This window comes from Chanos chanos, chromosome 8 (genome assembly GCF_902362185.1).
Source record: "Chanos chanos chromosome 8, fChaCha1.1, whole genome shotgun sequence".
Classification (NCBI taxonomy): Eukaryota; Metazoa; Chordata; class Actinopteri; order Gonorynchiformes; family Chanidae; genus Chanos; species Chanos chanos.
This window is the reverse complement of record NC_044502.1, coordinates 38,034,052-38,105,031: the sequence shown is the minus strand read 5'-3', so window position 1 is coordinate 38,105,031 and position 70,980 is coordinate 38,034,052. Positions and strand designations below refer to the sequence as shown.

At 40.9% G+C, this 70,980-nt stretch overlaps 4 protein-coding genes across 5 annotated transcripts; 3 read left to right on the top strand and 1 right to left on the bottom strand.

Moving 5' to 3' along the window:
* Positions 1-17,921: 17,921 nt before the first annotated feature.
* On the bottom strand, positions 17,922-18,883 carry LOC115819678 (type-4 ice-structuring protein LS-12-like). Its single transcript, XM_030783180.1, has 3 exons — positions 18,832-18,883; positions 18,464-18,590; positions 17,922-18,147 (listed from the first exon to the last, which is right to left on the bottom strand). Exons 1-3 carry the CDS (start codon positions 18,881-18,883, stop codon positions 17,922-17,924), a joined length of 405 nt encoding a protein of 134 aa, XP_030639040.1.
* A 2,737-nt stretch (positions 18,884-21,620) lies between these two features.
* On the top strand, positions 21,621-24,993 carry rbm8a (RNA binding motif protein 8A). The gene is made up of 6 exons (XM_030781362.1): positions 21,621-21,705; positions 22,322-22,381; positions 22,477-22,554; positions 23,612-23,748; positions 24,123-24,259; positions 24,502-24,993. The coding sequence occupies exons 1-6, from the start codon at positions 21,639-21,641 to the stop codon at positions 24,545-24,547; spliced, it is 525 nt and encodes a 174-aa protein (XP_030637222.1). The 5' UTR covers positions 21,621-21,638; the 3' UTR covers positions 24,548-24,993.
* A 699-nt stretch (positions 24,994-25,692) lies between these two features.
* Positions 25,693-46,042, top strand: otud7b (OTU deubiquitinase 7B). 2 transcript variants are annotated; one of them, XM_030782689.1, is made up of 12 exons: positions 25,693-25,823; positions 37,829-38,030; positions 38,572-38,742; positions 39,123-39,350; positions 39,843-39,944; positions 40,376-40,503; positions 41,490-41,596; positions 41,780-41,907; positions 42,274-42,423; positions 42,964-43,078; positions 43,620-43,698; positions 43,845-46,042. In XM_030782689.1, exons 2-12 carry the CDS (start codon positions 37,946-37,948, stop codon positions 45,303-45,305), a joined length of 2,754 nt encoding a protein of 917 aa, XP_030638549.1. In that variant the 5' UTR covers positions 25,693-25,823; positions 37,829-37,945; the 3' UTR covers positions 45,306-46,042. The 2 variants fall into 2 exon arrangements, with proteins under 2 accessions (XP_030638549.1, XP_030638548.1); XM_030782688.1 differs by having other exon boundaries at positions 43,620-43,704.
* Positions 46,043-51,513: 5,471 nt separating this feature from the next.
* Positions 51,514-70,079, top strand: mtmr11 (myotubularin related protein 11). The gene is made up of 17 exons (XM_030782617.1): positions 51,514-51,570; positions 57,298-57,367; positions 61,594-61,730; positions 62,048-62,117; positions 62,227-62,366; positions 62,575-62,659; positions 63,242-63,389; positions 63,650-63,737; positions 64,014-64,102; positions 64,315-64,439; positions 65,210-65,288; positions 65,643-65,713; positions 66,775-66,947; positions 67,971-68,141; positions 68,486-68,704; positions 69,059-69,364; positions 69,687-70,079. Exons 1-17 carry the CDS (start codon positions 51,514-51,516, stop codon positions 70,077-70,079), a joined length of 2,421 nt encoding a protein of 806 aa, XP_030638477.1.
* Positions 70,080-70,980: the final 901 nt, after the last annotated feature.

The following is a 70,980-nucleotide window of genomic DNA, read 5'->3' as shown; positions in this document are numbered from 1 at the left end:
TGAACATAGTGTTACCTCTCCCAACAAACATGGTTTCATTGAGCAAGATTGTTTGAAATGATCAAAAAAAAAGGAGGCCTCCAAACACAGACGGTGGACCTTCTAATAAACTCCACCAAAAAGTGGGCAATTGAGAAGCACCTACAAGCCATAAACATATTTCATTCTCTTTTTCTGGTGTACATGGGAGACATTGAGAGAGAAACTCCTGCTGTGGACCTTTTTTTCCCCTTTTTCAATCTTTCATCACATTCAGCATTCAGCTAAACAAAAGTAAGAAACCACTCACCACTTACTGTCTGATATACAGGGCTCTATACACACAAAAGGAGATTCACGGGGTGGCTTAGTGTTGCTGGCAGACTACTGTGATTGTGGAGCCCATTTCTCCCGTAGGGATAAATATTGGGCCCCACCCCCATCCCTCTAAGTCACTACACACACGAGTAAGGTCACAGCGCCCTGACCACAATTACTGGCAGGAGCTGAATTGCCTTTTTTCTTCTGTTGCAATCAGGGCATCCTGGTGATGGCTCAGGACTTCCTCTGAGCTCTCTCACTTCATCTGACCAAGCAGGACAGAAATATGGCAAGAGGGATAGAGAAAGAAATAAAGTGAGAGAGAGAGAGGGGGGGGGGGCGAGAGAGAGAGAGACAGAGACAGAGACAGAGAGAGAGAGAGAGAGAGAGACAGAGACAGAGAGAGAGAGGCAGAGGCAGAGACAGAGACAGAGAGAGAGAGAGAGAGAGAGAGAGAGAGAGAGGGAAAGAAAAATCCATCTATGGTGCTGTTTAGTCTTGTTGATTTCAAATGCTGTCTTTGGAGCCTGGATGGATCTCTCCCTCTCTATAAATGTGGAGCATGTGAAGAGGCTTTTAAGACCATTTTGTAGATTCTGTTCCTGTACATTATTGCCCCCAGTTGTTTACCTCTTTACATCTACCAGTGTATTTGCTTCTCTATCATCCATCGATTTCTTTCAGGGCAGTTCTTTCAGTTCTTTCCCTTTTTTTTTTGAAATGGTCCAAACCAGCACCATTTCATAAAAGAGACTGGATAGAGTGGAGTTGTTAAAATCTCTCTTTTTTTTCTCTCCACATATCAGCTCTGTTATTTTCAGCTAAGTATAAGATGGCACAAGTTTAAGTTATCAGTGCCTATACACTTGTTTAAATGACATCATCTCTAACTTGAAGATATAGTAATTTATCAACTGGTATTCATCATTACAGCTGAGTTTAGGAGACCTCAAAAGGTTCCAGAAGACAGAGATTAAAACATGTTCTTATTGACAATATTATTAGTACTATTATCTTCAGTATTTCACTGGTATTTCTCAGTATATTAAACAAGCTATCAATATGGTTGTCCAGCAACCCCATACTTAATACCCTATATTTAATGGCTACAAGCCATTTTTAACACACACACAGACAGACATACACACACACACACACACACACGCACACACACACACACAATTGCTTCTCTACGTTCACCAATTCTCCTCTCCCTATCTGTTAAACATAGGAAGTCTCCAATAATGAAGGGTTGCGGGTTGCACAGGATATGCTGAGTAAGACAGCCAAGCCAACAAGCCAATCAGAGTGGTGAATAATTTGATTATAGCCAAGTACATGGAACATTTATCACTCCTACACAAAATCATCTTCCATGGCTGTTAATGCTACTCAGTGAATGTTCCACATTCAGAAAAAGCGGAAATATATATTAAAAAAAAAGACCTTTTACAGTATGACAGTCTTGCCATATTTCTTTGGGTTGTAAAATTGTCCGGAAGAGCAATCTGAAAATCGTCCACTCTGCATTTTCAAAAAAATATGTTGTTATTCAGGTCCAGAACTCTTAAATGAGCATGATTTATGATGTAGAAGATGGATAATCGCCTCCCTATTGTAACATACCCTCCCTCCTTCCTCTGTGTGCAAGACTTTATTGAATATTCATAATCATATTATCCTAGCCTTAAAATGAGTTTTGTTATAATAGCAACACTTTATGCTGTTCCTTGGCTTCAACATCACCATTCGGACCAGTTACCTTTCTTCATGAGACCACACTTGCAAATCATTTGCTAGTTAGAGCTCCAAATAGTAAAAAAGACAAATCAAAAGAAATCTATTTGTATGACATTTTGTTTATCTTCTTTTATCATTGTGAAATAATGACCGTATTGAAATGTTTTAATGATTTGAAACTATGACGCTCTCCAGTCATTTTTACCCTTGGAAGATTGAATGCTTATGTAGCAGAGATTTCAAGTTTCATTGGGAAATTACAGTAATGTACTTTCATAATTTCATGTCACTGTAAAAAATGATGTATTGGCAACAATTTACAAGCAGCAATTTTAGTAGATGTAATGCCTTGATTATTGAGCACACAGATTTGATTAAATCCCGTGACTAAATCAATAATTCAGGAAAATTAGGTAAATGTCTTCAAATGTAGTTTCATTTTATTGATTAATATTAAGTTGTTAAAAAAATAAAACCAATTAAAGTCAAGAACAGCCAAGAAACTTTAGGTATTGATTAGATTAAGACCCAAAAGCATTTTACAGGTGTTTGTATTTGGTTTTGCTGTTTCTGAAGCAATATAAGAGGTCATATTCCTCCAGGGTAAACCTGCAGTATAATACCACACTCAAGGCTCACTGGAAGAGAACCATCAAGTTTTAGGGCTCAAATCCGCAGTCCTCCATCTTCTAGGCCAGTTTCTTTATTATCACAGCTCTACACAGCATTTTCATTTGGTGCAAAATGGCACGAGTGATGAATGTAAATAAACCGATCACCAGAGCAAGAGGCACCTCAACACTGTGTGGTGGTCACGGCTGCGTGGTAAGAGAACCAACCCAGTAAGTGGACGCTTGTGGATTAGGATCCCAATCTCGGTGACTCTCTGCCAGTATGGCCTTAAGCAAGGCACTTAACCTAAAGGGTGCGATAGGGACATGTGACCACTTACGTAACGAATCGTGAGAATAATAGCATCACAGTAGCAGCAAAATATTTTAGATGCTTTTTTGTTTTTCAGTCAACACAGCTTGTGGACTATCAATGATTGTCTTTATTTGATCTGTTTCTCACTCTACTTTTTTTTTTTTATCATTAACATGAAATCGTTTTGTCAGTGTTTTTGAACTCACTATATTATAGCAAGTGCAAGAACTTAATTAAGTTAGAATACTCAGTTAATCAAAGCCACTCTCATACCTTCTCAAAGGTATTATTTTATTTTTTTTGTTTGTTTGTTTGTTTGTTTGTTTTTTTGTATTAAGTGTTCAACGTAGAATTAACATACTATTTTGTTTAAAAGTTTGGAGGTGTATTTTGAATTGTGTACACTACCAGCCTGAGCTTAAACTATGTTTAATTTATTCCTTGTTCTCAGTCTGATAAAAGGTTGGGGGAATGTGATGATGTAAGGATAGACTGGCCGGAGAGGCCACGTCTGTAAGACATTAAGACAATACTCAATACACGTCAAATTAATGTCCTGCCGGAGAATGCTAAAAGGCCTGAGTGAAACTGAGTAAAAGTGCTTTTGGAACAGGTACAAGGAAAGGCTTTTACACCAGTTGTGGTTAATGCATTGTACTGCACTTCAACCCAAGTTGTGAAGCTGTCCACTACCTGCTCAGAATTTGCATAGTTTCTATTTCAGTGGCCCTTACTAAGTGTCTTAATTCTGTGTAGGTAATGTATAATATAAGAAAACCTTCTTGAGCTTTGCTGGCTTTTCAAATTTTTTTTTTTTTCACATGAGCTCAATATCAATATGTTATTACAGATTGCTTTGCATTTATTATTATTATTATTATTATTATTATTATTATTATTATTATTATTATTTAATGAACATATTTGCTAACATTCTTGGCCTTAGTGTGGTTACGTTCAAATATTGAAAAACTGGAGTAGAAACTAAAGAACTGAAGTATTGTGGAGTAAAATGCGGTGGGGACTCAGCTGTGTTGATGGTATTTGTGTGCAATGTTGTATTTAAGGATAAAACCACAACAAAGACTTGATCAACCAGGATATCCGTTACGTGGTAGGGCAGAGCCCTTCTTAGGCCAATAGAGCACGTATAACAGGGATGTAGGGTGTAACCATGTCAGATATACTAGCCCCTGTATGGGTTTTTTTTCCCCCTTTCAGCCTTATTTTCCATTTGATTCTCCTCTGTACCATGAAAAAAAAAAGCCCATCAACACCCAAATAATAATATTCAGAGCAGCTCTCAGGCTGTGTTAGTGAAACTCACTGGGGTAAACCAGGGATCAATATCCTCGTGCTGCCCTGGCTTTGGGTAATGTAACTAAATCCTGGCCCTCTTATTGGGAGCCTTCTTTCTCTTGGCTGGGGACACAAGAAGCTCGTCTTCATGCAGATGAGCCGAAACCTGAGGAGCTAGTGAGAAGAGCAGTTAGCCCAAGACTAATGAACACCCAGCTCTCTCTCCCTCTCTCTCTCTCTTTCTCTATCCCTCTCTCGCTTTCCCGCTTTCTCTCTCTCTCACTCTGTGTCTCTCCTGCTCTTATTTCTTCACCCTCCCGTTAATTAAAATACAGACGTATAAAATACCATGTAAAATGGAATAGTGAATTGTCATACGCGTTTAACAAATCTACTGATAATATATGAATAATGAAATTTGTATGCAGATGATAACAGATACTGTATCATGTGAGCAGCAGTTACCTCGTGCTTATTAGCTATTTAAGCAACCCCTCTCCTCCCCTTGTCTTCATCTGTTCTCCTCCAGCTCACGCTCCTTCTGTACAATATCTGCATGTGTGTGGGTGAGGGGTATGTATGGTTCTGAATCAAATCCAGCTCTGCTCAAGTCAACCGTATCTGGACTTCAAATGAGGGCTATCACTAAGAACAAACCATACACACTTATCCACACAACCACTGCATCATGTAGCCAGGAGTTCAAAAAAAGGTAATGTCTTTGAAGGAAATTCACTTTGTTCTTTTTTGTGTGTGTGTGTGAGATGTTGCTTTACTGTTCCACTCAAACTATGGGTCTGGGCTCTATATTGAAAATTGCCATCCTTTCTTGACAATGATTTCCACGGCATCGATTCATCATTAAACTTCTTGGGCTGTACGGCTCTGGATCTATTTAGTCAATGGATTGTACCATTATGAAATAATATTATTGACCAAGATTTAAAAATAATATTTAATTGTTATGGATGGAGAATTTCTGAGAAGTCCTTGGCCCAACAGAATGCAATAATTATAGAGCCTCATGGATTTGAACTCTCACCTAAGAGGGCCAGGGTCAATTGCCACTCAGTGACAAAAATGAAATGTTCTCTGTCTGTGATCCTTGAAGAAACTGCCAATAACAGAGCATCTTTTCATCTATTCCTTTTCTATTTACCCCTTAGCTATGATTTTAGTTTCCCTCCAGCCAGAATTTTCAAAAGATTATTTATTTATCTATTTATCTATCTATCTATTTATTTATTTATTTATTTATTTTGCTTCTTTGTTTATGTGCAATCTCTATCACATAATGAAAAATCCAGATCTGTTTTTCTTATTAAGCGTTTTTAAGTTTGAACATTTTTCCATGATTGCTAGACTCTCAGAAACTGCCTATGATTTGCTGTTTAACTATAACATTTGCCATTGTGTCTGAGACCTGGCAAACATGGCAAAACCTATAGGGCTGTGAAAATATTTTAATGTCCTGTCCCATCCTTTATTTACAACAAAAATGAGCATATTTTAACTAGGGCATTGTCATTAACTAATGGCATTTCTAATGAGTTTATATATATAACAATCCATACCCACTCTTGCCCATAATTGATTATATTCATGAATGAAAATTTATGCATGGCATTGATTTAATCTAAAATTCGGGTTGACAACTGAATGTATAGCCTTGATCAAGAAATATTAGTTGTATGTTACTTTTAAAAATGGTTTTAAAAAAAAATCCCCCCACCTTTTACCAGTTATCCACCATGTGGTTAAAAGATTTTCCAGAACATTTTGACAAAATATGCCAAAATTACATAAGTGATAACAATTTCTTCCAGTTGCCTGAATTTTAGTTCTTTTGTGATATGCCTTAAGTATGGAAGGACGGGGCAAAAACTTATGCATGTCAGTTGCAATGCTAACATTTTCTAAAGCTTGTAGTGATGTATATGTGTTAACCTTTTCACAGTCACATCATCTATCTTTCCTGTGAACAGATGTTCTTGTATCTCAGCGGTAAATTTCATAACTAAAAGCATTTTTCAAATGTTACATTGTGTTTGTATGTCAAGGAATCCAAATGATAGCTTTTACAACAATGTCACCTTTCTCATTTTTAAATGCCACTATGCCTCACATTGGCTGAGAGTTGGGCATAAGCCATGCCACTGTATTGTGGGGTTACTGTAAAACCGAGTTACGATTGACCTGCACGTAACAAAAATGATAAATGCTTTTTTACCGACTTTCTATTGACAGAATGAGAAATATCAAAATAAAAGCGGAAACATGAGTAGCCAGGAACCTGTTTGAAACTAAAGCCATGGATGTAGGCCCGTGGTTAATGTTGCCAGGAGCATTGATATCTCCCATGTCACCGTTCACGTGTGTCAGAAATACATTTGTTCAATTCATATCCATAACTATCAATATACGATAATCCATATGCATGTATTTACCAAGAGACAGGGTTAACATAACCATGATTTTACTTGTGTTTGGCATCACATATTTTAATTAATAATGAATATATTATATGTCGTGTAAAATTCAGCAACTTGCCTTGCAGTTTGATAGATGAGAATGTTGTGAAGAAAGCTCCTGTGTTGATCTGTGATAACATTCACATATGAGACTTTTCTGCTATGCTTAAAAAACAATGTTGGATCTGCTGCTATATGAAAAGTTCCGAATGTTATCAGTTAGAATAGTAGGTAAGTTTGTCCTATATGTAACACTGTAATATGTTGAAAGAATTTAATTTGTATCAATTTTCAAATTATTTCTTGTAAATATAACCTATATATATAATATATATATACACATATACATGTACATACACACACATACAAACACACACACACACACACACACACACACATTTTAAATTTTTTATTTTTTTTAAATATATTTGTGTGTCTGTGTGTCTTTGTGTTGGCTGTCATTATTAATACAATAACACAATTATTCTTTAGTAATTAAGCAAAAACCAAAGGGTTGCCCTACTTTCTCTTTCATGTTTGTGTCTACTCCACAGAGAGCTCTTTAGAGAGGAACTCAAGTACTCTGAGTAGGGGTTTGAGTGTTATTGGGACAAAAAGGTTCATCCAGGCCAGATGTTACGTGTGGGATCTGGCTGTCAGATGGCTCATCACAGGGATGTGAGGAGTTGAGCAGACAGTGTCACTAGCACGTGCCCAGTTCCTCTCAAAGTACACACACTTCCCACAGGGAATAGAGCACAGATGGAGGCATGCCACACTACACTTGTTCTCCCCTAAAAGCCCAGCCCATGTTTATTTGTCTAAAGGCTTTCATTAGCAGCCCTGCCCTCTGAGTATGGGGCATCACAGAGGCATCACTCCCACATTCCCAATTCTTTTCGACGCATATACCATAAAGGCTATCAAATGATATGATTAAAAGCCACTTTAAAATAAATCAACAAAACATTTCAATATTCAAAGAATACCCTGAAAAAAGAATGAAACTTTTCAACATCAGCAATATGTAGACAAATTGATCAGGGGAAAACGATAGATGTAATCTGAGTTAGAGCTTAGTCACAGTTACGAACAGAGGAGCCGGCTCCGTATAAAATGAAAACCCTCACGGAGTTCTACACATCCAGAACAGCTCCCTGCAATATTTCCATTTCCTACTCCGAGGGAGGGGGTCCTCTGTGGGGGCTATAAAGCTGCCACTTAGCTGGGATGGATGAGCCGGGTCCATCTGCAGAAGAGGGATGAGGAGCAGAAACGTGGAGTTAATTACAACTCACTGATGTTTTTCTTCTCGGTGCCGCTGGTCACTCAAACGTCGGATAGCGACGTGGTTAAAGTAAACCTGGCAGCGGCACAGCGAGTGACAAGATTACAGAAGTCTCAGGGGGAGAGCCATAAACTATTGTGCCAACTTGTGTTGTTCATCAGATGTGCGCATATATTTGTACGAATAGTCAATACTGAGTAAGATGGTGAATGAAAACAATAAAGATTTATGGATGTGATCAACTTCCACACAATTAAATTTGTACTAATGAAAACTCTCTATACTTGAATTATGTGTGTACAAAATCAGGATTGTTACTGAGCATTCCAAAATGCATGTAATAAAATATTCTTTTTCTTTTTTTTTAATCAATCAAATGGATCAGGCTAATTTTGGTTTTCATTTAAATACTAATTGTTCTGACTGTACTGATTAATCTTTTATCTTGCTTTATCATGCCTATGAATTACGTTATTTTACCCCTTTTTTTTTTTTTTACAGTACATGTCTGAGTGTTCCTGTGTTTTTTGTTGTGGTTGCTCCCAGTTGTTGACCTCTTAAATGATCTGTCCAAACAGCACAGCGACCCGCCCGACTTGCTCGGCATGGCTGGGTCAGAACCTGCCAGAGCAAACAGCGACAGATCAATACAGGCTGAGCTAAACATTGATCATGTCCAGAGATAGTATCATCGCTCAAATGCAGTTCCAACATGTTTGTGTGGTGGCTACATGAGACCAGACGAGATTTTAGATGATAACGATTGGAGTATTGCCTCCCTTCTAGGTCACTATCAATACCCCCCCCCCCACTCTCTACCCCTCTCTCTCTCTCTCTCTCTCTCTCTCTCTCTCTCGGTTCATATCTTATTCACAAGCATATAAATGTCTGAAATCTAAAAAAGAGTGAGGAAAAATGGATGAGAGAGAAGGAGGGAGGTAGGGAGGATGGAGGGGAAGAAAGGCTAAGGGAGAGAGGGGTAAGGGGAGCAAGGGAGGGAGAAAGAGAGAGAGAGTGTGAGAGGGAGAGAGAGAGAGAGAGAGTGTGTATGAGAGAGGGAGGGAGAAAGAGAGAGAGAGTGTGAGAGAGGGGGAGAGAGAGAGAGAGAGAGAGAGAGAGAGAGAGAGAGAGATGATTTGTGGGCCTCTCTCGTGTGCTAGCATTACAAGAATGGCCCTCCTGGGCAGCATGAAAGGCCTCTTGATTGTTAGGAGTGGTAATGTGATATTGGAGCTCCTTGGCCCGATAGATTTATTTACATTTCAGCGCCCAGCCTGAGTCGTCTAGAAAGAAATAAAAAAATAAAGAGAAGGCATCAATATTTGTAGATATGATCATGCTTTGTTACCCACCCCTCTCTCTCTCTTTTGTTCGCATGACTGACTGCTCCAAATGACTCATGTCTAATTTCTCATAGTTTACGTGTTGACACTAACTGCGTTCAAACTGACACACAACTCTCGGAGCTCCCTCACTTTTCTGTCAGGCTAGTGGCGTACAAACATTATGATTTAATACCGCTTGATGAAATATGCACTGTTAGGTCATACAGGTGATACACTTTATGAAATCAAATATGTGATGACAAAGCAACTGCAGTAGTCGCAGTAGCAGTAGTTATAGTGCTGGTAGTAGTAGGATGGAGCAAAATGTACCTTTACGTGAGTCATGAAAGGGGTTTTGAAATTAAATTTAGCAGTATAAATCCTGCGCAGTTTTCATATACTGACCTCACGTGAAGACGTATCCATCTACTACCACTATTACTACAACAACAACAACTACTACTACTTCTACTACTATTTCTACTACTACTACTACTACTACTACTACCAATGCGTTCCAGTGGATTGTTCAATATATGTACAGTCAATACAGTTGTTGCTTTCACAGTTTAAGGAAAATGAATTAACTAAAATCGGTAATCTGATCAGTAGTGGAAATTCTGCTGTTGTTCCTCTATTAGAGCCAGCCTGTTAGGATGAGGCTCTTCCACTCTTCCAGCACATTGACCATCTGCAATCCTCCAGCATACGAATGCAACTACTGTGTCTCAGCACAATGTGTTTGGAGACAAAAAGCAACAAGGTGAAGCGATTAAGGCAGACAAGCATCAGGCCTAAGTGGAAGAGAGAGAACAAGAGTAGCATACTAGTCCTCATTCAGGAGAGTGGACCTATTTGGCCTGATCACCATTAAATATGAATTAAAAACCACACAGGCCTCTTTGCCTCTGAAATGTCATTACACATCTTTATGGCAAGCGATTGTTGAATAAGCAGTTTGCAGGACTCCCCAGGGTTGGAGCCGGGAGAGGTTTTTTGAGGGGGGGGTGGGAGTCGGGGAGTGGGTGGGAGGGGTGCCATGGGACAGCTGCTGTACTGCTAGCAGGCAGGAAAATAAGCAGGGATATTAGATGGTGAAATGGAATTTACATTAAGAGCCCTAACTGAGTGGAACACTCCAAGCCCTGGCCTTCTGCATAAGGAGGTTGTGGGTGATGAGGGCGGAGGGGGGGAGGGGGAAGGGAGGGGCTATGCTTATTTGGAGTGTTTTTGCAGTGCTATCTCTCCTACTGTCTGTAAAGGGAAAAAAAATAGATTGAAATGAATTCACTGGAAAACCACGTTAAGGATGAGACCACTTATAGTAAAGACAATTTTAGTAACGTGTCCTATGAATGTCTTCTCTAGAGCTGAAGCTGAGCATATTTGCAGTGTTTCATGTGTTATGCGTGATGCTGACGATACGCACCAAACCTATAACAAAATCCACAAGAAGTGAAGAATGAACAAATTTCCAAATCTCAGATTAAAATTCATGAAATTTAGAGGAAAAGAGAAGAGTTACTTAGAGTGAATGGCATATCCTGAAAGACTGTTTGCATGTGTACATCCTAACTGGAAGATAACATAAAACTTGGAAATGCTGTGTATAGGAGTCTTTACACAGAAACTAACGTGATGATGATATTGTTGCAGTATGTTGAAAGTGACAATAGCGATTGGTGTTCACTATATCTATAATTTATATACCATTAATATGATATATTACAAAGGTAGTCTGAGAGGGTTTATCGTGGTTTACTGGGTTTACCGTCATGCATAGACATTTTCATGGCTAACTGCACTAAGGTCATGTCTGAGGATAAATTCTCTGCCTCAGTTCATATACATGCAACAGTATTTGCTGGCACTACATTAAGCAAAGCTCCCGTATACTAAAAAAAAATCCCCCAAAATATCATTTTGACATTGTTTTCATCTATTTGTTTAAGTAGACTGTGTGTTTCTATGTGCTCAGATACACCTAAATGAGGTTTGGTCCTGTTTTTAGTTGTACACAACCTCATTATGTGTGAGCAATGTCTAGTTTTTTTATTGTAAAAAGGAGAAAGAGACAGAAATGAAAAACCAAAACCCTAAAAATACTTCCAATTAATGTCCTTTTTATCTTGAAAATATTGTTTCCCACTGAGTGAACCCTTCGGTCTCTCAATGACTTGCAAAGTGCACCTGCCTCCTCTAGCAGCACAAAAGAACAATCTTGTATAGCCGGGCTCTCCTGTTCAGCCTGCTGGCTCTCCACTGTTTTCAAGTCTGTTCTCTAATTCACCTCCACTTTGTAGCTGAACCCATCACTCATATGCATAAAGGACCTACAATGCCACTCAGACCTACCATACACTTGTATTAGGGGCAATTTAGTGTAATTTACATTTTGCTGCTGGTCCCATTGTCAAGACCTGTCTAAAACTCAACGGGGCATGCATCAAACTTGTGCTATGCTTCTTTCTTTTTTTAACCATCGTTAATGGGCTGACCTCCACTTAATAAATGATTGGCCTTATAATTGCTAAATGCTTGCCTGAGCAAATTAGATTTCCTCATTACAAAGTTAACTTTGGTAATGGAAATGATTTAAAAACTCTTAGAGACCCTTTTCATTATCTCTATAGAAAATTCAAATTCTTGCAGATTAAATCACATGTAGTTGCGTAAAGATGATATAAAATAGTTTATTGTTCGCTGTGATATAAGAGTTCTAATGTTTGCTCTGTGGTCTATACCATAGATTAATAAATGTATTGTAGCTAATAATTAGTACAGTTACAGTAAACAAATACTGTGACAAAAACATTTTCACTCACATAGATAGATTAAGACTGCAAGACCCACGTCTTAAACCAAGTTTTAATTCAGTCCTGTCTCCACTGCCTCTATTATATTCATTAGACCATAGCCTTGAATTTGAGTGCTTTTATAGAAGACCTCAGATTACATTTCCTCCATTATTTGAAATCTTCCTAGTAACCATGTTCAGATTTAGGTTGATCAGTTGAGAAAAATATCGGACTTAGGCTCTCTTTTTTGTACATCTAGTTTATTTTCCTTGGTACTGCTCCTTTTAGCCCACTTAAGGGCCTTTAGTTTCTAAGGAGGCCATTGTATTTTCATCCATTGCCTAGCAACTATCACCAAGGCCAGCACTCCATTGTTGCTGAGGTAAAACACCTGCATTGCGGCCCACTGTCTTTAACTGCATCTACTATGTTTCTGAGTATACCAATACATTTATAAAATAGTACCTACATGAATAGTGGTATATTACAACTGCTATGATTCGTGAGTTTAAAATATTTGGGGAGGGGGGGTGTGATCATCTCTCTCTCTGGTGGCACATATGCATGACACATGTATCTTGAATTTTGTGCTCAAAAGATATGACTGCATGTGTGTATGAGGGTGTACTGTAAGTGTGTGTTTGTATGTGTGTGTGTGTGTGTTTGGGGGGGGGGGGGTGGAAAGAGAGCAAGAGGGAAGGAGTGAGAGAGAGTGATCATAAAGTAAGAGAGAGAGCCACACAAAATCTCAAAATAGAGGGCGGGACTTTTATACTGAAAAGATTTCCAACTACATTACAGTGACGTCATTTTTACACAATATCCTTGAATAGCACCTGTGTGTATGGGGGTTGTCTGTCTGTCAGCTTTGAGTTAAAAAAAAAAATAATAAAATAACTCATGCCTACAAAACATATCCATCAGTGTCCAACACTGACCACTGAGACAGAGATGTCCTCCTGCCATAAGGGCCACATGTAACCTGTAGCATTCTCACAAAAGAATTCATGTTGTAGATTTCCTTTGGAACCACAGAGCTATATCGTACTATGTCATATTCGAACCATTCCCTGCCAATCTGTCTACACCTCTTCTAAAGCATCTTGGGGGTTTGCTTCAGTGCCTCATTCTTCTTACCCTTCTTTTTTCACTCTCAAGTGCTATTGAGACTCCAATTATCACCAAGAGCTTTTTTTTTTGTTGTTTTGTCAAAAACAAACCCTTTCTCGCTTGCAGGCTGATTCTTCTGGGCGACCCGCACATCATGGTGAGTACCCTGTTTTTGTCCTAATGAGCTCAGTATGGTGCTCCCAAATGTGAGTATGTAGGCAAGCGACAAAAGTATCACTCCATTTCAAAAACCAGTGAGGCAGCACTGCATTTGTAACCGCAATGTGATTAGAGCACCTGCCATATATTTTTTTTTTCTCCTTTTGTTTGTTTGTTTAAATATAATAGTAAAAAAAATGACGGCGTGCTCACCTTTAAGCGTATCTTGGTTTGGCTGATTTTGCCGTTAAGTATTTAGCGTTTGTTATTGTCTAAGGATAGGTATGGAAATGTAACAATGCAGCACATATACCCCCCCACCATCATATTCTAAGACACATTCTAAGAGACAGTATGCTCACTATAGCCCCTCAGAAAAAGTGAAGATGGATTTCAGAAAGAAAATTATATACATATTTACATACCCCTTAAGAACTACAGTTACATCCATTCTATTTAAATCTGACTTACCTGTTGTAAGCATTGCCATTCCAATGATGAGAAGGCGATGATGCGTAAATGTCTTGTTTTGGTACATATAGTACTACATATGTGTTCTGTTTATGTCAGTTTATTGTTTAGCTTGTGGGGTTTTGGGATATATTACTTCACACAGTAAATACTTATTTATGCTGTGAGATGAGCACTGATTTTTGTTATTAAGCATTCTTTTTGAAATTATGTGGCAAGCTATATCACAGTCTATACATCTTATTGCTAGCATTTGTTTGCTCCTGTAGCCTCTAAAAATGAATTTTGCTTGCGGGCACGTGACAATTTCAAATGACAATTTCAAAATCACGGGATATTTTTATGCTTTTTATGAATGCCTTTACCGAAAATGTGAAATCGACGTTTCATACTTTCGAGACAAACCATTCATGATGTCAAATGGCACATGTCAGTTAAAAAAAAAAAATATATATAAAATGCACAATCCTGTGTACCGCATTACTGTGCCCAGTGCAGCTGTCAATACAGACCTGTTGTGAGGTATTGCAGTGTGAATAATATTGGTGTATTTCAGTTGTTTAACTTCATAAGGAAAATGTGTTTAAACCTAATTTATGCATCAAGGGGACAATAATCTGTCGCTAAATCACGAACGTATGTACTTGTTAACAATATAGTAGGACTGCCATGTTCACATTCAGAACTGTGCCTTTAACTGTATTCACTGTTAATATGTGAGGTGGCATATACCACACTTAACATAATTCCAACACAAATGCCTCGCACATTCCTATATTCCTTATCCCTAAAACCAAGACATGTACAAATCAAAAGTGCCTTTTTCAGGCACTTACATTGTTTTTCTAACCTCTTGAAACAAGGGGAAGGTCAGAGAGGACAGGCAGTGCTTCTTTCAAGCCTGCGCAACCTTCAAATGTAAGGTCAGAGTGTATTTGTGATATGACAAGATAAGGTCCATTTGATGGAGGTGCTGAAGTTCAGTGACAGTCTCTTTGAATCAGACAGAACATTGCAAATATTAGAATCCAGCAGGACACTGAGCACTGGCTGTAGCCTGGCAACAACGTCCCAAGGCTAAGCCACAGAGAAATAGTGGAGGAAATTCGACAAAAATATAAAACCTCACAAAAGACATATGTGATTCCCTTTTCATTATGTTTTTCTTTAAGTTGTTTAACTGGATTATATTAATTCCAGAAATGTACTTTACTCAGTAATTATGCAAAATGATATCATTAATGCTGGCATAGTATATCAATTTTCAGTTAATTTAGACTAAAGATTAAGTACTGATATTAATTGTTGCTGAAACACCAGTTTCATTCATTTATTTATTATTTTCTGTGGTTATTTTATTTTCTCACGCTGTGACAGTCCACTCTTTGAAAAGAGTGGGCACACCAAGGTTCACAGAAGATACAAATCCTTTAGTTGTACTGGCAGTCCACAGCAGTGTGGAAGACTAGTGATTTTGTTGTTCTTTCAACCAATGCGGACAACAAGTCATAGTCTACCTCACAGCTCTGAGACACACGTCTACTTACACGTTACTAATTCGTCAAAGAATATTATCAGGATACCGGCACTGCCCTCTGTTGGTTAAATAAATAACCACTACTCAGCGCCTGTCAGTAAGCTCCTGAGTCTTCAATGCGTCTTTTCTATGCAATGTCGGGACAACTAAGTTCTTCAGAACTTTTAAGTGGAAATTTATGACTAAGCTCGACTGTTGATTTATGCAGGCAGTCTGACATTCCCTTCACTATAAACGCATGATTACAGTGCTCAAATCTTAAAAACCATGTATAATCACCACACCAGTCTGTCGCGGAAATGTTGGTTTTATATTCTATGTTGACTGGATAGGCCTGTTTGTGTTTACCTCCCCCATCTCCCGTGAACTGAACGTCAAGAATGCTAGAAATGGCAACTGCTAATTTATGAGAATTGAGATAACAAAATGAAGTTCTAACATATTTTATTACATAAGATTCGTCTTCATATTAGAATGAGGTCGGAAGCGAGCCCACAGTCGGCAAGGAACATTCTACATAGTTTAAAAACAGTACAACAACAGTTTGTCGAGTTTATCTATAGGCCTATAAGTAATTTAAAAACTTCATATTAGAAATATGAAACTGGTATGCTCAGGACAAGCCGCCCAGTACAGCCAATTGATTTTAGATCTCTGTGGAGGTCAGGTAGGTGCACTTCACAAAAAAATGAATATTTATCGAAATTAAACCAAGGCAATTTTGTTTAAACCTAAAGGTTGTTGTGTACATATGGGCTTCCTCTCATCAAAACTGTGCTACACGACTGTCACAGAGTAGTTTCTTGTTCTTAAGGAAATTTCATCACTCCACTACAGCTAACGTTAGGGTTATATTCGAAGAACGTGAGAAAAGTTGAAATTAGGAAATGACATTTTTAATCAATGCAAGAGATACCGGGAGTTTCTACTATAGTTAGTTTACACGCCCATTTCATTTATTCGTGGCTAGATATCTCAATTCTATGTAAGTTCACTACCGAAATTCGGACTACAAATTCACTTTTTAGATCGTCCATTGCAGAGCGACTGAACAAATCTATGAAATGAAACAACAATGTTGGGTCTTCGTGAAGAAGTCCGAATAGGAAATATTTATTTAAAACAACTCGAACTATCTGAGGGTAGTTTAAAAAACACACACACAATTTGCTTTTCTTTAAACCTCTTATTTTGCGTTTATAGATTATGATGTAACATTCCATGCCCATCATGTGAATTTCGTTTAGCTTTTACTGTCACAGAGCCAAACTATAGCCAGCCAGTTGCTTGTCGTTTAAGCATTCATTGACACACTTTATTCCACTGCTGAATTCTCATTATCTACAATGATTAAATCACAACATGAAAATGAGGTCAGGTCTTCATGAGTGTTGGAGGGCAATACTCACTTTCCTTCCTCGCCGTTGGATAAGGGGACAAAGTATATCTTCTATAGTTTTCTCTTTTTCTTTCTCTCTTTGTAGTGTAGATTTGCGCACCTGTAATTAAAATGTCGTGCGGTTTTAGTGTTGACAGGTAGACTTAATTCGATTTCATTTTTGTTTATTGCTTTACTTTAACTGGAACCTTCTGTTCATAACTGTGTCACATACCAGTGATAAGCATTTCATATGCCTTGTAAAATTTAATGTATCGCCCTATGCATTATTTTTTCCGGGGGATAGAGGTCCCACATCAGCGAGATATTACTGTAGGCTATTGCTATGTTGAATCAGGTTTAAAGAAAAAAAAGCCTGTAGTTATATGTTTAACTTGTTCTCTGTCCCTTCAGTTTGGCTGAGGTTTTTTTCTCCGGGGCCACTCCAAGTCCACCGCGGTGCAGCATTGCTCTGCGTGACTGCCAGCGTTGTGGTCGAATACGACGCTGGAAATTATGGCGACACCCCTGTGGCCATCATTTCTGCCGTGACTGCATGGACAAAATCGTAGATTACAGCTATCGTGACACCGAAGGATTGTGTTCTAATGCATGCCCAATGTGTCAGTCTGAAATTCTGAGCATGTAAAGCATACGGCCTATTCACAATTTTGTTGTATTCTTCTGGATTATTGTCCCTTTTCCCTCAATAAAGTTTTGCTTTGGAGTCATTCCTGCTTTTTGCTGTGAGTATTAAACCTATGCAAATATGATCTATCCGAGGGGTACGGCTACAGCTGATCTTCAAAATGTTGGAAAAGACTTTTTCCAGTCAATTTCATTCAAACCATGTGAGAACACATATACTTTTTTCCACTATCACATACTGCCATAGCACAATGGTATTTTTTAGGTAAACTACTGCCCAAAAACTATATCTCTATAATGGATGAGAGTATTATAAACTACGACAGACATTATTGTCTATGATGTCCATAGCCGGTTTAATCTAAAGTACTAAAGAGTTTGACAAGCACCACACAAAGCACTTTTATCCCTTTTATTAGTTCAAACAAACATTTGAACAGATGGATTCACAGGGAAGTCGACTTTGTTCTTTACTGGGAAGGAGCAGGCAGGATAGCCTTGGTCTGGTCCACCACAAATTTTAGGACATCCTCGACCTGACTCTGGACCAGGCTGGCGTAGGGAGCGAGCTGGGCCTGGACGGAGTCAGCAATGGGTTTGATCTGCTCCTCAAGGTTTCCAGAGAGTGGTTTCAGCTGCTCCTGGAGCTTTTCAACCATTGGCTGCAGCTTAGCTTTGCTCTCCTCAAAGTAAGCCCTGTAGGAGAAATAAGCAAAATTTAACGTGTCTTCCCAAAAATCCACAAACGGATGCTAAATTAAATTTATGATTAAAATGAAAGATCTGACCAGCATAGAGTTAACGTAAAATTCTCATTACAAGGCTTTTCTACGTGATCTCAAGTAAAGTGGAAAAAAATGGACGTTTAAAGGACATTTAAAAGTATGTAAACATATATATTGGATAGTTAAACCTGAATCCACATAACACAACATTTATTTTCTTGCTCAACTACAATGAGCAGCAAGGTTCACTAAAATGTCTTCATATTGAGTATTGTTCACAAGCTTACTTGGCCTTGTTAGCCAGCTCAGGGGCATCTGCACTCTTCAGAGTCTCAAGCAGACCCTCAAAGTATTGGGTGATCTTCTCAAGTTCTGCGGGAGCCTCACGCTTCACCACAGACATGGACTCAGTGCCTTAAAAAGAGGACAATTTACTAACCCTCCATGCTTTTCCATGATAACAGAGTCATCAGTTGTCATTATTAATAAATGTCACGTAGTTCAAACAAATGCATGCTATTAAATGTGAAGGATAGTCTTTTTTTTTTTTTTTTTGGTGTAATAATGTGAAAATATTCACTCTGGATCACAATACACAGAGCTCTCACAGCAGCACAGAGAGGCTTAAATTTCATTTTAAAAGATTATTTCTTACCATGAGCAATAGCCAGGACAACAACAAGGGCTGCAATCAGAGAGAACTTCATGGTGGCTAGTTGAGAACCAGATGCCTATTGGTGAAGAAGGCAAATATTTCAAAGCGCGGTTTATGGTACACTAATGTACCTGTGAAACACAATAAATATATATATTTTCGACAGAAACATTGTTTTTCCATGCTGTTATTTTTCCAGAGATTCCTGGAAAGTCTAAGCTATGTCACTATTGTAAAGACATTTCTGAATGCTTTTTGGCGAAAATCGTCTCCTCTCAACACATTCCAGAACAATAACTTGAGAAAGGGAGACAGCTTACCTTCACTCCTGATGTTCTTGGACCGAATGGTACCTTACCCAAGCTGCTGCTGGCTTTTATAGTCCTCAAAACAAATGAGGAATCCAGCAGGTCAAAGGGTGATCAGGAGATAGTTGATGTAATCACTGCAATGTACAAATGATGAGTTGGCGAACCTTGAGGCCTCATCTGCTATTTCAGTATTCAACTCAAAGTTCATATGTGTATCTGTGTAAGATGATAAGTTGATTAATGTAAATCAGCCTGTAGACATTCTCTTTAGGAAAGAACATTGCAATTTTAGAGAAAACACATGGTCTGCAGCAGCTGAGAAACTGAAAAAAAAAACAACCCACACTTAGCAACCACTTAAGTGTGTGTGAGCCTCTCTGAATAAAGCATTAAGTTCCAACAGCAAAATATTGCTTAAAACAAATGTGTTCAACATGCATTTAAAAGTGGTAAAAAAAATGCTGTAACAAACAGCTCTATACACCGTCTAGGGAGTTCTGGTTCTCGTTTAGATATTTTATTTGCTTTATGTTGTATTTCCATTTACAAATGTTTCAAAACATGATGAAATCCAGTAGAATTCTTTTGACAATTTTACACAGGCTAAAAACCTTTTTTTTTTTTCAAGGAAGTACATCTGTTATTACTCTGCAAAGTCTGCATCAGAAAAAGCAAAAATCCTTTTGTTTATAACATATGGGGAAAATCACTTTGTTAAAGCAGAAGCAGAGCACTGCAGTGCGAGTCATTGTTTCATTACAGATAAACTTATCATTTTATGGGACCTTGGAAGACAGAGTCACCATTATGCATTGTTTCACCTGAACTATATAATTTAATGCACTTTCTTTTTAATTTATTCATTTTTTTCATGAACACAGATTTTATTTTCAGAGATATAGTAAATATTCTCAACATACAGCATGACATAAGTCACCAGGTAGCGCATTCTTCTCCCTACATATGATAAACAAATTCCTGTCCCATCTTTTAGACACTGACTGACCATTTTTCTCTTCTGTGTGATTTCATGATATGTTTTATTATTATAGCAATTAATGCTAATTTACTCTTCATTCATCTAATGTCTATATCAAAAGCCATATGACAGTGCTGAAGCATTTACAATGCTTTGTATGCTAGTTTAAGATTCATTCGGTCAAAGTTTGTCCAACAACACTGAGTCCACATCACACCATTTCACAGCACTGACAACACATTAGAACTGGTTTATCTAAAGATTTATTGAGTATTTTGCCTGCTCTGATTGTATTCTACTGGAATCTAACAAAGTGGCAACACAACAAAAATTTATAGTCTGCCACAAATGAATGGTCAAATAAAGAGAGAATTGTAAATAATTCACCAAAGTGAATCTGTTAGATGTACCACACTTTGTTTTCAGTTTTTCTGTTGTATGCCCTGGTTTTGATCTATTTGCATCAGTTAAAACAGCTAAAATGTAACTAAACCACCATCGTTAGAACCTTACAGTGAGCATTTGTCTGTATGCATACAACAAATTTGGAAGAGCCTTTGGTGGTCTTAGTATATATACTGTTATTTAGTCCTGCAAGTTGACCCAGTTTAGTTGGATGTCACCATGAGGAATCTTAAAAAGAGAGAGAGGGAGAGAGAGAGAGACAGACAGACAGACAGACAGACAGACAGACAGAGAGAACAACCAACATTTTCTTTCCTTTTCTGTTGAGAAGAAATATGGCAGACATATGGAAAATATAGAAAATGGTGTATTAATGTGAGGCATAATATCAGCATTATCTGGGCTCATAGCTGCTATGGTGATAAAATGGGACAAATAAAAAGAATGGGCCTTGGACAATATAATGTAAAATATGTTAAATATCATACAAAAATTAGTGCATCTGATAGTTTAAAGGTCTGTATCATGGCAAAGAATTTAGCATTGTTGCAGCAGGACAGAGGAGGAAAAAAACCAATCATGTCTTAGTTATCAGGGTTGCTGATAAGCATGAGCCAACGTATATGATATCAGGCAGCAGTTGAAGGGCTGAAGTTCTATAGGCTGAGATCAGGTCATTATAGGTGGGTGACAAGTCCATCGAGGGCAGGAGAATTCTGAGATAGGCCGAGCAGGCCAGAGTCCTTATGCTGAGTTCACATCTTTGCAGATGTTGTATATAGTATATGTACAAAATACATGTCTGAAATGGGGAAACTTCTCTGAAAATAATGCGCCATTGTCGTGGTCATACACTGTCCTCAAGAAGTAGCTAAAGAACTGCAGAATCAAAAAGAAAATTTGAGACAAGCTTAGTTTTTTATTAAATTGTTCTCAATAGGTTGTCATGTAAAGATGAGGCTAAAACCGTTCTTTTGTCAATGTGGTTTCAGGTAACCGTCAATCCTGTAGATGGCAGCATTATGTTTAGAGATGTTAAGTCATCCTTTAAAACAAGAAAAGTACGCAAGCGCGCGCACACGTTCTTTCCTCTAACACAGATCACAGACATCATGGCGGACGTATTAGATCTTCATGAAGCTGGAGGCGAAGACTTTCCTATGGACGAGGATGGTGATGGTAGGGTTTCAGTAATTTCATATGTGTTATATTAAAAACGGGGAGTGCTGTGTATGGCTGTGAAATAACTTTGCTGCAGCAAAATGGGCGCCCAGGAATTCACCAAATTGGCCGCTAACCTAACGTGGCTAGCTAACTGGTTAGCTGAGCTAACAGCCGTTCCCGCGGAACACAAGCTGGAGTACTTTGTAGCGCTCTATTATCAGAAATGTTGACATTGGCTATTTGTACGGTTCGCCGATCGCAGAACACGAAGAGCGTTGTGATGGCTAACATGTGAACATTGGTCTTGACTCACAATTGAAATAAGCCGTCTTGCCAGACCTCAGTGGGACACGGGAATAGGAGGAAAGGGAAAGAAAGCTAGCTATCTAGGTAGCTACTGCTGAAAATCTTTGGATATTGTGCGGCCTAGCTAAGCTAAGAAGCTAACAATGTACCGTTGAACTTGCTTGCTATCGGTAGCACAGAATGTGTTTTGGCTCACATTCCCCTGTGCTTAGGGAATTTAAGCGTTTCGTCATCTACGACTGTAAGAAGATTTACGAACCGACTCATTCTTCTTTTTAGAAACTTGATATTAATTATGTCGTCTATCCCTCAATCGTCATTTCAGAGAGCATCCACAAGCTGAAAGAAAAAGCAAAGAAGAGAAAGGGTCGCGGTTTTGGTTCTGGTAAGTCACGTGTGAATAACTCCCCCTAAAAACATGCATTACATTCCACATAACTATCCGATTCTGATGCTTGTTTTTTCATTGTTCTGTTCTAGAGGAAGGTGCGAGGTCCAGAGTGAGAGAGGACTATGACACAGTCGAGCAGGACGGAGATGAGCCTGGCCCACAGAGATGTAAGTTGAGCTTTGCTAATGTGTTATCAGCAGAAAACACTAAACTACTTTTTTTTTTTTTCATAATTCAAATTATGTTTGAATTGATACATTGACTTTCACTGTACTATGAGCATCCCTCCTGATTTCCGTCAACCGATCCTTGCAGTCACATACATATTTGATTTTAATCACTTAATAAGGGAAGATGATTGTATTTTGGTAATTGGGAAAATTAAAGAGAGAGAGAGAGAGAGAGAAAAATTAATTATGAAAGCATCCCTATTCTTTTGTTTTTATTCTGATAACAGTTTTGTATTGGCAGCTCTTATGGCTCTTTTAACCATCTGTGTGAACATGGTACATATCAGTAGGCCACTGTGTGATGTGGAGTTCAGGCAGCTGTGCTGAAAGCTATGCTTATTCTTTTTTGTTGCAGTTACACTGGTATGCTGATATCAGCGACTCTCTTGTTAGAGCTTTATAAACGTTAGCAATATCTGTAGTGTAATTGTTTATGCTTTCACTATGGTAGAATGAGTTGAGTTTGTGGTAATTTGCAGTTGTGTAAAAGCAGTTTGTGTATGAATAGCATCTTTTTTATGGATGTATAACTCATTATGTAGTCACATGTAACATGTGCCAAATTGAAGTTTCACAAATTTTTGTTATTTCCAATGTGTCCAGTCTCCAGTGCAGGGTGGTGGGCTTGTTTACTCAAACGTTTGCTTAGATTTTTTATGTGCATGTGCTCAAATGTGAAATGTTTATTAAGGTAACAAACAGATGAAAATGTTCTATTGCCCTTCTAGAGTGTGTGTGAGTGGGGGGTGTAGCATACTCACTTGTTGTTGGTATGAAAATAAGTAAGCATTGTTTTGACTTTTGAAGCTGACTGAGCTCTTGTTGAACATGTAGAGCTGTTCCGAATCTGATCATCCAAGTGACATTCTGTGGACATGAAAATGTAAAAATTGTGTTAAAGGAATATTGTTTGCATTATTACATCTGTCATGTTAGTTAAAAAGCAGTATAGATTTAACAAATACCCTCTGTTCATTTGATCATGTCTCATCAGCTGTTGAAGGATGGATTCTGTTTGTTACTGGAGTCCATGAGGAGGCCACTGAAGAAGACATCCATGACAAATTTGCAGAGTACGGAGAAATCAAGAATTTACATTTAAACTTGGACAGAAGAACAGGCTACCTGAAGGTGGGGCTATACACCATGCAAAAAATGCCATATGAAATATTCGTTACAACTAGAGTTTAATTTGCTATTTGGACAAATGTCTTCTCATGGTTACATCCACAAGATGGTAGTATTGTACCAAGAAATATTTTTCACCAAATTATTTTGAGTACTCTATTTTTTTCCCAATATCAGTGAATAATCAGCCTCCCTCCTAGAGAACCACTGTACGGGCTTCTTGTCCAAGCTTGATGCTTAGACATGCCCAATTCAATCAAACATGGTTTCCAGTCAGCTTTTGCGTTACAGTGAGATTTCCCGGGTTGGGGCTTCTAATTTTGATTGAAAGGAGGATGAATGAATACCAATGAGTACTACTACTATGTTTCTTACAGGGATATGCACTGGTGGAATACGAGACATATAAGGAAGCACAGGCTGCCATGGAAGGGCTGAATGGCCAAGACTTAATGGGTCAACCAATCAGTGTAGACTGGGGCTTTGTGAGGGGACCACCCAAAAGCAAAAGGAGGTCAGTATACTCACACTGTTTCATGCTAGAAATAGTGAGAATTTGATTTTGCTTTTGTTGTATGGCGTTTAACCTCGGAGGCCTTGAATTGTTAATGACTTGAAGGTTGAAGAGGCAGTAGTTTGGTTCCCATGCGTCTGTTGTGTCTCAAGAAACTGAATTGCATTTTTCTTACATGACTTAACTGTAACTGACTAGAAAAGTGTTAAATTACAGAGGTCTAACTTTCAATCTCTGTGCAGGGGTGGACGAAGACGCAGTCGGAGTCCTGATAGAAGGCGGCGCTGATCTAATTATATGTCTGCCACATCTTCTGTCAACTATGTGAATCAGTCATGAGTGCAAAAACCGGTGTTAACTGCATTATAGGCCTCTAAATCTCTGTACAGAGTAATTTTACTGCTCTTTCCCTGGTGCATTCTGTGTTCCTCCTATCTCTTTCTCTGGATTTTCTCTGTTGGATTGTTGGGTTAGCCTGGCTTTCGCCTTGAAGTAATGTTTTTCTTTTTTGTAATGGAGAATAGCAGGACCTGCTATAGAATTGAAAAGCTAGAGACCCTATCTGAACTGTATTTTGGTTCCTTGTTTTACAGATTTTGTACAATATTCATATTTTGAACATTCATGCAGGTGCCCTTGACGTTACTATAGCCGAAATTTAAACCTACAAGCTCAGTCATTTGTTTTTGATGGTGGTGATTTGTACCTTTCCAATAAATGGTTTGAATCAAGAATTTTCTGCTTATAGAATTTTATTTAAAAATTTCCCATTGTATCAATCGCAATTCATAAACTGGATGCCTTACTGATTTAAACTCTTGCATAGCAGAAATCGCTCTAAGGAATTTCATGATATGGGCATCTTCTTATTTACACTAATGGTGTTACATGAGTTTCTTTATTTTAATCAGAGAATATGGAAATCAGGTACAGGTAATGTATAATTAAAGTAGTTTTCTTGTGATGTCATACAGTTAGATACAGTAGGGTTGAGCACAGCTACTAGGAGGTGCAATGCTCACGCCTTTAGGTGCTGATGACATTTTTCCAAAATCTTTGTGAATTACGTCATGGTCAAGCTAGCTGTCTGTATAATGTCATTCGTTGCGCTGTCACTCACGAAAAAAGATCTTCATCTATAGGCTCCTTCAGTAGATGCCCACCCTGGCCCGCTGCTCCGTGGCCAGTAACCGTTCCGAATCTTGTCTCCTGTCTTCCTTTCTCATTTGTTGTTATACCGAAATAGTAGAACGTTGCCGGGACAATTGGTTTTCGTTCAAGTCAATCAATTTTTTTCTTTTCCATCATTGGCTGATGACACAGCGAAACCCTTATAGGTGGGCGGACTTTAAAGCTGCTCGGTTGACATTGTTGTTGTTGGAGTAAGAATGTACTTTGTCGTCAGCTCTGTTTGAGGTTTGCCACTGAGAGAAAGTCTTCAGTTTCTAAGGAAATAAATAATCAGTGATTTTTTTTAATTCGTTGGTTTCCACGGAGCATTTTCTGAGAGGGAAATTCATAATGGAACGATGAAAGAATGCGCTCAAGGTAAAGCAGACAACGGGTATGTATCAAGCTAGGTTGCTAGCAAACCAATAAGCACGGACAGAGATATTAGCGTTTTATAATGGCTAGGGATGGCGTGCTAGCTAGCTATAGTTTTGAAAGTGTTTTAATGCTTTTCAGGTTGACAGTTGTCCGACCACATTACCATTAGTTTATTCTCCTGCAAACGTTAATATATCCACTCGGTTACTAACTAATTCCCCAAACCGAGTTTTCGTTTACTAAATGGCAGCTTTACCCTAACAATTAGCTCGCTAGCTTGTTAGCAGGCTAACTGTTGAAACTAATAGGCTTGTTCGCTAATCAATTTTCAGTTGCAGGGTATATCCTTAGAATCAGTTCTGACACATTATCAAGTTTGCCGTCTCGCTAAAACACAGAAACATAAAAATATGCCCAGCTGAGAAGGTTTAACAAGTAAGCAAAGTAAGCAAATTTTACGCATTAGCGTTAGCGACAAGGGGGAGGGAGATGTATTTGCGGGGCAAGTTTTAATATTTGTATGAGTTAGCTTTGAGATCAATATTTTTCGAAGTACCAGACTAAATGTCAAACGTCGTCAGATTGCTCTGCTAAATTACCCAGACAGTTGTTGATTATGCATAGCAGGTATGCCATGTAACTGGTTATAGCTTATTTCACATCGCTTTGGTGTTACTGCAAGGTAATGCTATTTTAGACAATGTGAACTGCAACACAGCTCATCCCTTCTTCCATACTGCTTCAGATTCGTTAGCAGCGCGTATATCATCAGTTTTTACGGATGTTATTTTCTGTTTTCTGTCGTATTGGGCTTGAATTGCCAGATTTATATCTACATTGTTCACCTCGGCTCATTAGAGTTTGACGCAAACATGAAACATTACAATGCAGGTCAGCGATGTCGTAGCCCAAAGAGCACAGCACTGGGTGATAGCTTTCAAGCGAGTTATTCTTCTGACTTAACTCAATTTTAACATTTAATGACCTAAATTGTGGCAGTGGGAAATGAGTTTTTCCAACGTATGAGTATAACTGTTAGGTGATAATTTATTCTCTTTTTGATACAATTTTGTTTGAATAACAAAACAGTTTGTTGCATCTTCCCTGGACCGTGAGACATGACAAAAGTGAAATGGACCAAAGTATGAACTCACTCTAAGTCAGTGCATAGATAACACCCAGTATCACATTGTGCCTACAGTAAAAGTGTAGAATTACACTAGGGTTTGAATTATTCAGTTCTTTATTTACCAGCTCTTTTGTCAACTTGTTGTCCAGTGTAGGCTGGCCTGGCTTACACATGAAACTAGGACAGACAAACAAGGTCTTCAGTTTTTTTTTTGGGGGGGGGTGAGGCTTGTTTTTTGTTTGCTGAAAAGGCCACATCATTAAAACTAAGAAGGCTGTTGTAGTGACTGCTTTATTAGCGTGAACAAAACTCTTTCTTTTCCGATTCTTGTTCAAAATTCTCATCTGTCAGATGAGCATTATCATCCACAGATTCGGGTTTATAAAAAACTTCTGTTTTTTTGGTGTCAGTGGCAAGTGAGACAGAACGTAATAAGGAGGAACAGGGGTATTTAGTGACTTTCCACCCAGCTGTGTGGCCTTTGATTGTATGTGGTGTACACCAGGCTCAAAATCAACTTGATGACCCCTGTTATGCATTGTACTTGTAAGTGTACATTTTGACTTTTTTTTTTTTTTTTTTTAAGGTGGGTGTTTTTTTTTATTTTTTGTTTTATTTTTACTTTGATTGTTTTTGAAAATGTTGCTTTGGATGTGTGAAGATTCGACTGTTTTTCAGCACAAATAGGCAGTGCATAAAATGGCATTAAGCTTTTGTTTCAGTTTAAGAACTCCTGGGTGTGTGTGTAAGCAAATTTGTACCATCAAGTTCAGTTATGTAAGTCTGTAGTTCTTTAAGGAATGCGACCATGCATGCAGCACGTTTGACACCTGAGGCAGTTGTACTTGGAGGATAAGCTGTGTTCTGTGGTGCTGGCTAGGTGTCGTCGCACACTCGATAGGCCGATTCATCACTGGATCACAACAACAACAAAAAAAAAAAAACACTTTGAGGAGAAGTGTTAGCTTTTTTTCGGCTTAGCTTGAAAATGCTCGGCAATGTCTTGGGTGTGGTACTTTTGACTAAGAGTGGAAACAATATGAAGAGGTTGAACAGTCAAGATGTCTTGGCTGAAAATGTATTTGATGTTTCATGCAAGTGTAATACTTAAATAGTGTTACGAGGGTGGAGAAGTACCACTTCTATATCCAGCGTATTTTGGAATTTCCCAGAATGCTCATTTCTGATATCTAGATGCTTCAAAAGTGAATGACTCATCACAAGGTCATCAACTCTGAGGATGACAGTTCTAGACTATTCTCTACAAGAAGCAGAGAGCGCTCTTAAAGCAGGACTATAATAGGCAGCAGCACATGACTACACGGCGCGACTACATTGTAAGGTAAAATCTAACTCAACTAAAACCTTAACTCAACTCTCCAGTCATAGTTTTTTGGTCTGTAACAGTTTCTAACGCTTTCTTGAATGGCTCAGAAACATTTGATATTGTAATGGCTTCCGCTTTACCTTGACCTTAAAATGTGTCTTAGACATGTATCTCTTCGTAAATGGTTGTGTCTTTGTTTGCCTGTGTTGTTTACCTCATGGCTGATTAATCAGAAGAAGCTGAGAAGTGCATGTGTCTGTACAGCTGAGTAGAGATGAAAATTTAAAACGGTTTCCCCTCCTCAGCGGGTGCTCTGAACAGCTGGTGGGTAAGGTGGAGTTAGAGAACGGGCGGGGTAGACAACCCATATCACTTACAGTGCTAGGCCGATTTGGAGCCGAGATGTTCCCATAGGAATCATCTGCAGCAGCAAACAGAACATTAATAAATAAACAGATGAGATTTCCAGGTTAGTGGGACGAATTGTCGACATGTTTCTGCCTTTTGCAAGAGGTTTTTTGAGCTTGCTTTTGAATATCTAAAAAAACGTTAGACACAGTGATAAAACTTTTTTTTTTTTAAACAGAAATGGGATTATTTCCTAAGCAATATTATCAGAGAGAACCGTTGTCGTGAAAGCTTTTTTTTATGGTTGTTTTATCTAGGTTATGCTCTCCTCAATGGCACCTTCTAAAAATAACTCTTTTGAGGGCAGGCTACATATCTATGGACCATATAGGCTAGCCAACAGTTTCCAGCGATATTGTGTAATGCCACTGATGACTAAAACCATGTCTAGTTGCATGTGTGACCATTTTGTTACGAGAGGAAAAGAATGAAGAATGAGCATTGCCATAATTTCTGTGGAGGGTTGATCAATGGAAAGCTTGTCTCAGAGCATCTGTGCGACCCAGACAGCGAGTAATAAAACGCTGTTTACCTCCACCATTCCCAGTGCCTCTGGACGATGGCCAGCCATGTGATGGCATGGCAGCCAATGCCCATGGCTTTTTTTTTGTTTCACAGCAGAGAGTCCCAGGCCCCGTCAGTCACAGTCGCTCTTCTCTCTGCCTTGCCCTGTCTGAGACACAGTGTATTATGAGTCAGTTGTTGATGTCCAAAGTCATATTTCATTCACCAAATACTCCTGAAATACTGACTAATGGAATGTCACGCTTGCATAATCCTCAGCGTATATAAAATGCAGTCAGCCTTAACGATTGTGGCATAAAGTTGACATCTTTGTGGCATCTTAAATAGCTGGAGAAAAATGACTTTGGGGGTGGTGGGGGGGGGGGCCCACACAGCCATATTGTTGCAGTTGAAGTCATGAAGGCTAGGGCAGCTGCTGGGCGCGGTGCCTGCTGTGAGAGGAGAGCGTGCAGATCACATGGCCTATCTCCTATCCCCTCAGTACCGGTCTACATCCAGGCCAACAGTAATCCAATCCCCAGGAGCTGAAGAAGAGCCTCTCGCCCAGGATGACATCACAGAGATTGACGTAAAGCCGCCTGTTGTGCTATCTGCCAGGCAAGCAGCACGTGGGAATTCACGCCCCTTAGCCTTTGGCTAATGCTCGTTTAGCTGCTGGTGCTTCCAGAGCGTCGCTGCATGTGACTGCAAGCCCCCCCCCCCCCGCCTCCACCCCCAGTAACACATCTTAACCTCAGTCTTTCTGCAGGAGTAATGTTTCATTTTTAGAATGACCATCTACAGTGATGAGAACTGCTTCTGCGAACTAGTGTACTTGAAAGGTTGAGCCCGTAATTCCTGTACTGTCAAGAGCGACTTAAAACCGTGACACTCCATTCAGTGGCATTATGCGTGCGGGCGTGCTATTGCATCCTGCTCTTCTATGGCTTTGTCATTACCTCATCAATTGTGCTAGGTTTGTTTAGCTTTTGCAAAAACAACTCTCATGAAATGTCAAATCTGCCTTAAAGCAACATTCCTGAATTAATAGAGACTTGTTTATGTCTCTCTTCCTTCTTCAATGAGGGTTATGTAATAAGCACTGAGCTCACAGAAGTCACTGTTATCTACATTCTAAGACTCAAATTCGTTTTTATCAGTCTGTAGGCTAATGACATCACTTAAGCATGCCTGCTCAATGTCCCGCTGCACGCTGACCGGCTGAAGTTTCCTGCCGTGATAGGCTGAGGACAAGGTGGTCAGATGCTGTGGTACTTGTTCCTTTCAGGCCGGTGCCTTCCCCCCGTCTTTGTGTTACAAGGTTGGGCTATTGTGCTCTCATGACCTTATCCTCCTAAAGTGTGATATTTTCAATTTGTTTTTTATTTATTTCAAGTAATTCACACAGGAATTAGATCTTAATCACAGGTTGAAAGGTGGTACTGTCGGTGAGGGGGGGTGGGGGGGGGGTGCAGTCAAAATTCTACTGGGCTTTGGTTGGCAGTTGTCCCTTAACGCTAAACTATGGCAGAGTGTTTGCTGAAGCCAACAAAAACAGAGCCGTCGCTATCTCTGTGTTGCAGCAGTGCGGCGATCTCTGCAGCAGCAGAGCGGCGTGTAGCCTCAGCCGTACGTGTAGAACTGCCGTATGATACAAATCAGAACCGCGAGCCGGCCTGCAATTCACCGACCGGTTCGAAAACAGGAATATAAAGGTAAAAAAGTGCGGTATGGTCTAAAATTAGCAAGGAACATTACTCTTTTCTTATGTTTGAGTGGATTTTTATTACCTGCGATTCTTTCGCAAAAAAAGCACCATAGCATATTAATGTCAAACTTTAATTTTAGGGATGTTGTTGTTGTTCCCATTTTCAAGGGAACATGCAAGGCACGTCAATGATTTTGTAAATATTTTTGGACAGCAGAAATGAACATATACACACACTCCTCTGGCGCATGTTTGATTGTTGATAGCGTCAGATGTGAGCGGTGCCAGAAAAAACTCACTGTTTGCACTCAGTGACCTTTCTCTTCACAGGGCACAGTCACAGCCCATGTTTTGTCACATTCAAAATACAATGCGTTACTCACTGTGAGCTGGTCTATTCCGTGTAATCATTGAAGGTGTTCTTTTATTTATTTACCCCCCCCCACCCCCACTCTGTCAGATGTTTTGCTTTTGACCCAGGTATGCAGTGCAGTCAAAAGGTCAGTTCATTTTTTGGCCTCAGCAAAGCACAGCACTCAGCACTCACTCAATTACAATGATAAAGTCATCATACATTCCCGATGAGGGGGGGGGGGGGGGGGGGGGGTTGTTACTTGATGAAATAAAAGGGTCAGCATCAGTATCACCTCTTAAACATTTTCATCGTAAGGCATCTGAAAACCTATGTACATGTACAACTGGAACTGTACAGGTGTGTCTTGCCAAGTAGATTTAAGTTGTCTTTCACTCGGTTGTCACGTAGCGTAATGACACAGTGCGGGGACTGAGGTGGCGAGTTGGAGTGGTGTTTGCTCTGGGCTAGGCTCTGTGGAAGTTTATAGTCATATAAGTATAAAGCATTGTAGTGTTTCTCATCTGTTCTTTCCCCTTCAACAGATGTTTCAATTTTCCCACTTTGCGTTCTGTGTGGTTATTTTTGGAACTCAGTAACACAGCTATTTTTAGTCTTTGAAAGCACTTCTTTTTTTCTAAACTTGCTGCATTTCAGATAAGGACTAGGACCAGACTAGAGAGTGCCTCTGGTGTTCCATTACGTAGCATTCCTGCGCGTTACTGTTTAAGAGCGTTTTTCGTCACTCTCTGCTGACCATTTAGAGTTTAAAAATCAAACGCTCGTCTCTAAAACAAGGAACAGCGCAGTACCCAATATGAACGGCGTTAAGGGTGAATACTGTGACCAGTGATCGGCTCCTTGCACATATACTTAAAGAAAAACCGTCTTCTCTTTCGTTTTGTTTTGGGTCGCTGTTTAATTCCACGCTGGTCTGTCTCATTGTAATGCTGCGCTACTTTAATCCTTGCGTTTTTACGTGACGAATATTTCATTCCAAAGTAAAGTGCAATGTGCATTCTGTAGAGAGAGAAGTAGGACACACGAAGTTGCCAGATCTTTGTCTCCTCCTCCACTGATATCTCTGAACTAACCGAAGTGCCGCATCACGGGCCCTCCATGGGGAGCAGCGTTTCAGACGTTGATAGATTTAGTGCTTAGGATGCTCCAGATGCTAGGGAAAGGAGGAAGGCAGGAGTTTTGTGGAATGACTTGACAGTTTGCTAGAGTAGGCCAAGCCCTCAGCGGGGAGGAATGCCACGGGGGGGGGAGGGGTGGGGGTAGGCTTGCCATGGTCTGGACGTGACTCTCTGAACTGGACTCTGTCACCAACAGATCAGCCATCGCCGTCAACTCCCCGAAGTCCCGTCTCAGGGCGGGCAGCCCCTCCCTTCCTGTGCTTCAAAAGGGGCTCGATCAGAGCGCTGATCCGCATTCTTTTGTCATCGTTCTGCGTCCGTCTGTCCCGCACGACCCATAATTTTTTGTGTAATACGTAGGGGATAAATATAAGATGTATAGGCCACAGTTGGCTCTGCTGCGTAGAACAAGTTATTCTCAGTCGTCAGCTCAACCATGTAGAATGACTTAGTCTCTGTTAGCCATAGACAGCCGCCGCTTCTAATCTATATTCTCACACTCGAGCAACAGCATCTGAGCGTCTAACTGCCAAGAGGGGCCTGAGGTAGACTAAGTGTAGGTCGCAGAAATTCCAAACTGGGTAAATTGCATTGAATGGCTTTTTTTTTGTTTTTGTCGGGTTTCTCATGTTTTATGTTAGCGATCTTGGTGTCTGTGATTGGCGCCACGACGGGTGAAGTTCGTTGTGTTTTACAGAATGTTCCATCTAGTTATTATGACAAACATACAGACCTCAGGTCAGAGAGCATGCTGATTTACTTGGAGCCCGGCTTCTTAAAAGCTTAATGTTAGTAAACACACGGGCAGTTGTAGATGAGGATTTTGGACTGCTTGGAGATGAGAGGCAGTAGACAGTTTATTTAATCAGAGTTTAAACACATTAGGTATTATCAGGTAATGTGTACAAGAACCATGAAAATAAAGCGTTGGGCTTGTGAACGAGATGGTGCCACCAATGTTTTGGTGTGTGTGTGTTTTTTTTTTTGGCACAACCCTAGTTGGAGCACTTATCAGAGACATTAGTATCCCCCTGGACTGGTTTAACACATTTCTTTAGCTGTTAATGGACAAATCAGCGATTGTTTTCAGCCCAACAGAGTGCTTTGTTTGCAGAGCTGCGGTAATGACTTTTCAGAAATCTACGCGGGGACGTAAAAGTACAGGCCCTTGTTTTCGGCTTTGCTTGCTTAAGGTGGCACGGCCCGATTTCACGGTTAAAATACCCCGCCGCTGATGTGATGCCATGTCGTACCGGCCCGACTTGCACATTACGCAACTTTCGCCCCCCCCCCCCCCCCCCGACGCATAAATGACTTTCTTACTAGCCCGGTGACGCAGTGCCTGCCTATGTAGAGGCAAAAAGCCCAGACACATGCCTCTGAAAAGTCGACAGCGTGTCTCTCCGCAGCGCGGGGAGCTGTAGCGCTGCCCGTCGCGGTGGGAAGCCGCTGAAACTGGGTTAGGGCTGAAAGACGCTTCCCTCCTCCGGCATGCTCAGCCAAGTCTCCCACATGCAGCAGCAATGAGGTTATGTAATAATCCTATGGCTCTGATGAGTAAACTGATTACGGTTGCACCCAGTGCTTAAGACGGCTGTAAAGCTCCTCTCTTGCCAAGCGGTTGTTTGTCTTGCTTCGTAACATTTTTTTTCCCCATTATACGAGTTAAAATTGTACCGAAACGATTCACAGCGCCGCTTCACCAATAAAAGCAATGTACTCGTTCTTTCTCGGCAGGTTTTTTTGGTGGATGTTTGTTCTTCCTGTGGGAAAGAAGGTCGGATAAGTAAGAGGAAAAGACGCAGAAGTGGATGAGAGCTGGGTGTGTTAGACAGCTGCTCTGATAATTGTGTGTGGCGACACTCTTGTCTCCAGGGCTGAGACTGCTCTGTGTGCTATAGTCTGTGTCCTTGCGGATAGGTTTTCATAAAGCAGAATCCAGCTTTAGAACGTGGCCCAGTTTAGAGGTCAGTGTGTACACCTCTAGTCCTCTTATCTCCGTGCACACATCTGGGTGCACAGAACTGAGTCTGAGCTACACGCCCTCTAATCCTGATTGGCCGGCGAAGGCAGTGCTTATTGACATTTTTCAACACATACTGAAGCTCTTTAATTGGTCTGTTGTTCTCTTACCCGAAGCGTCATGTCTTCAACGGCAGAAATAGATTGAAGCTCATCCCTTATGTCAGATATTTTTATTACTTTGAGACAGAGACTCATCGTGCAGTAATGTGACTATATTCAGTCATTGCTCTGGTTCCTCCTTGTCTGAAGGAGTTAATTACAAGACTAATCGTAAATGATGTAAGGGGAAGAACAAACTGACAAGTTAGTGTGTGAGTGTGTGAGTGTGTGAGTGTGTGAGTGTGTGTGTGTGTGTGTGTGACAGCCAAACCCTCTACCTGCTGTGTAGTGTTTTGAACTACACATCAATTTTCAGATAATCACTCCCAGTTCACTCCTGAAAAGGTCTTAGGAAAACAGCAATTAATTGTTTTATTTTGGGGAGGAGTGACCCTCTAAGTCAGTTTTAGACTTACTGTAAGCCTTTGTATTCAGAGTGGAAAATTAGCAGAAACTCCTCAGCAAATCACGTTCAACCAAAAAAAAAAAAAAATGCTTGTTATGCTTGTTTTTTTATATCGCAGGAATGTCCTTTGGTATTATTTTCATTAAATCCCTTATTTTTAGGCCAGGGCTTTTTTTTTCTACTTTCTTTAAGGGTTCAGTCCACAGAGAATTCATGTTTTCAGTGAATTCCCCGTCTTCACTCAGTTCCCTTCTCACGTTTACCCATAGCGCTCGACACCGTTCATAGTGGGACACCTTTGTCTTGGTGACCACAGTAATGACACATGTAGGATAGTGGGATGGTGGCCCAACGCGACGCGCACACACCGGTCACCACCGCATTGACCTCGAGCGTCTGCATCCGTGATCCCTGCAGCTCAGAGCGAACCACGTGTTGGCAACACAGCACATTATGTAAGCAGACAAAAGCATGGCTGGCCAGTGCAGAAAGCTCTGCTCCGTTTGTTGTTGGCCTGCCGTCTATTGTTCTCAGCGGCCTGTCAACAAGGGCCAGGTATCTCTGGTAAAACCCACGCCAACCATCCCATGTCCCCTTATGCTGCGTCAAAACAAGTGTAATAGAAGGGTATTCCGAGAGACACAAAGCTTTGGGGTTTTTTTTTTTTTGTTTTTTTAAATGTGTTTACTCAACCCCCGCTCCAACACGGCAGCTTTAAAGAGCCCTCTGTTGTCCTTTTGTTTCCCCGGTTACATTATCTGTCATTTAGTGTGATCTCTTGTCTTAACAATGTTGACCGTACCTATTGAGTCATTAAGTTATTTTTCTGATGAGGCGTTGTAAGTGTCACAGTCCAACTTTGCATATTGGGCCAGGACCTTGCACTTAGTCTCCCATCTCTCTCCCAAGCAGAGATCTGAACTGTGGATAAAGCTATTGACCATTCAGCTCGTGGCATATGTGTCTGATTTGAATGCTGGAGGCCCTGTCAGTCCCTAGCCAGTAGATAGAACTGATTTGGCTTGTCTGAAGGGTAAGAGGATGACTTGGTGTCTGTAGACAGAAGCTGGTACTTTTTGGTGTGTTAGTATGTCAGGGGATCAGAGATGACTGAGTCATTTACTGATAACAAGTGCTGGGATGTGAAAAAGCGAAGTGTTTATTTATTCGAGGATGAAAAAAAACAAAACAAACAAGCAGCGGTGAATATAAATTGACACAGTAGACGGTTTTCGTGGAAAATTTTGATTTGAATTTTTTGCCTCGTCCCCTGCGTCGTCGCGCATCTGATTCAGAGCTGATTCAAATTCCGTTTTATGGGTCGGTGGTTAACACAGCAGGAAGCGGCAGAGCAAGTGCATTTACACCATATGCCATCGTCCACGCCGCGTTACCGTCCCTGCCACAGGGTTCTGTACTTTTACTCTGGAACAGGCGTGGCTCTGCTCTCTGACTCGGTCTGACTCTCATGGTAACCCTGTTAAGTCAGCTGCGCTAGTGTTGCCAGACACACACTTAGAGCAGGACAGAAAATGTTCTTTCACTGAAAAGGCCTTTTATAGAATGACTCTCCCCTCTCTGCTCCTTTCTGCTGTACGGCCAACATGCCTTTGTGTGAGATTACCAGAGGGAGAGAAGGAGCAAGAAAAAAAGGAGCGCGAGAGGGAGAAAACTCATGACTCATGAGACCTGGTGTGGAAAAAGTCAATTGAGTCAGAGCTGTAGGAGGAGCAGAGGATGTTGGGAAAGGCAGTGGGAACCGCGTGACAGGGACAGGTAGCTATAGGATGGAGTCGGTCTCAACCGGCCGGGGCCTCAAATACCACAACACGCTATTGCGCCCTTTCCGCATTCGTTCTGCTATCAGCGGTTATTTTTAAACATCTCACAGTCATTACATCATTCTAGTTCATTTAACTGACGTGCAGTTTCCTTTGGCCTTGTTTTTAAAGGTGTCTCTTTGTGCCGTTGGCCTTAATTGGTAGCAATGCCTCTTTTTTTTTTTTTTTTACGACGGTAAGTCATGCTTATTGCATCATGTGTCAATACTGATAAGGTTCATCAGCAAAAGCCTATCTTCGTTACCATGGCTACTCTCGGTTGCAGTTAGGGTGTTCTCGTCCTTCCTCTTGGCTCTGCGCGTGTAAACCCGTTAACATTACTCAGCTTTACCAGGGTGTTCCTCTGCTGACTCCAGAGCTCTGTGTGTGCTGGGCTGACTGGTAGAGGAGCACTGACTGACCCTCAGTTCTGGAAGGAGTGTCATTATTTTCCTGCCTCGTCACACTAATTAGAGTAATTTCTATGATTTCACATTTTGTCTTTTCGGATGACTTTAACCTGTTTATTATTATTTCTGCCTTTTTGATTAATTTTTTTTTTTTTTTATTAAATCATTATTTGTTTGAGTTTTTTTGCTTATGAATAATAGTTGTAGTGGTAGTAGTAGTACTATGAAAAGCACCAGACAAAACCTTGTCGCTGTTCATTTAGGAGTGAAAAGGATAATGACTTGCTGAAATAATCTTTATTGTTGTCTTTTGTTAAAATTGTTGTTAACTTGAAGTTGTTTGCAATCATGCTGACTGTTCTGTAAACTCGTTTAGTTCCGTGCAAGTTCTTCACAAACATTATTGTTCAGCTGAACTCCACTGCTAGCAGCACAACAGTAGTCATGGGAAAGACATGTGACTAGCCAGTAGTCAATGGATCTCCAGTGATGTGGACAGCTATCATGTTCTGTGCCAAACCCAAAGAATGGACTCAATGAGGAATCTCTCTTTTTGTTTTGTTTTTAGTGTTTGGCAAAGGAATGTGTTTTTAACTTTCTCTTTTACTCTCCTCTCCCCTCCCTTTCTCCTTCCCATTTTCTTTCTCTCTCTCTCTCTCTCTCTCTCTCTGTCTTTCTGTCTTTCTCTCTGTAGGTGTGGCTGAAAGTGATTGGTGAGGTGCAGATTCACTGTTAGTTTTGTTAGGGAGAGCTGATCTCCTTTGTTTTCTCTGCCCTGATGCCTCCTGCTGCACTGTAAATTCATGATCACATGACCTTGGATATGGACGCAGTCCTGTCCGACTTTGTCCGTTCTACTGGAGCTGAACCAGGACTGGCCAGAGACCTACTGGAGGGTAAGCTAAAAGCCTCTGACCTTAGCTCACAAACAGAACAAAAAACTTTTCGGTTGTAACATTTTTTTCTTTCTTCCTGTTTTTAAAATGGAAAACAGGAATCTGTCTAACTGTCTGGTGCCTTAGGATGATACAATCTTAAATCTGTGTTTGTCATCACCAAACGCTCTGATGAAATTCCTGACCCATTCTTAAAGACCACTTAGCAAAGTATTTCATTAAATGTACAATATGCGCAGTGAGGTAAAGCCAGGACATATTCAACCTCGGTTGCCTAGCAACCCTCCTTGCAGATAAGACCATGGGTTAAAAATGTATTTTTGTGCAGTGTGCCAACCTCAGTCATCCTGGAAGTTGCTTGTTCGACAGGCTACTTTTCTTTCTTTCTTTTTTTTTTCTTTTCTTTTTTTTTTTTTGAAATGAGGCAATGAAATGAGTCAGTGTCCTTTGTGAAGAGTTATCTCTGCAGTTGTATTGACATTTGGTTAATAGTTAAGCTCTTTATTCCTCTCTTTTTAAACATGGTATGCTTTGTCTTTAGGTAAGAACTGGGACCTGACAGCTGCCCTGAGTGACTTTGAACAGCTGAGACAAGTGCATGCAGGTAACCTGTCCTACTCTTTCACGGAGGAGAGAGATTACCCTCCCGCTGAAAAGGAGATGGCCAGGGTGGGCCGGCCCCTTCTGCATCGTCAAGATGAAGTGGTGCAAGGTAATTGAACTTCCTGAACTTAGCGGTGACACTTACGCAACAGTCAACCCCATAACGGCTATTGGCTTTCGTTTGCACTATGCCTGTCTTGGAATTCTCTTTGGTTGAAAGCGTCTGCAAAATGAATACATGTAAATGTCATTCTACTGCAGGATCTGTCCTGAGAACTTGTGTTGACTTATTGTTATCACTAATGTTAGCACTTCTTTAGTTTTCTGATAGTCATGTGCTCCACAAGAGGCCAAACCATTGCATATTTGGATTCATTTTTAGATTCCCAGTTTCGTTTCTAATCTTGTACAGCGAGCTCTTCCACTCATTTTAGCTCACCTGATAAACTCACCTTACATCATGCTTAAACACTGCGTCTCTGTCATCAGCCACCGAAAAACGTCTGTCGAGGGGAATCTCTCACGCAAGCTCCACCATAGTGTCTCTCGCTCGCTCCCACGTGTCCAACACAGGGGGTAGTAGCAATGAACCCCTCCTGGACACCCCGCTTTGCACTTTCCAGCTGCCCGACCTTACCGTCTACCGAGACGACTTCCGCAACTTCATCGAGAGAGATCTCATTGAGCAGTCCATGATGGTGGCTTTGGAGCATGCTGGTGAGTGATCTCCGCAGGAAGCATTATTTTAATGAGTGGCATTTATGCAACACTTCTCTGTCAGACTTCTTTTACGCCGTACGCCAGAGTTCCACATTACCAGACCGCTGAGCTCCTGCAGCTCTCGCCATCATTTCTTAATTAGAAGCTGATTTGAACCTGAGAAACAGCTGTGACACCAATCAGAGACCACGGTGGTTGGTTGATATAAAAACCAACAGAACTTTGGCCTCCCGGGACTGTATATGGGGGAACCATGCCCTTTGCAGTTCCTCTTATCTAATTTGATCTGAGATGTGTCAAATTAGTACTTTTTCTTTAGTTACCAACCTTGGAGGAGGTTCCTGGGGGGGATAACGGAAGTATGAATACGTTTCATGGAGATGACAGAGATTATATTTGTAGTTATAGCTTAAAAAGTTATATTTGAAGAGCACATTATGAGAACATATTAGAATACTCTTGAAAAAATGTTGCTGCCTTTGCACGCAGGGCGACTGAACTGGTGGACGCGAGTGGCACCTGGCTGTCAGACTTTGCTGCCTCTGGCAACCAGTGGAGACGGTAACTGTCTGTTACACGCCGCTTCTCTGGGTGAGCATTTTCAGCTCAAGCACTTCTACGTAACTCAACCCATGATCACTGTTTGCATGAATAGGGGAGGTTTGTTCTTGGTCACTTCCTTGTGGCTTTCTGAACACTGTTTACACACCGGAGCAGACGACAGACTCTTAGCATATAATCCCAGAAGTCAGAAGCAGCTTATCTCGTTAGGGCTCATCTCAGCTTCACGTGCTGTTTACAGGTTGACAGTTCCTTTCCTGGGAAATTTTTGATTGTCAGTCGAACGTAGACGTTAACAAAAAAAAAAAAAAAAAAAAAACACATCCCAGACTGCCAAATAAAATCCACCCTTTAAATTCTTCTCCATTAATATCGTTTTTATTAACATATCAGCATATTGTTTATTGTCACATATTTTGTACGCTTCTTTATATCCTTCCCCCCGTGTCGCCCTCCTGTAGGGATGTGGGGTTTTCACGACAGGGACCTGATGCTGCGGAAAGCCCTGTATGCTCTGATGGATCATGGACAGGAGAGAGAGGCCTTGAAACGCAGGTGGCGATGGCAGCAAACCATGCAGAACAAAGAGGTGAGCACAGTTCATTAGCCCTGTCACATTACCTGTTGTGTGTTATGCTTGCGTCCAGCTTTCATAAGCTAATAGAAATCCCTCACGCTGGCGTGAAGTGTTGGTTAGTTTCCAAAGAGACTGGTTGACGCACAGACGGACCGGAGTTTGTGAAATTCCAGCTGTGCGGTGCTTCAGTGTTGAATCTAATTCAGATCTTGGCAGAATTCTGTCTGACAGCATGCATCAGATGACTGCACTCACAAATTACATACAGTGCAGGTGGTGACTGTTTTCTGTGGATCATTTCAAAATAGAGGAAAATTTTACAATGTTTGTTTATTTTATTTTCTGACCTGCGTGGAATTGCTTCCTGCGACTTTTTTGAAATCCTTTTTTTTCAAAATCATGCCAACTGTTGAATGTTTTACACCTGAAATATACTAGCAAAAGACGATAACCGACCAGTCACTTTTCATTTTAGAATGTGATCAGATTGTGTCAGGGTTAAGGCATCCTTACTACATGTAATGATCATGTTCTCTATGGGTAACTGGGGGGTGATCAGGGATGATAAAACTGTATAGCAGATTATGTAAATTCCCTGCTGGCATTCTAAATGGATAAATTCGGATTATTTCACATGTGCAGATATCCAAAATGTATTATTACAATTGACCACTTCTTCTTTTCGTCTGGAAAAGCTTAAGTAAAGCTCCAGATGTTTATATTTATATTATATACGAAACTTGCACTCACTCTTATTTGAAGAAAACAGTGCAACAGGTCAGATAGTCCTTGCCTGGCAACTTCATCCTTTCCCCTGCATGGTTGTGTTTTTTCACATAGGCTGCTGAGACCAAAGACTTTTCATCAGGGAGTTTGGAACTAACTGTAATGTAGAGAGAACATGTAAACAGGGCACACGGTGCTGTATTAATTGTATTAATTAATTTTTTTTTCATTATTAACGCAGAATTTGTCTTTGTGTGTTTGTATGCATTCAGTCAGGGTTGGTGTACACTGAGGAGGAGTGGCAGAAAGAGTGGAATGAACTGCTGAAGCTGGCCTCAAGTGAACCCAGAATACACTACAGCACCAACGGCAGCAACGGGTAAGGCTTATTCACCAGCCTTACACCAACTGCGCCACAGAAAATGATCTAATACAAGTGATATATATGAAAGAGGAAACTGTGCTAAATAAATAAATTCAACAGTCTCGAAGCGGTCCCCTTGCTCTGTCATCCTGATTGTGTGTGTGTGTGTGTGTGTGTGTGGATGGCTTTGTGCCGCAGGGCGGAGTCGTCAGAAGAGCCGGTTTATGAGAGTCTGGAAGAGTTCCATGTGTTTGTGCTGGCTCATGTGCTGCGAAGGCCCATAGTGGTGGTGGCTGACACAATGCTTAGGGACTCTGGCGGAGAGGGTAAGACTGACTGTCTCTCTAACACACTCACACACACACACACACACACACACACAGATACACAAAGCAACAGCAGCTGCTCGCACCCTTATTTGAAATGTCTTTATGAGGAATTCATCCATAGGCAGAAACTGTTGTAAACTGAAAAAGACATTGACAAGACATTGCATCCGATGACTGTGTAATGTAGAATTAGTCAGTTAACAGCACACAACTTCAGCTTCTTTTAATCTTTTTAAACAGATACAGTAATTAGTTTACTTACACAAAAGATCACAAGTCCATGTGTTCTTATCTCTGGTAGACTGGTATATTTAATATTATGATCATACTCTTTTTTTTTTTATTCTTTTGTTCCTCAACCAGCATTTGCTCCAATACCATTTGGTGGAATTTATCTGCCCCTGGAGGTACCAGCCACCAAATGTCACCGCTCTCCACTAGTGCTTGCTTATGACCAAGCACATTTCTCTGCCCTGGTCTCAATGGAGCAAAAGGAGGGATCCAAAGAGCAAGGTGTGGATGGTTTGCGTTTCAAGTCAAAAAAAAAAAAAAAAAAGACACAAAGATTAGAAAGAGCTGATAACCAAATGACCCAGTGTAAGCCAAGCATGTGTGTTTTAAACAATTGCCATCTAAGAGCTTCGTCATGGATTCTTGCCTTTCAGTAAACACTCCCGTATGATAAATTATGCAACAGAAACCTGTTCACAATGTAATAACAGACATATTTGCGGAAAGGTGCACAAATTCTGTGGATGGGGGTTGATACACTCCATTGGTTTTGTTGGCTGAGTTTCTTTGTACTAATGTTTGCGGTTTCATCTGGAAACAATGTTACTACACGTTGGCTGTATTTAAAATAGAAGTGATAAAAACGAAAAATTGGCAAACCTTTCCTTTAAAACCAAGAATAATAACTTTGTGTAATAATACCTTGTATGTACCTGTATTTATAAGTATAGCTGTGGCATTCTCAAAAGTCTAGAGTTGTTTTGAAAAGATTTTTGGATGGCGTGACTCTTAAACAAACCTGTGTTTACCTTCTGCCCACAGCGGTGATCCCACTCACTGACTCGGATCATAAAATGTTACCTGTTCACTTTGCTGTGGACCCTGGAAAAGACTGGGAGTGGGGCAAAGATGACACAGATAATGTCATGCTTGCAAGGTGGGGTTCTCAATTTAGTCACCAATAATTTTGTTTTCTGTTTCTCCTTTTTTTTTTTTTTTGGTTAGTCGTTTATTACCCATCATTTTACCTTTTAAGTGCAGAGACAGACATTTACTGTAGTTAAAAGTTCACAGTGCAAAACACAAGCAGGCGTCGGGAAACTTGAGAGGTTATGTTGCTGTATCAGCTGGTACTGCTGTGTCCACTAATATCACTTCAGTGCTGTATACTCTCCTCTCCCTTTCAGGGTCTAGTGTCACTGACTGGGATTGGTTTGCTCTGTAGATTAGCAACACTTGTCAATTAGTGGAGATTATCACTAAATACCTATTAATGGAGCAGAGGGGAACCCACAATTAGCTCAGAGCAGGATATTTTTTCTCTGGCTTAGTGTGCGCAGCAGGCGTTTTCCCAGAAAACAACAAATAAACGTACAATAGTAAAGAAGTTATGTAATACCAGATAAACGTGTGCTATAACTCTTCTTGTGGTGAGATGCCGTCATGCGTTAATCTGAATGTTTTTCTCTTTCTCGTAGCGTAACGCTATCTTTAGAGGCCAAGCTTCATCTCTTACACAGCTATATGACGGTCACCCGGCTTCCTCTGCCTTGTGAGGTACAGGTGAGCTTCTTGTTTCTTCTGACTTAGCCCCCTCATACGACGTGAAGGCGAAATGATACAATATTCCAGTTCACACTATGTTGTTCTGTGGTGTGTCATTCTGTTCTGTCTTGTGATTTTTTTTTTTTTTTTTCCATTAGCAAGCCCCACTGGCCCAGCCCGAGTCCCCCACTGCCTCAGCAGGCGAAGATGCTCGCACTCCCCCTGACTCAGGAGAATCCGACAAGGAGTCAGTCAGCAGCAGTTCCAACGGCAACGGCGACGGGAGTGCGGCAGGGACTGCCGGGGCAACAGGCAAAACCAGCGGTGGTTCCTCCAGCTCCTGTAGCTCCTCCAGTAACAGTTCTGGAGGCACGGGAACGCTAGGAAAAGAGAAAGGCAAGAGAGACAAGGAGAAAGACAAAGACAAGGACAAAGACAAGAAACGAGCTGATTCAGTGGCTAACAAGCTTGGCAGCTTTGGTAAGAGCCTCGGCAGCAAGCTGAAGAAGAACGTGGGTGGACTCATGACTGGTAAAACTGCAGGAGGTAGCGGCGGGAAGCAGGGGGAGGGTCAGGAGAAGAAGAAAGGCTCACTGAGAGGTCGGAAGGGAAGCAAGGACAGCTCGCCGTCAATACAGACGGGCTCTGAGGACTCTGGGAAGGGTTCACCTTCCTCTAGCAGTGAGCGTCAGAATGGCAGCAGCTCCTCAGAGGGCGACCCCTATAAGTACAGCTCAGACGTGAAGGTGAGTCTGAGCATCCTGCGAGCTGCCATGCAGGGGGAGAGAAAATACATCTTCGCCGGGCTGCTCACCACCAGTAACCGTCAGCCTTTCCAGGAGGAAATGATCCAGCGCTACCTGGCTGACGCCGAGGAACGTTTCCGGGCAGAGCAGGAGCAACGTAGGGAAGCCGAGCGGAAAGGAGGAGGGGTTCTGACCATGACCAACGGAACGCAACAGAAAAAAGATGTGGTGGAACTAGGTTACCGTACTTACGAGCCCAAGGAGGACACAGTAGATGGCTCCCCCTCCACATTCAGTACCCTGAAGTCCTCTAGCTACAGCCCCTCCATGTACTCTGGTGTAGTGCCCATCCCTAGGCCCACCTTTATTGATCAGTCCCCTGCCCCACTCACCCAGCATCTACATATGCATGGATATATGGAGACTCGAAGACAGCTGGCAGGTGGCTCGCCCTCCTCCTACCCCGGTCTGCCATCCTATGCCACTCTGCCCCGCCACTGTCCGGTGGCACAAGGTCCTCCTCAAACCCAGTATCAACCCCCACCCTCTATAGCAAGCCCCTCGCGAGTCACTCCCTGCTTTCCTTACGTCCAAGAGCAAGACCCTGCTGAGTTTCAAGCAGAGCCAACAGGAGGTGGCTACAGCAACGGCTACCGGGACTTCCGCTCAACATTGGACAGTCGTAGTGCACCTCCTCCCGTGAGACATTACTCTCTGGGCAGCGCCGGCGGTTTGGCCAGCCTGCAGTCCAGCCGGTGCCGAACGCCCAGCTGCAATTACTACGGACACCCGGAAACGAGCAACTTCTGCTCATACTGCTATCGCGAGGAACTCAAGAGAAGGGAAACGGAGCCGGCCATCCACAGATCCTGAGCGGACTCCCTGTCTGTTGTCCTCCCTCCTGGAGGACTCTGCGGAGCCCTCTTTCGTGCATGAGCCTCACAATGCTTCAAACGTTTGTTAAGCCTTTGGAACCAGAATGGAGGGACTCCCCTCTGAGTCAGAGGGGTTTGTGATGGTGGACGACAATAGATTCGAGGATTCTTTCACATTTGTCGTAGCTCTTTAGACTGGCGCTTGGTGGGAGACTCATCCTTGCTCTTATCTGTCACTCTTGTTATAATCGCCTTCAGATCTGTCTCCTCCTTGTGGTGAGAATGTAAAGCACAGGCGATATTTTCATAGCACAATGTGCTGTCTAGCATCACATGAACACGCACATATGCCATGATGTACTCTAAGCACAACCAGATAATGCGTATTTATATCAGCTGAGTTTGTAGGAATACAGTCAGTGCTGCTTTAGATCAGACTTGTAATAACAGGCTAATGATGGTACTTTGGATGTTCCATGTACCACACCTAAAGTTTTAGTGTGAGAAGACTTAACGAGGGATTGCTCCTAATGCTCCTTGCATTAAGAGAATCCAAATTGTCAAAGACATTTGATGGGTTACACTGAGTTAGTCTTTTTGCCATATATTGTCTGTTCAGGCTACGGCTTGTAGCATTCCTTTAACCAGCAGTGGTGAGCTTAGCTGCCCGTTAACGGGTTGTTCAGATGTCATTGCCTAAACTGAAAGAGAGCTTTAGCCCTGAGGAGTTCACCAGCCATGCTTTGTCTTGCTACAAATTAGCAAGTTTTAACATGGTGCTCTTTAGCCTACTCATCTCAAATTATTAGAGACTCTCCTTAAATAGTTCTTAAAATATATTTTGAGGAAAACCTTGACAGCCAAAGGTTTCTAGTACAATTACTACTCGCACTACATCAAAAATCAGTAAGGTGTTACATCGGTGACGAAGAGCACAGACGGTGGTAGGCCACTTAATACTTCTGGGGCTCCATTGATTGCAGATCTCCTGAAGTGTATTATGAAGGAAGCAAAAGTATGTGATAAGAAGGAGTTTTCCTTTTATTTAGTATATTAAAGAAACACAGTATTTCAACGATTTGGTACCTAACACTAAAGTCAGTAGTGATATTTCCCAAGCAGATTGCTAACTGATTAACCTGAGAAATTTGTTACACTTGCAGTTAGCATTTCAGGAAGATATTCCGTTAGAGATGCATTTATTGTATCTTTCCTTATATTTTGATGCTTAAACAGCATAACATTCACATGTAATAATGTTATTGTAGGTAAACTCTAAGAGGGCTATTTAAATTAAGTTACAGTAAAGTAACCAAATCAGTGATGCACAGTGTCTTGCAAAACAACAATTCATATGGCCTGATAATATGCTAATAGCTTTTTAATGAGGATCAAAGCTCCTGCTTGAGGCATGACACTAAACCCACTCGCACAACAAATTTACCAGTGTTAAAATAACACAGAGACCATATTGAGTGTATATTTGTTTGCAGCATATAAACACACACACACACACACACACACACATATACGTATGCAAATACACATGCATGTGTGTGTATGGTTGCATATAATAAACCATAATAGACATGTAACATACACTCATTGTTGCTTTACCACTGGTGAATTTTGCTGTGCTCACAAATGACAGATCAGTCAGTGGACCCCTTTCTGCACAAAGTCAAGCACTTTTTTCCCCAGAAATTTGCATGTGTGTGTGTGTGCGTGCGCGTGTGTGTTTTCTTTGGTGTGACAATGATAGACTGTTATGTTCTTTGCATTACTGTATTTCTCGGCGTCAGACGGTGGCTTGCTCAGTGTCTGGTGTACAGCCTAAAACTCCATTGAAGAGTTTAGCTCCTGCGTAATGGGCATGGCTTTTGATGCCATGGTTTCGCTTTCGACTTGATGTTTCCTAGTTGCCTTTTCAGTCCTGTTCCAGTCTGCACGGATATGGTCTAGTTGCAGGGTTCTTTTTTTTTTTTTTTGGTCTTTCCAGAATTTTCATCGAGATGCATACTATTGATGCCATAATAAAAGTTTTGCTCACACCGTTGTGATTTTACCTGTGTGATGCTACGCATACTGGTAAAGCATTGATCACCTTTAAAAATCTTATGCCAATCTGAACAACCTGGTAACTTAAGACATTACAACCTCTAATATTTATTGCATTCAGAGATAAGTGACTTATCTACAGGAACGTGAAAGTTTTTATGTTTTGAGTCAGGAGGCCATTGAGTTTTAATTAGTTTATTTGTAACAAGGATTTAACATTTGTATCAGTTTGATTTTAATGACACAAATCAACAGTTGTTGCACAGTTTGGCATATCTGTGTCATATTTTGAACCTTTGAACGATTCTTTGCTTCAGGTTTGTGAAAGAAACATGACAACCCCCCCGCTTTAATTTTTCCTTTTTTTTTTTTTTTTTTATCGATTTTCCAGCTGAACGTACTTGTGCACATTCTCGCTTTTTGAGCTTATAAAATGATTCATTTCAATCCTATGTCTGAACATACATTTTGTTGCTTCTGAAATTGTTTCTGTTCTGTGTTCAACATTATAGTATATAGCTGTCATGGTATATGCCATGACCCCATTAAACAGAGCAATTACAGTTACTTGAGGAGGAGGAGGAAGGCCCAAAGTCCTTTTTCCCTGTTTAATAGCAAGAAATGCCACTTTTTATATGTAAAAACCCCACCGTGACCACTAGATGGCAGCCTTATGTAGATTTTGAGCTTGCAATGTGACGCTGGTCATGAAACACTGACAGTTGTTCATTCTCATAACATGGTGGGTGTGGGCACAGTAGGGTACCTTCTCTCTCTGTAATGTAAATATGACAATAAGCACGCTGCTTGTATCGAAATTGGTTAGGCGTGGTTTTTTTTGTTTGTTTGTTTTATTTCGCCCCCCCCCCCCTTCAACCAGGTCAGACACATTTAGGTACCCAAAGCAAGCAAATAAGTTTATTGGTGAAGCTTTATGGTGTTGGGTATTTGTGTGGTGTACACAATCCAAACATCTCATTTCTGCCCTGCTAACAAGACCCAAACCAAGATATGTGTGTGTGTGTTTGTGTGTGTGTTTGTTCGTTTAAGGTGTGTTGTTCTCTTGCAAAGGTATTGCAGCTTAATGGCACAAGCAAGAGAAGCTCTTTGCAGACAAGATAGCTAATGTGTGTGTGTTTTCCCTCCTTTCAATGTAACTGTATCTTACATTAACAAATCCATTTATTCAATAAATGGACTGCTTGATAAGCCACCTTGAGCATTGGACTTAAGCAAGACTGCGAAAACAGGTTTTCTATTAAAACTGACAATGAAAAGGGTTGTATAAATATGTTCTACTTATTTTTGTAAACCAAAACAGTTTTACAGTGTTTTTAAAAGAAAAGAATGTATATTGTATGAGAGGAAACTGAAGTGAGGCAGTGCTGTAGAAGCCCAGAATTGTGGGGAATCAGTATTCATTGAAACGAACATTTGGCTGTCAAGGCTGACCACAAAAAGCCTATTCAAGTTGATGGTTTATTGTGAACAAACTAATTTCCTCATTAATAACCTGACAAAATGGTATGATTTGAATATATATATATATATATATATTTATAGCAAGATTTTTTTTTTCAGATGTTTCCTTTTGAAATACTTAGTTTTGAAACTTGGATGTTCTTTCTTAATGTGGCTAGTTGTCCAGCAGACAGGCCTCCTTGAGTTTCTTTCAATGCATTATGTTTTTAACTAGAAGATGCTTCGTTTTAAACATTTGAAAATGACATATTTTTGCAGAAAGAAAACAACAACAAAAAAAGATTGTTAGTAGTGTTCATCAACACCTGTCTCACTCTGCAGTGTCTTATTTCATACAAGGGGTTTCATTTTGTTTTTGAGACGTACCTGAATGATTTTTATATTGTACTTTTTCATGAGTGTGACAGAACCAAGGCGATCAACATACTCTAATTTGCATGGGACTGAACTGTTGCATGTAAATGGTAGATGCAATCCATCTAATCAATTTTGTGCATTACTTTAGCTATTTGGGCAGTCCTTGTTTGTTTGAAATCCTTCTGGTCCTCTCACTTTTTGAGAGCCGAACCCTGGCTGTGTGACAGTGCAATCTAGTTGGAAAGAACATCTGATTTTTATGTTAGTGTTTTTGTTTTGTTTTGTTTTGTTTTTTGTTTTTTTTTTCCTTTTTTTTTTTGAATAAAATTCTCATTGTATTTAAAAACTGTTGTTGTGATGTTTATCCATTCTAAAGCACAAAACACTGCTGCAGTTTTTTTTTGTACTTAAAGCTTAAAACTTACAGTTTGAAACAAAGTTTAAAACTTAGTTTCTCTAGAGGATTACGTTATTTTCTTTTTTAAATCCAGAAAATGGTACATTTCCACCCTCTATGAACCTCCTCAGTTCAATACTGTGAATACTAGGAAATCTGGATAATCAGATGCTCTCCAAAGGGTCTTTACAAAGAGGGGCAGTTATGACTTCTTTCACAGAAAAAAAAACAGAATTGGTGGGCAAATGCCCCCCCCCCCCCCAAAACAAAACAAAACAAAAAGAGAATCATAGTTCAAAATCGTTGTCGCGACGTTCAATGACCCTCTTAGCACTAATAAATTCCACAAAGTGAGACTGATAAATTAATAATATGAGCACTGATATCTTGCGGATCGCTTTTCATTTCTTTTGGCACAACGGGTATCCATTTCCAGCTCAGACCTTTTAGGCGCTGGGTGCACAACATATTACCTGCAGACTCCTATGAGTGTGGACCCATCGGTTTGTGTTTATCTGGATGTGTGGAACATGATCACAGGAGAGACAGGCTTATCATTCTATCCATGCTGCCCATCTGTGAAATGTTTGTTTGATACAGCAGAAACCAGGTAATTGGTGGCTGCTTTCTCTAGCTAAGTGGGTTGCTATCTGCCTGAGGTGCATGAAGAGGGGGTGCATGCCTGCTTAGTTCTTTCGAGACTGAAAATAATGGAAACAGTTTGGAGCACAGGCAGGTAGGTATTCTCAGGTTTACTGGGGATCTATAAACTGAAGTTGTATAACATTTTTCATTTGATGCTAGACATTGACAAATTCTGTCAAATATTCATACAGCTCTTTGATATAAGACGCTTGAATATAAATTGCATGATAAATTCTTGTCCCAATTTTCCAATTTTCATCAGTGTCATCCAATTCCAATTTTCATCCGTGTCAATTTAGATTTAGTGATCAATTCAAGACGACTTATTGATGATTTAATAGTGTAAGTATACCATTTTACTGTATAAGACAGCAGGCTTTCCCCTTCTTGGTGCATGGTTTGCTAATTTGGGAGTAACTTTTAAGTATTTTTGTATCTCCTGTAAACTGGTGTGCAGTCAAAGACCTTCTGCTGAAGCAATGAAAATGAGAGCCACCACTATCGGCCTCATCACCCAGCTTATCAGCTGAGGTAATAGTGCTGTGGAAATGTGGTTTTAACGATGTGCCACTTGTAAAACCGTGGGATCTTACACTTTTATCAACAGGAGTCTTATTATATGAAGTAACTTAAGGGATCCAATTTAAAGGATACGTCGCATTTATATGAAATATCGCGCCTAACTGTTACTCGTCAACATAATATTAATTATAATTGCCACCTGACAATGTTGTATGTATATATATTGAAATATATATTTAAATTCAAGAAACAGAGAACAGTGATGTTCACTTCTAAAAAGTATCCTGGCCCTTTAAGGGGCACAACCGCGCTAGGTTTTTTTTTCTTTTTTTGTTACTGTGTAACGCTTCAGTGTCATTTTCACTATGGCGAAGGGGTAAACAAATGAACTCGCAAAACCTTATAGTTTATCGTTTTCACACGCCTTTTTGTGTCGCTACTCTGCGTTACACTTCCTGTTTATAAACTGAAGGTTTGAGACAGATATTGGCAACGGTAAAGTTATTCCTCGCTTTTAACAGTGAAAGCGTAGATGCGTTCCGTTACGTGAGTGAAATCCGTGAAGTCTGTCTGAACGCTTTATCTTCCTCGGTGATGTAGGTTTATGCAGTTAATTAGTACGAAGGAACTGTAAGATGGAGCGGATAAAACCCTCTTCACGTGTGATCTCTTCTTCTTTACAAAGACTGCTTGTCGCTACATAATTTCAATTTTTTGTGATCCCTCGAAATTAATGTTAGTCAACATGTTGACGGGATCAAAGACTACATTCAAAGTAAGGCAAATGGTCCCAGACATAAAGGTAAGTAAGAACATAAAGGTTTATTTTTTCAGTCAGTGGGCTCCATTAGGCTGCCTAAGTTTTTTTCCCTTTATTTTCAAGCAGCCTGACCAGCTGTGAACTCAGAGAGCTTCGAAAAATTGAGATGAAGGAGCTTAGGCTATTCAAATCGTTATAATCGATGTTTTTATGTGAAGAAGGCTGCAACGTACCATTGTCAACAGCGTTAGTATTTAATTGTATTTCTTACAATATTTTAAATTAATAAAATCGTTTAACTAACAAAACCTGGGTACTTAGTAGCTAGCCTATGTGGTCTGAGTTCTGAAGCAGGCTACAAATATAGTATATGTCAATTGCTCCGCAAAGACATGCCAAAAGTCATTCACGTTTAATAGCTGTCGTGTGTCAAACTCATTCACATAGAGACATTTGTAAATTATGAAACCCGAGAAGTAAGAGCTGATTAAACCATTAAGATGGTATGACAGAAGATTTCCGTAGAACGCTGAAGAAACTCTTGAAACCCTTTAAATACCGAAATACTTCCAAATGCGCGACCATTTAACCCATGAAATGAACAACTAGAGCCACTGCAAAAGACAATATAGTCCTGTTTAACCCTCAGTTTATACCCCTTTATCAATGTTTATATTCTAAAAGTTTATGTCATCAGTTACAAATTATTCAATCAGTTCATATTCTCGGATTGTCCCAAGACAACCACTGCCGTCTGACTAGTAAAAAAAGAATGCAAATTCTTTTATCGTCTGGAACTTACCGATATGTTTAGTGCTGAAATACTTGACTTTTTATTGAAAAAGTAATAGAAAGATTTTCACATCCATGTGGTTTGTCCTCTCTATTGTTTGACAGTGATCAGTTAAGAGAACTCTTAAATTGCAAAATATATCGGTAGACCAAACGTTGATCACAACATTCATGTGACAGATCAACACCTTTCTTACGAATATTTTTTGATGCATATTATAAAATTGGTAACTCGATGCGATCTCTTACGGACCTCTGTCCCTAGAGAGAGCACTTTTTATGTTTACACAGGGGAAAATAAGTCATTTCAATTAACTTGTACTGGGCACATAACTACACTGAGGGCCTAATGTCAGCATGGTCTACAAAGATAGAAATACTGAGTGGAGCGGAGTTAGGTGCTGTGGCGTGTTGGGTGTTTCTCATGAGCTGTTGTTGCTCTCTTTTACTCTGAGGCTTCTCTTCCATGGTTATTTTGAGCAGCCGCAGGGGAAAAATGGAAGCAGATGCCTCTTTACTACACCCCCAGGCACCGCTCGCATGCCAAGCTGCTGTGATGTGCACAACATCTGGCTGTTGCCATGGAAACTACAGACATGGGGAAAGACTATACGTTGGTTGTACTAGGTCTATGAATATGTAATGCTGAAAAGGCAGTTCTAGGCTTAGAAGAAACAAAGAAGGAATTCACTGAAACAACATTAAAGCATGTGTTCAGTGTTAAGTGGATTTAATGAGTGTGGGCTACACAAACATAGTGTTAGAACCGGTGGTTTTAGCTAACCCATTTAAATTTGGTGAATCGTCTGAAAATGGTTTCCTTTTGTGTTTTCACTGTCGGAGATTCACTTCCCTTTATGAAGTGAATATTGTATTTCAAGTGGAATGTCTTCCTGTCGGTACCACAGCGACACGTGTGCTTTTTAGATGAGATTTTCGGGCGAGGTAGTTTCTTCTGGCGGGCCAACCTCGGAGCGTTTTGTAATATTCGTCTGTCTTAGTTTTCATTCTTGATGTCTTCGTTTTTCTTTTTTTTTTTTTTTTCCTGAAAGCTATCTATAGTTGTTTAAAATTTGGACTCTGAACCTCAGTGCACAAAGGGCCTCAGAGAGAGAGAGAGAGAGAGAGAGAGAGAAATTTCAGACTAAAGCTCAGCTTGTTTCCGTGTGGCAGTAGATCAGGGGTGATAAAAAGGACTTGAGTGGTATAAATATTCCAGACACACACCCGCTCCCTCTGGGCCCAGACCTCAAGACTATAGCCTCAGACTCCAAGCTGAGAGGAGATTTCCTATGCCATTGAGACAGAAATATCAACTCATTCATAGATAGACACTCCTATGACTGCGATGGTTGGCTTAACCGTTTGCATGTTTTCAGAAATCATCGGGTGTTTGTTTACAGTAACTTTTAATTTTTTTTCCCCCCGCTATTCCTTTTAGATGAATTTGGTTTTTTTAAAAAATATATTGATTACACCGTGATCGATGTAGTCATACATGTGAAGGGAAATGACATTGTCATTCTGTAGGTTCATGCAAACACCAAATTCAAACAAGAAGCCAGAAATAACCAAGAGTCAACCTGTGACACTCCCTTGTAGTGACCTTTGAGATTTCCGTCACTATTTACATTGCACCAGGGTCTGGATTCTCCTCTGATGTCTCAATGGCCGTGATCAACCAAAGAAAATGAAAAGCGTGACTGACACACAAACAGTCCTAAGACTGTTAGAGAAAGGAAATGTAATTACAATTTTACATTAAAAAAAAAGGGGAAAAGAGACAGTTTCAAAGGCAGCTAGTATCCTTTGATTTGATGAATAAAGGCATACAGAGGACTCCACGGGGAAAATTATGGAACTGCACAGACAAAGCTCTGTACAAAGCATCTAAAGCCACATTCTTGGAGTCCTGGGGCCCACAGTATGACTTTCACACTAATTAGAATTAGAATTAGAAACAGAATTAAACATTGATGAGATATGAATTTATCTACCATCAAATATGCATTGCCTTTGTTGCATTTTGTTTAAATGTCTCCACTTCCTCGTTTCCTGTTGCCGTTGCAGACAGTTAGCCTTTCTTTAATTACATATGAATTTACACAAAACAGTTCAGTTTTGGTTTTTATTTTTTTCTCTAAGTGTCCCAGGACTGTTTGTTTGTGTGAGTGTGTGTGTGCGTGTGTGTGCCCGTGTGTTTTTACACTGTGTTGGTGGGTAATTAAAATGAGTGACATTTCTGTTCCATTATTCTGATGTTGAATTTGAAAACCAAATCGCTGAGGGAAAGAATCAGGTAATAACTGGGTAGGAGTGGCGGTTGATTTCTGGCATACCATTGTCTGCAGAAACATGAGAATTTTTATAGGAGACTTCAAATGGCTCAGTTCTTCAAAGTGAGTCCATATTTAGACACTGGACCTCAAGATCCCCATTGTTCTCATTTTTTGTGTGTGTGTGGGGGGGGGGGGGCATAGAAATTTCCACAGGGAGAAACAAGCTGTAATAAGTAAATACATAATGTGCCACAGAGCAGTGGACTCTAAAAACAAGAGACCTGTGGGGACTCTATTTAACCCACTTAAGAGAAGATTAATGCCAAATACAGAGACGTATTGTGCCTCCTGGCGAAAAGCCATAAACTTAACGGCGTGAGGTTTATGTGATGTGTTCCTGCTGCTCACTTTCCTGCCGTGTGCCTGGATTGTTTTGAGGCGGTAAGCATGCTTTTTTTTTTTTAGATGGACTAGCTGCATACTCTGGCCACAGAAGTCAGGGAAGCCTTGAGCAATGGAAATTTCAATACATCTCTGTGGTTTTCCCCCAGGAAGCTGAGAAGAAACATTGAGAAGGCGGGGGGGGGGGGGGGGGGGGGGGGGTGGGGGGGGGGACTACCCTTGCCTCCTCCCTTACTCTGAGGGATCAAGAGGGAACGTGCTTTTAGCCTGTTACATTTACCGAGCTTGAATGCATCAAAGCTTAAATCCTTCTTGTACTGGAAGAGAATTCCTTTGGGAATGGTGCAGATTGAACGTTTTCCTGACAAAGTTGGGAAATGCAACAATTCCAGTTATCCTTTGATGTGCAAAGATGAGGGATTGTTTAACCGTATATGTTTGTTTATATTGAGATATTTCAGTACAATGTCAAAGTCAGAAAAGGGTGAGAAACACCACAGAAACAAATCTGATTAATAAAAGCCGTAAAAGCCGTGAAAGGGTAAAAGTGAAAATTTGATTCCTTTGTTAATTCTGTGCCTTTTTGCTAAGACTTGAAGGCAGAGTGGGTCAAAAATGTATTAAACAATGATAGAGTAAATTGGTCTTCTCCTGAATTATACTGTTTGGTCTTGGAATAGAAGTCCTCTTAGTATCCAGGGTAATCCTACGCATGGTAAAATGTTGAGGTTGATTTAGTTACAGCAAAATACCACACATGAGTTCTACACATTAAATATATTAACATACCCTCCCTTTAGGTTAGTAGACTCTAGCACAGATAACTTGCATAACAAAAGAATATTGCATAATAAAACAGTAATTACAACAATAAAGTAGGCACTATGTAACTTTATTTCTGACTAAATGAGGCTATGAGAGGACAGTGTCCCTCAGGGTATTTCAGTGACATCATCAGTCAGTTGAGTTACTCTATGATAGCACAGCTGGAATTCACATCAGGTTTATGAGGTCTCTCTTGCAGGAATGATCACATTTTTATGCCTATTTAATATTTATAGCATTACAGAAAACGACTTTGACACTAAAAAAGGGGGAAGAAAAACTGCCTAAAATGTTCCTTATCTAAATATGTGTGTCAAAGTGCCATATGTGATATATTTGGTGAGGCACAGGTTTTAAGTCTTAGGCTCTAAATTTCCTCCTCTGCCTCTGTTGAAAAGTAAAGAGTATCAGTTGCACTGACAGAGCGGTTTTGTGTGAATCGGTCCAGTTCAGCATCCCGTCATGTGAAAAGGTCTGCTTTGTTCTTGCAGGCACGGGGGATAAGGTCCACCAGGGCTGCTTTACTGGTGCAGGAAATCAGCTGAAGCCTTTTCCTATCACAAGGTGTTGGAAGAGTGCCGTTTTAGAGCGTTCAATCCATGGTGCTTTTATTCGTGGTTTTTTAATTTTGTCTGGCCATAAAATCCACCCACAAAATGACGACTTCTTTTTCCCCCCTAATGAGAAATGCATGGGTTTTTTTTTTTTCTCAGTGTTATAACGTTTTAGAGTTTTAAGGACTGTAGTTAATATTTATGAACAGTTTGTTTTTGTTTTTTTTTTAGAAAAAGTAGCACTTTTTTTGCTGAAGAATCAGTGCTTTTCACAGATGTTTTCGTGTCATCTCATTGCGTAAAAGGCGACGCGTGTCAGGAATAGCTATTTGGATTAGTTTTTAGTTTTTCAGGGTTTTTTGTTCTTGACTGTCACTTTAAAAAAAAAAAAAGAAGGAAGAACCTCAGTAAATCCAGTTTGTGTACAAGCTTTGTTTTGTGTATTTTTAAAGAAAAAGCGGTTTGAGGAGGAGAAGGAGGAGCATGTCGCTAAGTGGACCCACATGTAACTGTAGCCAGCCTGGTAACAACCATGTCTGTGGCTCTAGTGCACTGAATTTTCCTGCCAGAAAAGAGTCTGGCTTTTGCTCACACAGCATCACAGCAGACAGAAAAAGAAATAAAAGGAGAGATGGAAACTCAGTGTAATGGAGTATTTATTATACGGCCCTGTCACTAAGCATGATTTGATGGCCACCAAAACTGCTCACGATGTTGTGACAAAATAAACACTTTTTAAGTGTCTAAAACAAACTCCTTTTTCCCTTTTTACGTTTTTTTTTTTTTTAACTAAAGTTTTAAAGGACTTTTTTTTTTTCATTTAGAGCAAACAGCAGCAGTAACCCATTGAAAAAGTTGTCTAATACATTCTGCACCCCTGTTTCATTCATCCTCATTCTTTTTCTCTCACTAAACAGGAAAGGATGCTAAGCCACAGTGGTGTCCATGCCCGAGGGAGAGAGATGTTTGGACTCTGCTGCTTACCAGGTGTGTCGTCAAAACCCAGGCCTGCTGAAGGCAGCACTACACACAACAAACTCACCATTATGCCATTAGCCTCTGTGTAGCTGCATAGACGCTCCGTGAAATGACCTTCGCCTCTGTGGCGTTACCTTTTGTAGCATTCAGCAGCACTGCAATTTCACTTGATTTTAATCTAACGACCATTTTTTTTAATTGGCTATTGATTTGATTTTGATTTGCTTATTTGACTTTGTGTCACATTTTTAGTATTACTAATCTTTCAGGATAACAAATGAAATGTGCTCCTCTGGAGATGTGACATCAGGTTCAACTAACATAGTGTTATGTGAAACAGTATCTCAGCGTGATCAATATATGTATGATAAAGGATTTTTTTGGTCATTAATTGAGGTAAATATCACCACATACACATGACAGGTATCATTATTACACTGACAAGTTTGGTTTTTTTTTAGAGAAATAGTGCAAAGTGTGCAGTGGAATGAACGGGCCACTGTCAGGATAACATCAAAGCTCAGCCCGTATTAGGTAGCCAGGCCTGGGAGCAGTGCACAGTGCTGAATAGCCTGAGAACAATTGCCCAGTGTGGTGTGGTGTGTGTGTGTGTGTGTGTACGTGTGTGTGTGTGTGTGTGTGGGGGGGGGGGGGGGGGGGCCCTAGCAGTTCTCTGTCATAAAGTGAGTGTCAGCAGCGTGCCAGCACAGGAGCTTTCGCTGAGGAATGTTGGCAGACCAGAGGCCCTAGCTGAGCCAAGCTAATCTTTAACATTTCATATCAGCACTTCTGCTCAGCACCTCCATGGGAGTGAGCTATATTTCCCACTCCTTTTTACTTTCAACTAAGCTCCCACCTCCTCCTTCAAACACACACACACACACGCGCGCGCGCGCACACACACACACGCAACTAGGCTGTACACACAAGTAGACAATTTTATCTGTCAGTCTTATTTCATTATATTACTCTTAAGAGCTATATTAGCCCTGGTGTTCTGAGTACTATTCTAAGCTTCATATAAGTCAGAAACTTGTCCTCAGGATAAGCTTTTCTCTGACAGAAATAACACATTACCTATTTAATGCATTACTGTTTTGTCATGACATTTTGTAAATCTTTCCATAACAGCAGTTAGCATGCCTATGGTATTTGAATGTTACAAGAGATACAACACAAACTCAACACACAATGCAACAACACAAGCGCTTGCCATCTGAAGAATCTGAAGGCTTGACAAGATATCTGAGCTGTAGCAGCCTATCTGATGGGTCAGCTTTGCTTTAAGCATTTTGGACCCTGGATATAAGGTACACCGATATCATGTGCCATACCTCAGTTCCTTTCAGAATAGCTTCTCATGTACCTAAATACACACACACACACATACTCCAGCACATCTATACACACACACACACACACACACACACACACACAGAGACATGCAGTGGAATATGCTGTAGGTGAATAGGGCTCACATTGCCTTGTCTTGTGGACACACAGACAGTCACATAGTCATAGACACAGCATGTAAGGCTGTACCAGTGCTCAGCACTTTCTCAGATAACCTTCGGACGCAGGATGAGCTGAAACAGAATCGGCCCCTGGGGGCCAATGGGTCAAAGAAGCTCAAACGATGCGATGGCTGGGGAGATTGTGGTGCCTGTTGAATCCTTATGATCAGAGACAAAGCGAGAGCAGAGAACTGTTGCTTTGTACCCTGCCCTCTACTTCATTACCAAGCTTTTTTTTTATCATACATATGTATATATCACTTTGAATTGGTCAGTGGTTAGCAGAAGAAAGATCAATTGGACAAAAGTTTCAACAAGAGTTCAACATTCTGATATCAGTTGTTATTATTCCAGTATTATTTTTTTAATAGAATTTGTCTGTTTGTTGTTGGTTTGCTTTGTGGTTTTGTCAGCTGACTGTCAGAAGTGCCTCGTTCTGATAAATACGTAAAATGTGCTTGGTCATCAAAGGCACTTTGACTTCTTGCTGACTGCTTCATCTGTGGTGTGTTTGACTTGCCTCACTGTGTGAATGTCGGTTCCTCAAGGTTAAGTTTCACTGGCGAGGTCCTCGTGCTGATAACATATAAACCCGTGGTGTAATTATGTGTGCAGGCCTCATATTTACTAGCTCTAAAAAGGCAGTGCTCAATGTTAGCGTAGCTATAGAATTTTCTCTTTTTGACTGGTATTTCACCAGATGTGAAAAGCAGCTATAAAACAGGAAAACCCGGCTTACATAGCCCAGAAAAATTTTATCCATCTCTCTGTATAAACAGCTCCAAGTGAGAACTGATATTCCTAACATAGCTGAATACAGACCTAAATGGAGAACAAATGTGGTTAGGTGAAAATAAAAATGACGATGCAGCATGCGGTTCAGATTGGCCTATCGCGTATTCCTCTTTATGGTTCATCTTTAGTTTCTATGCCACCGATTAGAAATGCGCTAGAAACTCCATCCTGTAAATATGTAGTTGGAATAGGTCAGTGATATCTTGGCAGCACCAGTCCTAAGCTGCATTGTGCTTTGAATATCTGTAGTCTTCACTTATTACCGAGACAGCAACACATTTGCCCTCGTTCTTTCCGACATTTCCTGTACCTTCCCGAACATCTGTGTCCCATGATGCCGATGGAATTTTGAAGCCCCACTGCTCCTCAGGGGGACATAAAATTAGGAAATGTCCTGGGGAGTCAATCCATAGGGACAGAGTAAAAAGGCATATTTATATGTTTGTAATCCTCTTCTTCTTCTTCTTCTTCTTCTTCTTCTCCTTCTTCTTTCGCCATGTTAATTCAAAATCTTGACGAGCACGTTCTCTTTTTCGATTACTATCCAGCATCATGCGTCTGAGGATAACATAAACATAATCACAGAATGTTTCTGAGAATTTTTTTTTTTCTGTTAGTTGTTATGGCCAAATGCGTCAAAGCTGTGGCATTCTCACTGTGGCTTTGAGGCTGTCTTTGAACTATTTGCGAGATTTTCGTGTTAATCCTTCCGTCATCAAAAACAGGCCAAGTACTGGTGTGACACTAATGGTCCTGACTGTAGCCATTCCTTCAGATGTGTGGATAATGTGGTCTAAGTAACAAATGGTTTACTGATTACAGCGTTTCCCTTTCTCAGTTACCTTGTCTCAGGGTTGGATTAGTAGTGCTCAGTAAAATTGACAAAAAAAAAGGTAAAACAAAATGTAAAAGAGAGAATATGGTTATGTTATTTAGGGACCAAACAGAGTGGACATTTGTATGAATTTCAGCAGACCTAAGAGTCCATTTAGACCTGCTTGTCAATCCTCTGAAAAGATAGTTTTCCACCCTCTGTGTCAGGTTGACAACACATAATGACCAATCAAGGATATTAGAAGATTCTTACTTCCTTTTCTCGTCATTGTTGCCATAGAAACCTGCTTTAGCTACCAGTGGCTCTGTTTCAATGCACTTTACTATACACTTGTGTGTCTTTTGCGCATGTGATATGTCCTCTCGGGAAATAGGAGACTCTAATGTTAATGGATCAAATGGAATGCAAATCGTGTGCTTTCATTTTTTAACGCAATTTCAAAGTGAATATACCGACTCGAGCTCGTTTTAAACGAGAAAAACATTCTTGAAATGTTGGCCGACTCTCAGGAAATGCTAAATATGTCCTCATATTCAGTCAGTTTCCTGAAACTATGTGAATGAAAAGGAAATCTCACAGCGTGATTGCAAATGATCGATCCCTCCGTCGCCTGAGAATGTATTGGCTTTCCCATCTGGAGTGGCTGCGCATATCTGTGATAATTGAATCAGTCTCTTGGCTGTTTTCTACCATGAGCAACAGAAAAAAAAAAGAGGACCAAAACAGACGAAAACCATAGGGGCATATGATCAAAATCCATTAAAAAAAGAAACAGAAAAACAGAACCACCCATTATTAAGTTTTATGTCTGAACCACAACTTATTTTCTCAGAAATGTTCGAGTCAAATTGTTGCAACTGTTCTTTATAATCCGCACTGAGTACATGGGCCAAATTGGTCACAGTAGCCAAGAAAATGCATGATTTTCTGTGGTAATCCCCTCAGCAATAGCGTTTGAAGTATCACTGAATGTTCCTTTCGCTAGAATTTTTTTGTTTTAATCTGGAGTTCACACTCCCTGGAATATCGCTACAGATTTCTAGCATGTATTTTGTGTGTGTGTGGGACTAATCTGTCATCCTTGTCGTCAGGAGAGTGTGTGCTCCAGAGAGCGGTGCTGGTGAGGAAGAAGCTGTCTGCCAGAGAGGGGGGAGGCTGGCTGTCTGGCACTCTGTTTTGCACCCATTTCCGAGTAGCCTTCGTGCCTCAGGACAGCCCGAAACCCGACGTGAGTGCCAACGCGAAAGATAACTGACCTTTCCAAAGAATGGCCTCTGTCCCTCTTTCATACACAGGCTGCTTTGTGTTGCTCTCTAGACTGGGCAAGGCCATGGGTTTCATCATGCATCTGTTATGTGGGCGAATCATCTATCAGTCTAGTTGGTTTCTGGCGTCGTCTAAATCCTAATTGTAGCGACCTTAGCCTTTATTTTACCTGACTGTGGTATGTCTAGTAAATGCCTGATTTGTTCCTTTGAATTTTGGCTGTTTTTAAATCACTGCATTATCAATGACTATTCTGTTTCCGCTTACCTCTGTTCGCAGGACAATGCAGATCCTGTTTTGCTTGGTGACCATGATGTGGCTCTGGCCTCCATTGAGAAGGTTGTAGCCGGTAAGAGAGTCTGTTACCAAGCTCTGCTACCTTCCCTCAACTTGCTTTTGTTCTTTTTTTTTTTTTTCGTTGCATATAGCGTGTGTTGTCACTGTGTGTTGCTGTTTAGTGGGGCCGTCCCGGACCAAACTGGTGACTCCTAACTCATCTTTGAAGTTCACTCCTGAGGAGCTGGTCCTGTACTGTCGAGACCTCCGTGTCCTCTGCTTCCTGTTTGACCGATTGACTCCGGATACTCAGGCCATAGAGGTAAAGCTGTGTGTGTGTGTGTGTGTGTTTGTATGCGGATGTGGGTACGTGGGTGGAGATGTGTGTGTGAGTGTGTGTGTGGGTATGGGTGTTGGTGGTTGTGGGTTTGGGTGTGTGAGTGTGTAGGTCTGTGAGGGGAGGTTGTGTGATGGCATAAGTCATCGTGGGTGACATCTTGCGTTATTCTGACTCCATTTTATTCTTTCAGATTACTTATACTATCGCAAAGACCTACCAGCCCCTGAAACCTGGGACGCTTTTCTCCTTCCAGAATGCTGCTCTGGGAAGCATTGGTGAGTGCGGCTAATCATACAACCAGGCAAAATTAATTTACGATGATGGCACACTCCTGATAACTGCATTTTAATATTCATCACAGAGCATAAATTCTTTTGATGTGCACACAGTGCCTGGTAGCTATGCACGCTATTTTACTTCAGTGCCTCACTGTATACCCCTATTCACAGTGAATGGGAGATGCTGAAAGCACTATAAAGTTGATCGAATGTGGTTTATTGGCAATGTGCAAGACACATCGATCTTTGTGTTTGCTAAAGTTCTGTTATCTACAGTCATTCACTGGATATTTAAATGCATCATAAGAAGAAACGTGAGCTCAGCTGATGTGCTTAGAGGAAGGGTGACTGTCAGTCAAATGAATAATGTACAGTAATGTGATACAGGTCACCCTGCGGCCTTTGTAGAACCTTGTCCAGGTTTATGTGTGGTCACTCAATTCATGTTCAGTGCAACACACTTTCATATTGTCAGTTCATTTCAGGGAACAAATTCATCTCACAGCTCGTTAGAGGAGTATTACAGAAAGAAATGGAGAATAGTAGTGTGTGTTCAAAGCCTTTCTGCCGTGTTTGCAGAGATGAAGCAGTTTCTGAGCAACCGCAGACGTGACCCTAATATGAACTGGTTTGAGTGTCCGGCAGACTGGGAACAGGAGCTGGAGAGGACAGGGGCGACGGGATGGAGGGTCAGCTCTGTCAACGACCGCTTTGAGATGTCCACCAGGTAAAACTAATCCCAATTATAAAGCATAGATGTTGCCAATTACCCTTTCTGTTTGCACGAGAGAAATTCCTGGTTAATCTTTAAACTCTCTGCCTCATATAAGAGCAATACACAGGCGATGCTATTTAGCACAGAAATTAGACCTTAGGACTAAATGTTCTGAGACTCATGTTGAACTGCCTGATGCTGGCGCGAACAAAACAACATCTCTAAAACTTCACTGAACATCACTGAATACATTCCTTTCTGGTTATCACCAGTCTTTCCAGGTTTAATGTGGTTCCTCAAAAAGTTCTGGACACAGAGCTGAAGAAAACATTCGCTCACTTCAACGAAGGACGCATTCCTGTGAGTCTCAAGCCTTCTCAGTTCATTGTTCAGGAATGAAAATTCTGCCCCCTGCCAAATTACTCAATTATCTGACACAGAGAAGTGCGTCAGCAAAGCGCATTTCCATTCACGTCACCCCTCAGCGACTGCGGAGAATGTTCTAAAAGTTGTTTCACGCAAAGATATTTATTTCGAACATGACTTTGTGTGGATAAATATAGATGCATTATCTAGAATAAATAAGAGCCATTTGAAATATGCCATTCCTGATTTTTTGGTGATGCGATTGCACAGCGATGGTGCTGGCGTCATCCCCGTGGCAGTGACCTGTTACGAATGGCCAGCTTTCAGAACAACATCTACCACGAGAAGGATGACATCAGGTGCGTTCAAAGTTCCGCTTTTGTCCTCGTGTGTTAGAATCCGAAAGGCCGCGTGACGGCGGCAACGTGTGCCGCTGGAACTCTAGTGACAGTCTTATTGTGATCTCTGCTTATGAGGTATTAGGAATCTGACTGATGCACTGATTGTAAGTCGCTTTGGCTAAAAGCGTCTGCCAAATACCTAACTGTAAATTGTAATATGGATTTCATAGGAATCTGGAGCTGGTGCTGTTTGGAGGACAGCAGGTATGTGTGGTGGTGGATCTGGGTGAAGAAATGCCCTCACCCGCCGACATCCAGTTGGCACACACACGACTGCGAGCCCTGTGTCTGGGGGGTGAGTAGAGATTTCTGTATCTTTGTTTACTTCCTTCATGACTCCACACCATACGAGTGTAATATTCCCATTAGACCTAGGGGCCCGGCAGTGACCAGCGTAGTTGTTAAACGACGGCCGTATCATGACGTTTCATATTTAATTACGCATTCTTATAGTTTGATGTCAGTACAACTAGACAAAATAAACTAAGCAGAATTTATTTGAGTACATTTTTCTTTTTCATTGCGGTCTATGTGAATGCAAAACGCTCTGTAATTGTGAAAAAATAAAGAAAGAAATGTTAGTAGCGCTCTGGGATCGGCGACGTTGTTGATGTTTTGTATGCATTTGCTTTCATCTTGTGGTTCAACCCAACGCTGGCCCACAAAATTCCTCAAAATGGTGTATATGAGGCAAGCGTCTCCTACTGTGTCACCCACAGCTGGGCCTGAGGGAGGGCTTTCTTCTCCCCTCACTGGCCGTTCACAAACACGGTTCCCAAGCATTGTTCGCGTGTTACACATATTATTGTTTTGACTGTTGCGTGATTGGCCTTCACCAAGGAATGTGTTGTCTTTTAGTCCAACTCCATGTCGTGACTTGTTATTCTGTGTTTTTGTGTGAGAGTCTTTTATATGCCGCTGTTTTGTCACGGACAGTTTCCATAGTGATGGATCTCTCCTAAATATATATTTATAGCTGTTTACACATATGCAAACTGCCATATAATTGTGAAATCATACTTACATTCATATGATATTGCCTTTTTTTCTGCCTCTGTCAAGCAGATATTTCGGCATCTGTGACTGTTCCAGACGATAAATGGCTGTCGACTCTTGAGGGCACTCATTGGCTGGACTATACCAGGTAAAGGCCACTCAGTAGCATTAGGTCAAAGCTATCAATCACCAGTAACAACACCAGTGTCCAGCAGCCATGTAGTAACACTATATCACCATTTGTGGTTGAAAGCCCAGTTGTTCAGTGAAAGTAATGAGCAACCCTGGCAGATACAACAAGGAAGCTTTTGATATACCATGTGTCCTTGTAGTATTGTGTGGTTCCTTAGCTTTAAGTCTTAAGATGTCTTCAAGCCTATAGTGCACAGCAAAACTGCAGAAGCAGAGAGACCACTCAAATTTCCCGTCCAGGTGAACTGTTTCTATGCCTTTTGCAGTGTGCTTGACCTTTAGCTTTAGCCAAACAATCTTTTACACACAGGTGCTGCCTGAGAAAAGCCGCTGAAGTGGCATGCTTGCTTAGAGGAGGTCACCTTACTGTAGCACTCCAAGGTGAGTTCAGTCCATCATCTGTGCTTTTCCAGATCTCTCTATGGAAATATGCAGGGGTTTTTGGTTTTTTTTGCTCATAAATTAAGTGTAAGACCCCATCACCCTTACAGAACGTCTGTTGAAGACCTACCCATTCTGCATTGCCCAGAAACACTAAAGATTTCCCTCAGAATTTTGACCTCGGCACTTTCCCGGACAGATTTGCGTGACTCGCTGTAGTTTACTGTTTGCGAAGGTGGCAGCGCGGGGGAATTTTTGAGAGAGCTGTCCTCATTCTCTCGCTATCCTCTGTGGCTTATTTTGAAATGGTTAACTCGTAAGTGTGAAAATCTGCATAAAACAGATAGCCTTCTAACCGAACCACAACTTCCTATTCAAACCAGAATATGCTTTGCTGCCTGTATGAATATTTATAAAACCGAAATATGCCAGAATGTTTTGGGTTAGTGATAGGGCTCTGGGGAGACTGAGAGCAAAGTCTGGGCAGTTCCCGGAGAGACAGATCAGCAGTGGAGAATTTCAGCCCCTCAAAAGCTCATTAACAGGAGCATTTACACTGGCTTCCTCTTTTTTGTGCATTTCCTTCGTGTTTCGCATTCGTCTAAAACCTGAAATATGTTCTGCTTTAGAGTATTATGGTCCACACAAACCGCTGAATCCAAAGCTTTCCTGCCTACCAGTACATGAAAGAAAAAAAAAATGACTCAGTGATTTTCTCTGGCGACCGTATCTGACACACCCATCTGTCGTTACGCAACCTGCTCAACAGATGTTGTTTGAGCACAAAGCCACAATTAACACCACAAGGAGAAAACCTGGCTGTTATTAAAGAGAATCTCGCTGTATCCGACACATGCTTTGTGGCATGGCTTGATTTTTAATTTTTTTTTTTTTTTTAAATTTTTTAATCAATGTCATCTCAATTAAGTATTTGTTTTATCTTTTTTTCATGCTGTTTAAGTTTTTCTTTCCTTTTTTTTTAACATCCATTTTTAGATGGTCATGCTGTGCTAAAAAAACAGCTGTGGTCTTTTTTTTTCTTTTTTTCTTTTTTTTTGCAGAGCCTGAAGACCGTGATATGAACTGCGTGGTATCCAGTCTGGTCCAGGTGATGTGCGATCCACACAGTAGGACTGTGGCAGGATTCCAGAGCTTGGTCCAGAAGGAATGGGTGATGGCGGGTCATCGTTTCCTGAGCCGAATCAACTACCACCGCGACAGCGACAAAGAGGAGGTGAGAAACGCTGCAGAGGGCTTTGGGTTTTTTTCAGCAGCCGGTTTATTTCAGTACAGCGCCCAGTTCACAAAAATAGGTCGCTCCTGCGGACGGCGAGTTTAGGTGTTTAGTTTCCGCGCTGAGCAGACGGGCTGGCATGAGCAAAGGTATGCAGAGTGTCATCTCAGACCACGCATCCTGTCGGTTTTGTTAAGTTAAAGCATGCCGTCACAGATGGGTTACAGCAGACGACCGCTCCGAGTTCTACCCCCGAACAGATAAAAGCACACAGTCACACCAGACAGCTGCAGAATGGGAAAAAAAAAAATAATAATAATAAACAAACAATTACCTGGTCTGATGAACCCAGGTTTCCATTCCATCGCTTTGATGGCAGAGTCAGAATTTGAAGTAAACAGTTTCAGTTCATGTTTCCATGCTGTCTGGCGTTAGTGGCACAGAATCGTGGTGGTGGAGTAATATGTGGAGAATGTTTTCCTGGCACGCGTTAGGGCCCTTGTTACCAATTTAGCAACATTTGAATGCCACAGTCTATCTGAACGTTGTCGGTGACCGGGTATATCCGTGAAGGAGTACAGTTTGTCTTCCTCACTTGGATACTCCCAGCAGGAAAATACATCATGTTGTGACTCACATATTATCTCAGAAATGTCCCAGGAACATTACATCAAGTTTATTTTCTGTGAGTGGTCTATGCAGTGCTCAGGCCTAAACCTAGCGACATATTTTTGGTATGAGACGGAATGGGTTGTTTATAACATGAATGTACCGTCGTTCAGTCTCTGAACACTGCATAACGCGTTCAACACGTCTGCGTGGGTTTCAGCATCCTCCTGCAATGTATCCAACGCTATGTAGGATCCATGTCCCCTCCCCAAAATTTAGACTGGTCTGAAGTTGAACACGGTTCTGTCCCTGTACTAGAATGATACGCCCATTAAACTGACCACTGAGTCTGTATTTAATAGAGTATTTTTTTTCCACGTACAATGTGACCTCTCTTTTGCCCCCTTGTGGCAGGCTCCTGTATTTCTGCTCTTCTTGGACTGTGTGTGGCAGTTGTGGGATCAGTACCCTGGTCGATTCCAGCTTACTGGAGACTATCTCCTGGCCCTGCATGACAGCGTCCACATTCCCCTCTTCAGCAGCTTCCTGGCCAACTGCCAGAGAGAGAGGTGTAGGCGATCACAGGTATCACACTGAGTGTACCCACAACATTTTCAGAACAGCATCAGATGAGTCAGATGACCTTCAAAAGAGCTTCTGCTCGCTCAACTTTTCATTTCAGAGCTTGATAATCAGTTATTTTCCACACCTTCACCATAGCTTGCCATCTCACATCCTCTGATGTTATCTGAACAATTTATTTTACAGGTTATTTACAAAATCATTTAAACTATGATTGTACATCATAAATTGCTTGCTCAACTGTGCCTTGGTCCACACAATACTTTACTGTTAGTGTAAAAATACCCCTCTGAATGAAAACTGCTCACCGTTAGTTTCTCACCGAGTAAATGTGAATGTTTTGATAGCACCTTCCTCAAAGTTACACCCCGATTAATGGCTTGAGAGAGATGCTGCCCAGAGGGGCCTCTGATGATCCGACGGACCCTCCTTTTCCTCCGGTGTGGGACTGGGCTCTGCAGTACAGCAGCCAGAGACAAGCCCGGTTCACACAGCCTGTGAGCCAGCCCATCTGCTCACAACCACTCCTCAATGGAAACCTCAACACAAACCTAGACCCCAACCAGGTAAGACCAAGCGAGCGCCTCCTTATGTTTTTCGTCTTAACCCGACTAAAACCAGAACCAAATATTTGTAACGAGTAAGACGAAGAACAGTAGCATAAATATAGTAACAGTAGCATAAATATAATAAGATTTGAGTGAACTGTCTGAAAGTGAAGGATGCATTTATGATGGCGATGGATTGACAGTCAATTATATACATGTGCATCACAGACAGATTCCAATTAGCTACGCAATGAAGATCCATTTTCTTAAACCTTCCCAGATTCAAGTCATTTGCCATCGAGATTATTAGACTATGTGAAACAACAGTTTTCCTCCCTCTCAGTACACTGTCGTGTCTTTTTTTTTTTTCAGTATGGTGATGGTGTCCCAGGATCAGTATTTCTGCTGTCTCGCGGCACCTTCTCATCCCCCTCCAACCTGCTGCCGTGGCGGAGCGCGGGAAGTTCGGCATCCTACAGAAAGAGCCACCGCAGGGCTCCCTCCTCCGAGAGCCTGCCGGGGCTAGAGAGACTTATCAAAGCCTGCTCCCTCACAGAGCCCCCCCAAAACACCAACACCGCTTTCCACGACCCCCACGAGCCCCTGCTGCCTCTGCTCCTAGGACCCTGTGTCAGGGTGTGGAAGGACTGTTATTTGAGAGGAGCCTTACATGCTCAGGTATTAGCCCCATGTTACACTTTATACCACAGTGCTGAAGCTTGGTACTGACATATGTGAATTTGACTGATTACTGATAAACTGATGTTGGTTCAGTATAGTGCACAAAACAGCATGAAGACTATACTGCAGATGTCAGTGAACAATTGTTATATATAACAGATAAGCTACCTGTGAAATGATGGTTTATGAGGTATCTTTGGTACAAATTTAACCTTACAGTTAAATTTGTGCTTTCCAGAATAATCATAGTTGTGACATGCAGTTCCGAAGTTATTCTCTTTTTAACCTTTAAAACCATGTGCCTTTGTCATGCGTGCAGGCCTTTTCCCATCCAATGTCTTCCATCACTCAGCACCCAGTGGAACAGCTGGCCTGTGAGGTGCAGCAGCTCAGAGAGAAACTAGCACAGGTGTCCATCGTGCGGCCTGCTAACGCAGCCAAGAGACAAGAATCGCACAGGCCCGAGGCAAACCTCAACCAGAATGCCAACAACGAAACCTTTCTCTTCGCGTCCTCCAGAGCAGCCCAGCAACACCACGCCTCCAACAGGGCCACAGCCCACCCCTCTGCCCTCACTAAGACGCCACACCCCACCCCAGCAACGTCCAGATCCAGCAACAGGGACAACAACAAACACACGTTTCTCTTCGGCCACCAGTCAGAGGGCCGGCACGTTCCCACGCGCAATGCCAAGCTGCCCAAGAACAACTAGAACCCGGGCGGTCATCAGTAAACATCTACCTGAGAGAATACCGTCGCTCACTGCTGACTCATAAACGGTTTCAAACCTAAGGGCAAGCCCTCAATAAGCAATATGGTATGAACCCTGAACTTCAACCCGTGTCCCAGTTCATGGCCCTCGTGTTTCTCGCCAGAGTAAGAAATTGTGGAAAATCCTTGATTGAGGAAAAGTGCATGTGTTTTTAAGGCAGCACATGCTAAAACGTTAAAACGATGAAACAGAAGCACAGTGTTTTATAGCAAGTATTTTTGAAGCGTTCTGGTAAGCTTGTTGTAAAGTGTTTTGTGACTACACGGTCATATTTTATGAAATTTTAAAAATACATTCATTCACAACATTTGGGATTTGTTTAATGATTTTAGGATGTGATGAGGATTAACTTAATAGCCCTTTCAGAAATTAGTCATTTAAACTGAATATAAATTAACTGAAGTCTTACACCAATGATTTATGCAATATTATGATAACATTTATAATTTATGCCAAACATGGAATTTGATCTTCATTTACTGGTTTGGGGACCAGTAAAACAGTTATGTTCACAATTTTGAGCAATATCAATAAGTGACAAGAGACTGTTCCACATTACATAACCCATCCAGAAAATGGAAAATGACTGCTGTCCATTTGAAATTCAAGAACAAGTTGAATGTACATCTCCTCATGAACACTAGAGGGAGACAGTATACTTAACACGCAAGATAAGGAAGTGCAGACTAGTTCTGTGCAATGAACATATCATGGACTGCCAGAAATTTTTTACGGTACTATATGTTCCTGTCCCTTGTCTGGTTGAAAGGTGCATGTTGGTTATGTTATGCAAATAGCACAATATCATTTGTATATAACTGTCTCAGATATCTGTTTGTAT

Excerpts from the sequence above, each read along its gene's own strand:
- rbm8a (XM_030781362.1), top strand. The coding sequence starts at position 21,639 with ATGGCGGACGTATTAGATCTTCATGAAGCTGGAGGCGAAGACTTTCCT. Across the intron at positions 22,555-23,611 it reads TGAGCCTGGCCCACAGAGAT|CTGTTGAAGGATGGATTCTG; the intron begins GTAAGTTGAGCT and ends ATGTCTCATCAG. Across the intron at positions 24,260-24,501 it reads CCACCCAAAAGCAAAAGGAG|GGGTGGACGAAGACGCAGTC; the intron begins GTCAGTATACTC and ends ATCTCTGTGCAG.
- mtmr11 (XM_030782617.1), top strand. The coding sequence starts at position 51,514 with ATGTTGACGGGATCAAAGACTACATTCAAAGTAAGGCAAATGGTCCCA. Across the intron at positions 62,660-63,241 it reads TGCTGCTCTGGGAAGCATTG|AGATGAAGCAGTTTCTGAGC; the intron begins GTGAGTGCGGCT and ends CCGTGTTTGCAG. Across the intron at positions 65,714-66,774 it reads CCTTACTGTAGCACTCCAAG|AGCCTGAAGACCGTGATATG; the intron begins GTGAGTTCAGTC and ends TTTTTTTTGCAG.
- otud7b (XM_030782688.1), top strand. The coding sequence starts at position 37,946 with ATGACCTTGGATATGGACGCAGTCCTGTCCGACTTTGTCCGTTCTACT. Across the intron at positions 39,945-40,375 it reads GTTACACGCCGCTTCTCTGG|GGATGTGGGGTTTTCACGAC; the intron begins GTGAGCATTTTC and ends GCCCTCCTGTAG. Across the intron at positions 42,424-42,963 it reads GGAGGGATCCAAAGAGCAAG|CGGTGATCCCACTCACTGAC; the intron begins GTGTGGATGGTT and ends TTCTGCCCACAG.
- LOC115819678 (XM_030783180.1), bottom strand. The coding sequence starts at position 18,883 with ATGAAGTTCTCTCTGATTGCAGCCCTTGTTGTTGTCCTGGCTATTGCT. Across the intron at positions 18,591-18,831 it reads TGTCCTGGCTATTGCTCATG|GCACTGAGTCCATGTCTGTG; the intron begins GTAAGAAATAAT and ends CCTCTTTTTAAG. Across the intron at positions 18,148-18,463 it reads GAGCTGGCTAACAAGGCCAA|GGCTTACTTTGAGGAGAGCA; the intron begins GTAAGCTTGTGA and ends TTTCTCCTACAG.